The sequence below is a fragment of the Portunus trituberculatus genome, chromosome 35 (assembly GCF_017591435.1).
Source record: "Portunus trituberculatus isolate SZX2019 chromosome 35, ASM1759143v1, whole genome shotgun sequence".
Classification (NCBI taxonomy): domain Eukaryota; kingdom Metazoa; phylum Arthropoda; class Malacostraca; order Decapoda; family Portunidae; genus Portunus; species Portunus trituberculatus.
The window spans coordinates 3,085,104-3,145,103 of record NC_059289.1 but is presented as its reverse complement, the minus strand read 5'-3'; the positions used below and the strand labels follow the sequence as shown (position 1 = coordinate 3,145,103).

The window sequence follows — 60,000 nt, the reverse complement described above, 5'->3', positions numbered from 1 at the left end:
ATGAGATAGGTAGACAGATCAGAGAGAAGAAGAGGGCATATAGAGAGTTGCAGAAAAGTGGGAAGATGTAGATTTGATTAGGTACAGACAGGTCAGAGATGATTTGAGTAAGGTTATAAAAAAAGTAAAAGGCAGGCAGAGATAAAACTAGCTAGAGCTGGGAGTAAAGATCCCAAAAATTATATAGTTATTACAAGGTCAGTGATAAAAGAAATAAGGATAGGATTGGACCACTCAGAAAAGATGGTGTAGTAGTGGATCAAAATGAAGACATAGTAGAATTATTGAATGAACAATTTTCTTCAGTATTTACTAGGAAAGAATAGGAAATCCTGTTACAAACAGTGCGACGAGTAGTTTAAGAGCTTTAGAAAATATTGATATAAAACCGGGAATTATTAGGAAATTTATTCTTGAACTAGACGATAGGAAAGCTAGTGGTCCTGATGAGCTACATGCCAGAGTACTTAGGGAGGGTGTAGACAGTATTTCTGAAGCACTTAAGTTAATCTTTGAAAGATCACTTAGGTTTGCTGAGATACCTCAGGACTGGAAGTTAGCTAATGTTACTCCAATATTTAAAAAGGTAGGAAGGATGATGCGAATAATTATAGACCGATCAGTTTAACTAGTATAGTATGTAAGATACTAGAGAAAATCATTAAGGGTAGTATTTGGGAGCATTTAAATGAGAATAGATTAATTAGAGATACCCAACATGGCTTTAGATCAGGGAGGTCCTGTCTTACAAATTTGCTCGATATCTTAGAATATATTACCAAGGAGTTAGATGATGGAAATAGCATAGATGTTATATATCTAGATTTTAGCAAGGCGTTTGATAAGGTACCGCATAGGAGGCTAGTGTACAAATTGAGACTACATGGGATAGGGGTAGGTTAGTTGATTGGATTAGTGAATGGCTTTCTGATAGGAAACAGAGAGTAGTATTAAATGGGGCAATGTCTGAGTGGAAGGAAGTGGTTAGTGGGGTACCCCAAGGATCAGTGCTAGGACCTCTTCTTTTCTTGGTGTACATTAACGATTTAGATATAGGAATTAGTAGCAAAGTATCAAAGTTTGCAGATGATACTAAGATAGCATGTGCAGTACAGGGTGAAAAGGACAATTACAGAATACAACGAGACCTGGACAGGCTGATAGCATGGGCAGACAGGTGGCAGATGGAGTTTAATTCTAAAAGTGTCAGGTTATGCATTTAGGTAAAGACAACACAAACTTTAACTATGAGATGGAGGGATGTTGGCTAGAGGCAGTAGAGGAAGGAAAGGATTTAGGAGTAGTGATAGACAGGACTATGAAATTTTCAAAGCAATGTTTAGAAGCAAGAAATAGGGCAAATAGGATCCTGGGTTTTATAAATAGAAATGTTAGTTATAAAAGTAAGGAAGTGGTGCGTAGCTTATATAATTCCTATGTTAGGCCCCATTTAGAGTATTGCATACAGGCCTGGTCACCCCATTATAGGCAGGATATCAACATGTTAGAAGCAGTTCAGAGAAGAGCAACTAGGATGATACCAGCATTAAAGCGCCTGGAGTATAGAGATAGATTAAAGGAATTAAACATGTTTTCATTTGAGAGGAGATGTATAAGAGGGATATGATAGAGTTATTTAAAATGTTCTCAGATACAAACTACATAGATGTGAGATCTTTCTTTACCTTAGAGGAGGAAATAGGACTAGAAATCATGGCAGGAAGATTAGAAAGCAAGGTTGCAGGTTAGATATAAGAAAATATTTCTTTAGTCATAGGGAGGTAGACTTCTGGAATGCATTGCCAGAGAGGGTTGTAAATAGCACTAGTTTGACAATGTTTAAAAGCAGATTAGATAAGCACTTAAATTTATTAGATTTATAATTATGTATAGCGCTGCATGATAGTTTTTATAAGAAATTTACAATAGTTAAACAAGACATGATCCCCATGTATTGGGATCACAGATTGTAGAGGATTTCGCTGTAGGACTTAGCCCTGTTAATGGGCCAAATATTTAGAATTAGTATATAATGTATTGTGTACTTGTAAGTGTATCTTTAAGTACTGATGACGAGGTCGCTGTACGACTGATACAGGATAACCTAGATGGGCCCTGGTGGCCCTTTGTTATCCTATTATTTATGTTATGTATGTTATGTTATGTCTCACTCTCAGTCCTACCCAAAGATCGGTCTATGAACTCTGTGCTCGCTCCGTAATGGGGAAGGTTGGCTGAGTAATTAGCAGGCGACCGTGAATACGTATTATTGACGTCAAATTGTTTGATGAAGAATTAACATTCATTAACAGTAACACTCTATTAAAGCTCCTTACATACAAATTAAAAATTGCAGTTTCACATACCTCAATTCCAATACATATGTTCGCATGTTAAAAGACAAAGAGAAACAACTGCTTTGGGTTTCATTATTGGTCTTGGTACAAGCGAACCCCCGAACCTCAGCAGCTCTACCACTACTATCAGTCGGAGCCGTCAGTGCGCCGTTTGCTGCATTGGAGGGAAGGTTCTTGCGCTCAGGTGAGTACTAAAGGAAAATGTTAAGTGTGTGTGTGTGTGTGTGTGTAGGGACAGGGTAAGTGACGCAGTAACTGTTTGGATGTCTAAAAAGAAGTTAAAATCTTGCGAAAATATATGAAGACGAAGATTTTTTGCATTCTTCACATTATTTTCTAGCGTTCCGCCAATTGCTTCATTCTTCTCTCTCTCTCTCTCTCTCTCTCTCTCTCTCTCTCTCTCTCTCATCTAGAGTGATACGCAAATCAAGGGATTCAGACAGATAAATACCATAGTCCAGAAGTTATGACGTGTGAATTAACCCACACTTTTCTCAACCTTACTCCATGCCCGCCTACTCATTCCCTCTACCTCCTTTTTTGTACATTTCCATCTCCTCCACCTCTCTCTCTCTCTCTCTCTCTCTCTCTCTCTTCCATGTTAAGTAAAATTTGTCAGTTTGAGCCAATGCACCCTATCTTAAATTTCTTTTTCCCTAAGTCTACCAAGCTTGGGGACCTCCTGGGAAAGCAAGGTTTTTGGGTGGGGAAAGCAAAAATGAGGCAATTTGGGGGTCCGAAAAAATCTAAGGAAAAATACCCATTTTTTAAGAAAAAAGGGGAAAATCACAAAATTCATGAGTACTTTTCACTGAAATTATCCTAACCTAACATAATAACCTCTCCTCCCCCCTCCCCTCCAACAAGCTTGGGGGACTGTGGGGAATTGGGGGTTTGGGGGGGAGCCAAAAGAGGAGAGATATGGCGATCCAAAAAATCTAAGGACAAAAAACTAATGTAACGTAAACTAACCTAACCACGGGGGCTGTGCCCCCCCGGATGCCCCCCTACAACACTAACCTAACCCTAACATAAACCTAACCTAACCTAACCTAACCTACACCCCTACAACACTACGCTAACCCTAACATAAACCTAACCTAATGCAACCTAACCTAACTGGGGGGGACTGTGACCCCTGGACCCTCCCTGCAACATTAACCTAACCCTAACATAAACCTAACCTACTGTATCCTTGCTTTGGGGCAGCTTCCCTCCCCCCACACCAGTTCTCTTATAGCTTCACACAATATGCCCTACCTCTACCAATACCCTCCTCACAATACCTTAACGAAAGGATGAAGGTCCTGGCTGGTCCTCTTCTCGATTGTACACTGACTTGCATCGCAGGAGCGATGATTTCCCAGTAATCAAATTCACAACCTTTACAACTAGTGTCACTGGTGGCCATGGCTAAACTGCACACACAGATGTCTTTGTGCACCTGTCTGCCCAGCTGTGCCCCGCCTATGAATACATATAGCAAATTCCCATTGGCGCAGCTTGTGGTGTTAAGAGGTGGTGGCACGTCATTGGACAAAAGAACTATAGACACAATAAGAATCCTATTCAGCAGTTACCCACAAACCCCAGCTATAAACAAATGCAAGTCAGTGTACTGCTCATTTCCGAGTGTGATGGAGCTCCGTGGCTCGCTGCAGCTTGCTGGACTTAGAGAAAACTCGCTGAACACAGCACATTTGAAGGCTTGTGCTGAAGTTATTACTAATTTCCGATAGGGTAAAATGGATGTTAGAAGTGTGATGTAGACCGTGAGAATCGTATAGAAGTATTGGCTGAAACTGTAGTCTTATGTGGTGTCTTACTGAGGTGAGGCAAGATTGAGTGGTGGTGATGTGCATGGTTGGTGACACTTTCTGCCTGACTGTGTGTTTAGTGGATGGTCAATGTTCACAAATTGGTTGAAACCTGCTGTGGCTCATCTCTCTCTCTCTCTCTCTCTCTCTCTCTCTCTCTCTCTCTCTCTCTCTCTCTCTCTCTCTCTCTCTCTCTCTCTCTCTCTCTCTCTCTCTGTCCTGCCATGGTGAATCACGAGTCTTGGTAACATTAAGAACATCACAGATCATTACTTTGCTTTTTATTACTAGTCTAACTGTATTGAAACTCTGCCAATAAACAAAACAGGTCACACTTTTCAACAGTATTTTAATTTCACAAAACACAGTTGTGATCACAAAAAAAGAAAGAAAAAAGGATGTGTAATATAATTTAAAACAATATAAGCTTTACCTAACGAAACTTCTTTTGCTTCAGTAGTGAATTCCGTAGTTTCATTTGTTTGGTCCTGAAGGATTGTTTTTGTTTGCCTGCCACTTTATGTTTGAGCATCATGAAGCTCTTGCCCTTGACCTTCTCCCTGTTAGTGGTGGAAGCATTAGGGTTCATACGGCCCTTTTTCATGCCGTACTTTTCCCGTCCTTCCCTGCCCGAGGCCACACTTTCCATCCTTGTGTCCTTGTCATGCTTCCGCTTCTTGTAGATCATCTCTATGTTCTTCAGAGGAACCAGTTCCCCTGACCTGCTGATCTCTGCATCATCTGGAGCTTTCCTTTTCTTTCCCCGTTTCTTTTTGCTGTTCTTGGTGAATTTCTCAACCCGTTTTGCTGCTTGTGTTGCTGCGATTCGTGCAAAGTCTTCATCGGTGAGGAATCTCGAGCAGGCAATGTCGGCCGCTTTCTGTGCACGCTCCTCTGCTGTAAGTTTCATGACTTCCTGGAGAGCTTCCTTGGCAGTGAATACTTTTTCTTTCCCCTCTTCATCATCTTTGTCATCATCTTCCTCACCATCTCCATCTTTGCCTTGTTTCTTTTCCTTGGTGTCGGGTTTACTTTCGTCATCGTCACTGTCATCATCCATGTCGACCCAGTTGTCATCACTCTCTTCATCGCTGGTTCCCAATCCCTCATCCCCATCTGTCTTGAAGGCCAGAATTTCTGCCCCAGGTATGTAATCAACGGCACGGTTTTCACCAAAGTTCTCCTGTCGCTTTTCTGCTCCCAGTTCTGTCGGGGCACCTCGGTCCTTCTTGAAAAGCAATTCTGGATTCTTGTCCCTGAAGAGAGCAATGAGCGAGCGTGCAGCCATCATCACTCCCTTGTCTTTGTGGGTCTTGTATTGTGTCAGGTCCTGCAGGAGATCACCAGACATGCAGTATGGGTTCCTGGCACATAACTCCCTGATGGCATTAAGTCCCATGGCCATCACCTCACTGGAATAGCGTTCCGTCACAAAGTTGTCCGCCAGTGTTCTTAGTACTGGGCTGAGGTCATCGGGGGGCACTTGTGCATGTGCAGCTTGAGCAGCAAAGACCATGACCTTGGTGACTTCCCGCTGGTGTGGAAAGAGGAACCGATTCACCAGAGGATAAAAATTGGGGAGGTAGAGTTGATGAATGCCAATCAACCTGGATATGAAGTTCATGGTCATCAGCTTGACTTCAAAACGCTCATTCATCTTTTCCAGGCGGTGGTAGAGTCGTTCCGCCAAGCTCTGTGGGTCGTGTATCAAGTGCAGTGCTGAGAAATCAAAATTCTCCTTAGTCTTCTTATCCTTCTGGGACTTCTTGACTGCTGCCTTAGCTTTGTCAATCTTCTTCTGCTTCTTTCTGGTCTTCTTGTTCACACGCATTGCCATCATGGTTGCCTTCACACTCTTCTTCTCCTCCTCATCAGAGTCACTGTTGCTGTCACTCTCCTCACCACCTTCCTCCTCATCCCGGCCAATGAAGAACTTAAGGGTTGTCACCATGATCTTGGTCACCTTGGAGAAGCAAGCAGTGACGATGGTGTTGACTGTCTTGGCATCATTCCACACCTTCTTATGGTACAGCTCAATCATCACATCCAGGGAAGTCTTGGCAGCCACTGCATGTTTGGAGGAAAGCATCTCATGCATGAAATTTTGCAGCTCCTTGTTCAGCTTTGCATTCTTGCTCCGAGCGTTGATGTTCTTGATGTCAGTCACAATGTGCTGCTTCAGAAACTTGCGCAAGTTTTTGTCCTGTGAAGCAGAAAGTTTGCTTAGATTAGTTACAGGGAAAAGAGATGTTGAAGTATGCCTAACATGATTCAATATTACTGCACAGCTTTTCTCTTTGAACTTGAAGACGTGCTCAGATTAGTTACAGAAAAAAGATATGCTGAAGTACTCCTAATATGACTCAATTTCACAGCACAGGTTTTTGTTCTGAAAGGAAGATAAGATACTGGGGATAGAGATGCTAAACCACTCCTCACTAACTCCATTTTTACTACCTGGTTTAGAAGTTAATGGTGGACTTCGAAACCATAAAATCTATTATAGTCCAAGATTAAACAAGGAAGATATGCATTTGTTGCACATTCAGAAATATTTTCCTAAGTTACTTATTTTTAACCTCAGTCTACATAGACAAAGTATCCGGGTGGATGTGATAAACCTATCAATGAGTGGAAAGGAATCACCTGACACTGAAGGAGTTGGAAGAAGAGCATGTGTAGATCAGTTGGGGAGAGCAGGTTTTTGTTCCTCAGCAGCATGAGAGCCTTGACAAAGGACATACGCATCTCATGGTGGAGGACTGTGCTGTGTCGCTTGAGTAACACAGACAGTTCCTGAGGGAACCCACACAGCTTATCTGGGTAACACTGGGCCACCTGTATCAATGATAAAGAGAGTAAGCCACCCATACATCAGGCATGAATCTCTTAAAATTAATAGTCGAAGCCATTTGTATAACTGAAGTACTACAAAGATGTCATAAATCCTTTTCATTCCATCTTTATAAGTCACTCTTAGCAACAAGTAGGAAGTACCATAATATATCAATAACAACAAGGGAAGCTGTAGGAAGCAACTAGATCACAGGTCGTCCCCATTAAGAATACCTATGCCCACCATTCAAAATAAATTAAGTTATCTAATCTTTAAAAAGCTCCCAATCAACTGATTACTAGCAATAGATTTTTAAGTCAATATATGAATAAACTCATCTAATCTTTAAAGCTTCCTGCTGATGTGACTTTCCATAGATCCACAAGTCAATGTAAGTGTGTTGCCAACATCAGTAACTCACCTGAGACAAGAATGTAACAACCTGGTGCAGATCATTATTGTATACAGTGGGATTCTGCTCAAAGATGACACAGCGCCTGATAGACTGAGTGCTGCCGTTCAAACTCCTCCCTGTAGGATGCTGGGTCACGCTTGATCAGGTTCTGCAGCTGTGGCAGGTTGGAGGGCAGCTTGTTGTTGTTTGACTTAGCAGACTCCATTGTGACTGAGGAATAAATTTGTATACTAAATGTGTGTTAGGTTAGGTTAGGATAGCCTGTGTTGATAGCACACAGCATCATATCACTGAATAATACAGAAGTAGAAATGTTAAAATGGTATTATTATAGAGTTACACCAACAGCAACATGGCTTTTGTTACCATTTTCATCTTATACAGCTTCTTATTCTGAGTAATTTGAATCCATACATACCTATCACAAATTGCTGATTATTAACTTTTTGAAAGAATTAACTCACTGCTATGTCAACGAAGGCAAAGCACCCACACGTGGGATGGACAGGCAGGCACTGAGGAATGCCAGTTAGATGTGTTCGTTCATGTGTGTGCAAGTCACATTATTTGTGCAAGTGCAAGATATAATCATGGTGATTGGTTCTTTTGTTTGAACATGAAACCAATAGCCAATAAGAAAAATATATAGAATTAATTCGGTCAATCATACTAGTGTTCTATTTCAATATGTGGAAAGAAAAGCGGCTCAATTTGAAATATTGAGCATTAGGAAGATGTCATTGTGTGTGTGTGTTGGGTGTAGCATGAATTATTTCCATGGTATTCATCTTTTTTTTTTTTTTTTTTTTTTTTTTAAGAAAAGTGCAGATTTCTTGAGGGAACACGGTGTTCTCCCCAGTGCGGTGGAGTGCCCTAATTGCCATAAACTATGTAAACAGAAGATAATCAGAGCATTTGGAGGTGCATGGGGACTATTTTATCCCAAAAACTAAAAAATGCAGATACTGTAGTTACAGCTCGTGATGCTAAAGAAACATTTTTGCAAAACATGTCTTCCTCCATGGAAAACTACCTAAACCTAACTTTAATCTAACCTAACCCAACCCTAACTCAAAACTCAAACCTAACCTATTTGAGGCAACATGCACCGCTGATACGTCTTCCTCAGAACCCCTTCATCCAATAGTGTGGTTAAGTTAGATCAGGGTTAGGTTAGTTTTGGTAATCATATTTTCATTCCTATGTCATGTGACATGAATTCAAAAGAGCTGCGAAGGAGAAGCCGGGAAACGAGGCAAGCTGGAGGGACAGTGCCAAAAAAATATTTCCATCTGGAAGTGAGCTATTGGTGTAGCTATAAATCTACCGTTAAAATAGGTAAAAATGGAATACAAAGTGGGAGATCTAGTAAGGTCTAATATGTACTACTAAGGAATTCAGAGGCCACTCAAATCCTCCATTAGGCATGGTATTATTGCGTCATTCAAGAAATATGAATAATAACACAGACCACAATATATTTTCCCTGTAATATATACCTGCAATTCCATAACTTTTTCCTTTATGATCACACAAAAAACTGGGAAACCCATATTTAACTCTGCTAATATTTCCCAATAGAGCCTTTACTGACACATTAACACATGACTTCCCGCACACACTCACTTTATCCTCCTTAACCACCACCTCGATCTCTTAAACCATATGACTGATATAATCACAACAATTTACCGACAACGAAGGTGAAACAATCAAAAACTCATATTACATAAATCTGATGCCCTTGCGTATTAGCTTACTCAGCTACAGCTCACCTGATAGTTTGAAGGTGTCTCGGTACCTCCTTTATAGTGAAATAGGCCTTAGTTATTACATTGAAGTATTACGATGAAGGACGAAGAGGAGACCAGCTGGCCGTGAGTTTGTTTACATCGAACACGTGGGCCAAGAACTCCACAGAAAATGGCTCGAATTAAGGGGGTAACTTACCTTATTCTGCATTTGTGGCCTTGTGATACTAAAAGCCCAATACCTTATTATTTTGATAACCTTTTGCTATTTGGTTGATGTAAATTAACAAATGAACCAGTATGATAACTCAGAATAATTCATAAAAACCTCAAGCTATCATATTATAAGAAGAAATGGATGAAAATGCATTGTCGTAATCTTTACCGACTTTTATTATCAAGCAGGCAACCATACAGTGTTTCCTCTTTCAAGGAAATTTTCTTCATTTAACAAGGAGGTTAGATTGAAGAAGACGGTTTGCGCCTATCTCGCTGTACTAAAAATGTGAAGCCAGTAGGCAGAGCTTATGAGGTGGTGGGTAAATCGAGCTTTCGATCGCAACTTGCACCCAAAGCTCTCCTGTGTTGAGCAATGGGAAATTGGCACTTTTCTTTGTCATCACTAGAAGAAAACTAAGAAAGAACTGATGATCTAACATATGTAAACCAAATTATAGTTTTCTAACAATGTCATGTAGACCTATTATTAATGGTGTTAATACGTAATAGCTACAATATTGAAAGAAATATAGCAGGCCGTTTCCGGGAGAAACTATAGCAAAAAGATTGGTTTTTCTTGTTTATTACGTGGTAAGAAATAAACAGCTAGGGAAGTAAAATTTCAGTGATTGATGTTTTTTTTCCAATGTCCAATGACATGAAATCACACATCATTCTAAATAAGAGAGAGAGAGAGAGATGCTTCACCCATCTATCCTCATCCAGTCCTTCCATCTTCTTTAAGAAGTTTATCTTACCTTTGACCACTCTCTCCCTAAAGATGCTTCGGCCCATCTCTCCATTGATAGCTTCTAAAGCAGTACTGCAAAGGACCCCAAGATCCATCTCCCTACTATCTTACCTAGATCTCCCTCCCGACAATAGATAATTTCAGACCCATACGAGCAATACGGCACTGCCATCCCCTTTCACAAGCTTCTGGTTACTTTATATATATATGTAAACTGACCTGTCATTTTCCTAGCCTTCTCTTCACTTATTCTCATCCCTTTTTCTCCTATTCCACCCCTAGGTAAGTGTACCTATCTACCACCTCTAAGACATTATTCCCTAGTACCCACTGTCCCTCCACATGGTTACTGAACTCTGTCATCTTCCATTTTCTAGCACTATACCTGACATTCCACACACTCCCATGAATGCTATATAGCTACTTGTAATAACTCCTCCATCTCCTCATTAATGTCTGCCGTCAGCACTATGTCATCGGCATGGGCTAGGCAGCTTAGTTTTCTATCCTCTACTTTGACTCCCCTCCCTGATATCCTAATCCTCGCTATCAACTCTATGTAAATATTGAATAGGTTTGGAGAGATCACACATCCCTGACATACTCCAATGTTGTTCTTCATCCAGCCTGTACTGATATCTCTTATTGTAAACCTGACTTCATTCTCCTCGTACAGCTTCCTCATCACTTGCATTATCTTCCAGTCCATTCCTATGTGTGCTAGTAATGTCAACAAGTTCTTCCTGTGTACCCTATCATACACCTTTTCTAAGTCCCAAAACACTACATATAACTCCTTTCCTAGCTTTTTATTCCTTTCACCACAGCTGTCAGTGAGTGGGGTGACTCACATTTCTAAACTCTCTTTCGTTGTGCACATGGTAGTTAGTCATGCAGCGAATTATGTGGAGAACAGCAGCAGCAGCAGCAGCAGCAGTAGTAGTAGTAGTAGTAACATAACATATAACATAACATAAATAATAGGATAACAAAGGGCCACCAGGGCCCATCTAGGTTATCCTGTATCAGTCGCACAGCGACCTCGTCATCAGTACTTAAAGATACACTTACAAGTACACAATACATTATATACTAATTCTAAATATTTGGCCCATTAACAGGGCTAAGTCCTGCAGCGAAATCCTCTACAATTTGTGGTCCCCATACATGGGGATCATGTCTTGTTTAACTATAGTAAATTTCTTATAAAAACTATCATGCAGTGCTATACATAATTATAAATCTAATAAATTTAAGTGCTTATCTAATCTGTTTTTAAACATTGTCAAACTAGTGCTATTTACAACCGTCTCTGGCAATGCATTCCAGAAGTCTACCACCCTATGACTAAAGAAATATTTTCTTATATCTAACCTGCAGCCTTGCTTTCTAATCTTCCTGCCATGATTTCTAGTCCTATTTCCTCCTCTAAGGTAAAGAAAGATCTCACATCTATGTAGTTTGTATCTGAGAACATTTTAAATAACTCTATCATATCCCTCTTATACATCTCCTCTCAAATGAAAACATGTTTAATTCCTTTAATCTATCTCTATACTCCAGGCGCTTTAATGCTGGTATCATCCTAGTTGCTCTTCTCTGAACTGCTTCTAACATGTTGATATCCTGCCTATAGTGGGGTGACCAGGCCTGTATGCAATACTCTAAATGGGGCCTAACATAGGAATTATATAAGCTACGCACCACTTCCTTACTTTTATAACTAACATTTCTATTTATAAAACCCAGGATCCTATTTGCCCTATTTCTTGCTTCTAAACATTGCTTTGAAAATTTCATAGTCCTGTCTATCACTACTCCTAAATCCTTTCCTTCCTCTACTGCCTCTAGCCAACATCCCTCCATCTCATAGTTAAAGTTTGTGTTGTCTTTACCTAAATGCATAACCTGACACTTTTCAGAATTAAACTCCATCTGCCACCTGTCTGCCCATGCTATCAGCCTGTCCAGGTCTCGTTGTATTCTGTAATTGTCCTTTTCACCCTGTACTGCACATGCTATCTTAGTATCATCTGCAAACTTTGATACTTTGCTACTAATTCCTATATCTAAATCGTTAATGTACACCAAGAAAAGAAGAGGTCCTAGCACTGATCCTTGGGGTACCCCACTAACCACTTCCTTCCACTCAGACATTGCCCCATTTAATACTACTCTCTGTTTCCTATCAGAAAGCCATTCACTAATCCAATCAACTAACCTACCCCCTATCCCATGTAGTCTCAATTTGTACACTAGCCTCCTATGCGGTACCTTATCAAACGCCTTGCTAAAATCTAGATATATAACATCTATGCTATTTCCATCATCTAACTCCTTGGTAATATATTCTAAGATATCGAGCAAATTTGTAAGACAGGACCTCCCTGATCTAAAGCCATGTTGGGTATCTCTAATTAATCTATTCTCATTTAAATGCTCCCAAATACTACCCTTAATGATTTTCTCTAGTATCTTACATACTATACTAGTTAAACTGATCGGTCTATAATTATTCGCATCATCCTTCCTACCTTTTTAAATATTGGAGTAACATTAGCTAACTTCCAGTCCTGAGGTATCTCAGCAAACCTAAGTGATCTTTCAAAGATTAACTTAAGTGCTTCAGAAATACTGTCTACACCCTCCCTAAGTACTCTGGCATGTAGCTCATCAGGACCACTAGCTTTCCTATCGTCTAGTTCAAGAATAAATTTCCTAATAATTCCCGGTTTTATATCAATATTTTCTAAAGCTCTTAAACTACTCGTCGCACTGTTTGTAACAGGATTTCCTATTCTTTCCTAGTAAATACTGAAGAAAATTGTTCATTCAATAATTCTACTATGTCTTCATTTTGATCCACTACTACACCATCTTTTCTGAGTGGTCCAATCCTATCCTTATTTCTTTTATCACTGACCTTGTAATAACTATATAATTTTTGGGATCTTTACTCCCAGCTCTAGCTAGTTTTATCTCTGCCTGCCTTTTACTTTTTTATAACCTTACTCAAATCATCTCTGACCTGTCTGTACCTAATCAAATCTACATCTTCCCACTTTTCTGCAACTCTCTGTATGCCCTCTTCTTCTCTCTGATCTGGCTACCTATCTCATGAGTCCACCATAATGGCTTCCTGTTTCTCTGCCTTATATCTTTGTAAGGGATACACTGCATCACTATACCCTTTACTACAACCTTAAAAATATCCCACATCTCCTGTGCAGTTTTATTTCCAAAACTATCTTCCCAGTTTACCTCTCCTAATAACTGACGTAACCTACCATAATTGCCTTTCTGATAGTTTGGGACTCTAGTCTTATTCACTATATTATCCCTACTGGAATTAATGATAAATCTAATTATATGATGGTCACTGTTTGCTAAAGTCTCTCCTACCTCAACTTCCTTTAAACAATGCTCAATATTTGTTAGTACTATGTCTAAAACCTTCCTCCCCCTAGTAGGTTTATCTACCATCTGCACTAAATAGTTATCCTGAAAACTTTCCATAAACTTATTTTCACTAGCATCTCCTACCATCCTCTCCCAGTTTACTGACTTAAGATTAAAATCCCTAAGATAATTGTCTGACTAGTACACCCCTATTTATCTCATCTACCATAAGGTTGTCTACATCTGCTGACTGGTTAGGTGGCCTATAAAAGCTCCTACTCTAATAACCTTACTTTTGTTTACTCTAACATCCAGCCATAAGGACTCTACTCTGTTATCTACCTTAATACCATTAACCTGACTGGAAATGAAGGATTTTTTACATAAATAACTACTCCTCCGCCTATCCTACCAATTCTCTGGTGTAAATACATAATGTATCCATCTACTTCATATTCTTTCCTATTTTCCTAAACTTTTCCTCATTTACCCATGCCTCTGTGACACATACAACATCTAAGTCCTCCTCAACTATATAACTAGATAACTCGTCCTTCTTGTTCCTAAGACTCCTGGCATTTACATAAAAACATTTAAGTCCTGCTACCTTCCTAGATGCTGTCTCCTTATTTGGAATCCTAATCTTATTCTCTCCTATTTGCACCTGGAAATCTTTCCTAATCTTTTCACTATCTCTGTTTATCCTATCTAATTTATGTCTAGCATCTTTCTTCTGGAATGCATTTGCTACCTCACCCCCTACACTCCATCCCAACTCCCCTCCAGACATCCACTCAGCACATCCACACCCTTCCTACTCAGATGCACACCATCCCTAGCATACAAATCCCTTCGCCCATAGAACCTATCCCATACATCCACAAAGCTGACACCCACATCCTTACACATCCCTTTTACCCGATCATTCACACCAATGGCTCTAGACAACCATTCCTGCTAACATACACACGAGGCAAGATTCCTGACACTACACACCTCCTACCACTCTCCCTTATCTTGCCTAACATTTCCCGAAATCTTGCCACTAACTCCTCCGACCCACCTGCTCTGACATCGTTCCCACCTACGTGCAAAACTACTACACCCTCCTCTCCATCCCCCAACCCTCTTCTGCACCTCCTCACTCACTGCCTTCACACCTGCACCAGGCATACACACGTTCGTCCTCCTATCCCTGTCTTTCCCACAGAAAGTGCTATCTAAATACCTAACCTGAGAGTCACCCACCACACACACCTGAGGTGTGCTAGGCACAACCATCCTCCTCCTCTCCTCTACCCCTTCTTTCTCCTTTCACTCACCACAACCACTTCATTCACTCCACTCTCACTCTCCCCTCCCCTCCAACAAACCGAACCTATTTTCACACTCAACAGGTTTAGTCCTATCCTCCCTAACTGCCTCCACTTTCCTTTCCCTCGCAACCTGCCATCTCTGCCCATCCTGACTACTATCTTTCCCAGTCTGGCTCGCCTGCTCCCTCTTCCCCACTCTGCTCTTCCCGACAGAGGGCCAAGCCACCCTGTCGCCCTCAGAAGGTCCAACCTTCGGCCTAACACTGATCTCCTGCCTAATTTTTTCCACTGCCTCCCCAAGCCTCTTAACCTCCTCCTTCAATTCAAAGATGAGAACTTCGTTCGCACTTTTCCCCTCACTTAGCTTTCTGATTTCCTCTCGCAATTCTCGGTGCTCAAGAGAAAGAACTAAATTCTCGCTCTTGAGCCTACACACCATACACTCAGAAAAGTCAACGACCTTCCTGTCGTGCCCACACATCTCACACACAACAAACTCTCCCAATCCCACCTCAACACTCTCTTTCACGCACTCAATCACACTCTGATATACCTCAGTAGCTACCGCCATACTAATTTACAATATGTTAACTCACAAACAAATAAAAATACTAGGTGACAGCAGGGTGGGGAACGCGGTGGTGGGGGGCCTAAGTGAGGTCAACTAATCCTCTTTCAAGGTCAACTTGACGGTTACAAGCCTAGTCTCCTCGCTCTACAAAAATACTTTTAACTCACAAACACTGATTCTAACCACTATTTCACTCTAATCTAACACTTGCAGTACACACTTTCACTTCACTAACACTCAAAAGCACCACACACAGACACCAAGCACAAACACCACTCGCTAACTATAAAACCACAGCCAAAAACGGAGCGCACACACAACACGTCCACTCGCCACCACAGCTCCTCTTCTCAGTAGTAGTAGTAGTAGTAGTAGTAGTAGAAGCAGCAGTAGTAGTAGTAGTAGTAGTAATAGTACTAATAATAGTAGTAATGGTGATGGTGGTGGTGACATATCACACACACATGCACACCACATTTACTGAACCTTCACCACACCTTCACACATCTTGTAAATACTGAAAGACACTCCAGATATCACTTCTAATGCTGTTGATTGTCGCATATCGCAAAACTGAAGGGGGGTAACTCCATGACCTAGAGCAACTGGTGCAACAACACCCTACTCATATTTCTGATCATCTTGGGATATATGCCCAACATTCTTACCCTTTTCCTTACCTCTAATCCTTCTGCTTAAGGCAGTATCACACTGATACTTCTTTCTGTGATGCTGTGTCGTGTGATATCATTTATGACATGTTGCAGAAAAAAAAGGGAGATTTTTCCTTGATGCAGTGTCCATGGAAAGTATAAAAAAAATATTAAAAAACTATTGAGGATTTCATGCAACTGGGAGAAAGTTGTTGAAAATCTATAGTGAATATACTGTACTTTAGTATATTATCATTTAAGTGGTGTTAGATATCATTACATGATTATAAAAATGCCTCAAAACTCAATTCCTCCATCTATCAACTCCACACAATCTTCCAGACAACTATCTCCTCTTCAATGACACCCAAATTTTCCCTCTTGTACGCTAAATATCCTTTGCCTGTCTTTTATTCATAATCCAAACTGGAAACTTCACATCCGCTCAGTTTGATTAGATAAGATGGAATCAAAAGCTTTTCGTTTTATCAACTCTCCCCTGACTGACTGTCTTCAGTCTCTTTTTCACTGCCAGAATGTTGCTTCTCTTTTTTTTTTTTTCAGGCTCTTTTTCACTGCCAGAATGTTGCTTCTCTTTTTTTTTTTTTTTTTTTTTTTTTATCTTTTAATGCACACTATTCTCATGCTAAGTGCTCTTAAGATCTTGCTAGCTGCATACCTCTTCTCCTGCAGCCTTGCTGCACAAGGCTCAATTTCTTCTTCCTCTCACCCTTACTCTGTCCAACTCTCTAATGCAAGAGTTAACCAGTATTCCCACTCATTCATACCTTTCTTTGGGAAATTCTAGAACTCCCTACTTGCATCTGTATTTCCATATTCCTATGACTTAACTTCATTTAAGAGGAAGGTTTTATTTACTTTATTTATTTATTTTTTATTTTATTTTATTTTTATTTATTTTTTTTTTTTTGGGGGGGCGTCTAACTCTTTTGGACTTGGACTTGCAAGGAGACTTGTAACCAAGTAGTCCTTTAATGTTACCCTTGGCCAGCTTTTCCCTCTTATGTAGAAAAAGTTGCATATTTTTTATGTGTTATAGGTTTATCAGAGTATTTGGGTGTGTTTGAGGGTATTTCAGTGTTATATGCAGTTTTGAATGCTTGTGGTTAATTTTGAATTTTTTGGTAAAATTGTTTGAGGAGTGGGGTCTTTTAGGTGATTGGCTGCATTTTAGGTGTACTTTGTATGTTTAAAATAATTTTGGTTGTGTTTTTATCATGCTTCAAGATTGGTCCTGCAGGTATCTCTTGCTATATTCTATTGCTATTTTCATGCCAATTGCTCTTCTGATCTTGCTAACAGCATGTAACTTAAAACACCTTGAGCTTGCATTTTAGAAATACAGTATTTATTAAACAATTTATAACATAATTCTTGGATATAAAACTGCCTTGTACACATGAATAATATGACTGCACGAGTCTTTGTGTGCACAGTTTTCTGAACTCCTAACTGTTTGCCAGTCACACTTGTCACTATAAATCATTCACTGTTACACAAGCCTATAAATTGTCACTATAAATCATTCACTGTTACACAAGCCTATAAATCATTCATTGTTACACAAGCCAATCAATATCATTGTCACTCTTAAATACATACTTTTGAATCATTAAACTAAATGGATTATTTCATACTTTCAATCATATATGTACATCAAAAGTGAACTTGCTGCTCTTTACAATTTCTAAATGCCTTATTAAAGTATGTTGCTTCACAATTAGTAATGCTTCAAAGTAATTCTCCAAGACTCGTCAAATTAATTTGCAAAAGCATTTTATTCATTGTTTGTAAATTTTTATACTAATGTAATAACTTCAATGAAAACTTTTTTTCTACAGGCTGTTTATCAATGGAAGCATAACTGTGCAAGTTGTGTGGGCCTAAGCTCAAGAACACCAGTTGTCTACTGCCATATATTTCACATTTACTTCAATTTAAATTGCAATTAGTTTTGTATAATTTAATTTTTAAAGAATCACAGAATTTAAACCTATCTGTAGTTGCCGTCAAGTACAGTACATAAGGCAACACTACCACCATCATATATCTTTTGTCTATGCACACACTACTTCCTAAATTCAGTATCATTATCATCGTTTAATAATTATTACTACTATATACAGTTCACTTTACTGAGGAGGCATTGTGATGGAACAATGGTGGTGGTGGTGCTGCTGTCTGTAATGTTTACAATGATACATAGGCTTAAATTTTATGATTGTATGAATAACCACAGTACAAAAAATCAAGTTTATGTATATATGCAAGTTTGAGGCAAAATGGTGATTGGTTACCCAGTCATTTATACAGGGTTTAACACAAGTTACTACTAGAAACTCTGACATGTTATCCTGTACATATGGCAGTAGCCAATCATCACTTGGCCTTACACTTGCATAGTTCACATAACTACTATTAATTCAGCTAGGCTTCCCAGTGACAGATAGAACAGACGGACTAGAACAACTGCACTTGTAGTAGTAAATGCATTGAATCAGCATACACTCATCATGCACAACACAGTCAGGTAAAAAATAGAAAAGATATACTGAAGTCAATATTAATTAGGCAGGCAGGCAGGCTCTCTCTCTCTCTCTCTCTCTCTCTCTCTCTCTCTCTCTCTCTCTCTCTCTCTCTCTCTCTCTCTCTCTCTCTCTCTCTCTCTCTCTCTCTCTCTCTCTCTCTCTCTCTCTCACTTCCTGATGTACTGGGCAAACTTGTGTAGTTGCTCCACCACTGCTGCCACAACAGCATTCACTGAGTCATCAATCAGTCCCTGCATGTAGCTCACTGCCTCCTCATCTGAGAGATCTAGCCGGAACTTGTCCTCTACTTTCCGTACCGTCTTGTCTGGTTCCAGGGCAATGTCTGGCACATTGGCATCCACCATGAGGGAGAACAAGTTGAGGATGAGGTTGGAGTGACGTCGTAGCTGGTGGAAAGCGGTGTAGCACAGTTTGCGGAACTCCAGGTGAAAATCAGAATGAGCTCCACCCATGCCCTCCACCATCTCTCGGCTCAGCTTCATTGGCGGAGGTAAAGGCTTGGGATCCCGGCCAAGGATGTACCCAAAGTCAATGTGGAAGAGGCTTCCATTGCGTGTGAGGAGCAAGTTGTCCAGGTGACGGTCCCCAATGCCGAGCAGGTAGGTGATGACGCAATAGCCAGCACAGGAGCGAATGTAGGTGTCCATCACCTCCGGGGCAATACCATAGGGACCAGTCTCTGAAGGGGCATGACGCCGAAAGAAATTTTGGATTCCTCCCTCTGTACGCAGGACCTGAAAGGATTCAGGAGTGAGGAAAAACAGGAGAGTGAATACCTGTGAGATTATAGAATAGCCTTTGGGTGTGAGAATAAAAGTATTAGGGATTATGAGGGTAGTAGTCTAAATCCAATACAATGGTACCTTGAGATGCAAGTTTGATTCGTTCCATGACGGAGCTTGTACCAAAAACCTTGTATCTCAAAACAATTTTCCCCATTGAAATGCCATTAATGCATTCCAGCCTCCCCAAAAAGAGCACCCCTAATTTTTTTTGTGTGTGTGTTTTCAGGTAAGAAAAAGGTATTTATAAATAATAATTATTGCACAGAAACATCAAAAAACATAAAAATTCATATAAATAGATAAACTACTCAAAGTATATTTATTTCAGAGGATGCATTCCATGGGACGTTTTCCTACCACATTCCAAACCCTCACTTCGGACTATCGATCAGCTGGAGTGTACAAATATAGCCACCCACAAAAGGCTGGGTGCTCTAATAATCACAAAAGAGCTTATTGATAATCCTTTAAACATTATAAACTGAATACATGAAGTTTCAAGTATTCAGAGAGAGAGAGAGACGCACCAAAGAGGTTTGTTTACATTGTTCTTCCCCCTCCGTGATGAAATTTGTTTTGCCTTTTCAGATATGTACACATGTATACTTTATTGATTCATGAAAATATATGAAATGACAGCAAAAGTTTTAAATAGTGTTCTTTCCTTGGACACAAAAATTTTTGCCTAATGGGGGTAAATAGTGGAGGAGGAGGAGGGAGGAAAGAAAGAATACAGGCACCATTCACACATAAACATTAAACATAAATTAAAACTGCACTTCCTTCACACACAAAAAAAAAGTCAGTAAATAGTGTGAAAATTATGAAAGAACAATCACAGTGCATGAGATCCACAGGAAACACATACATACTAGCTCAGCTGAGGCTGGACCAATGTGCCGAGCTGCCGACTACAGAGGAAACATCCCCAAGCGTGACTCATATCAAAATTTTGCTCGTATCAAAAAAAAAAAAAAAAAAAAAAAAATCATAGCTCATATCTCAAAAAACTTGTATCTCAGGCAGCTCGTATCTCAAGGTACCACTGTAGTAGAGTTTTGAATTTATTCTTACAGTGGTACCTTGAGATATGAGCTGCCTAAGATACTAGGTTTCTTGGATACAAGCTACGATTTGATAATTTTTAAAATTTTGAGATACGAGCCACGCTTGGGGATGTTTTCGCTATAGTCGACAGCTTGGCACATTGGTCCAGCCTCAGCTGAGCTAGTATGTATGCATTTCCTTTGGATCTCATGCACTACTGTGATTGTTCTTTCATAATTTTCACACTATTTACCGACTTTTTTTTTTTGTCTAAAGGAAGTGCAGTTTTAATTTGTCTAATGTCATGTGTGAATGGTGCCTGTATTCTTTCTTTCCTCCCTTCTCCTCCACCATTAGGTGAAAACAGTTGTGTCTAACGTAAGAATACTAAATAAACTTTTGCTGTTATTTCATATACAGTAATTGCCCCCGTATCCGGATCGCCACTATCCAGAGTTACCCCCAAGTGAATTCAAACCTACTGCGTGCTCGATCCCTTGATGCCGCAAGGCGGCAGCACTTACTCCCATGCCCTCCAGCTCTCATTTGGCGACAGCTTGATTAATGGTGACGCTATTCAGCGAGTTTGTAGCGTTCTTTGTCATTCCAGCATGCCTGGAGTGTATGTACATCCCACCACCACTTATTGCTGTGTGTACGTCCCACCACCCCTTGTACTGTTTATGTACCATCTTTTGTTCTCGATTATACATTTAATGTGCTTTCATACATTGTTTTCTTACCCATTTGGGTTATGTACATATATACTTTTCTCAATTTATAAGGGGTCAAGAGAGGAAATTCTGCATATCCGGCTATTTCGCATATCTGGCAGGGCCTTGGCTGCTACAATACGGATATGCGGTCGATTACTGTATTTTCATGCATTGATAAAATATGAATGTGTATTTAACTGACAAGGCAAAATAAATTTCTCCTACCACCTCCACCAATGCTTACCATAGAGGGGGGAGAACAATGTAAACAAATTTCTATCCTAAGATGCCCTCTCTCTCTCTCTCCTACTTTAAAACTTCATTTATTCAATGAATAATGTTTACAGGATCATCAGTGAGCTCTTCTATGATTATTAGAGCAGTCAGTCTTCTGTGGGTGGCTATATTTGTACACTCCAGGTGATCGACCATCCCAAGTGAGGGTTGGGAATGCAGTAGGGTAACGTCCCATCGAATGCATCCTCTGAGATTAATATACTTATAAGAGTTGTTTATCTATTTATAGTATCTTTTGTTATGTTCCTTGCAATAATTATTATTTATAAAAAAAAACTTTTTCTTAGCTGAAAATGCATAAGAAAAAATAAGGGTGCTCTTTTTGGGGAGGCTGTAACGGATTAATGGCATAAACTGATTAATGGCACTTAAATGAATTTTTATGGGAAAACTTATTTTGAGATATGAGCTCCGTCACAGAACAAATTAAACTTGTATTTTAAGGTACCACTGTAATTATATTTATATAGTTTTATGCAAACACCAAAACAAAAGAAGAATTGTACATACATCTGCAACAGCATGTGACTCAATAAACTGGACAAAGCCATGTTTGCTGCTGGTGGCCAAGACCTTGTAGGGAGTAAGCCGAAGGTCAAGGTTTTCACGTCTCAGAAGTCTGTCCATTAGCGTGATGATCTGCCAAAAAAAACATTCATGTTAAAATTCTTATCAAATCAACATTTAGCAATATAGTAGATACACAATCATATTGTAACAAGCAATTATATAATTATTTTAATTATAATAATTATTACCACTGTAATCCTAATTATTGTAATTACAATGAACCCAAGGTTCAGTTTTGACTGGTTTACTTTTACAGGTTTTTATTGGAACAAGTTAACTCTCAATTAGTTCCTGGGGACATTGCATTATTGAAACATAATTTTCCTATAGAAAACAATGGTAATATGGGGCAGGGCTACATTCCTGGCCACTGGGAAAGTCTGCCTATTCTTGGGATTTTGTTACTCAAACCTTTAAAACCTAAAGGTTTTGAAAAAAAATAAATAAATAAATAAAAAAAAAAAAACATAAAACACATGTTCTCAAATGGTATTCAATGTGCTCTCCCTCGGTCCCGTTGCATGGACAATCACCGAGGTCTTTTCTCCCCAACATAGCAATCTAACACTTCCAATGGTTACAGTCTTCGTTGATTTCTTGGAATCACTTTCCTGTGAGGAAGTTAAGGAATGCTTGGATGTCATAGTATAGGACACTAGGTGAAAATGCAGAGAAATGACCCACTAAAAGTGCGGATTAGCTCCAGACTGAGTGTTACTGTCTCATATACATTTATGTTCACAAAATATTTTTATTAGCTTTTTACAAGCCAATTTATATAGAAAACAGAGGGAGAGAAAGACAAACATACACAGGGTAAGGAGGTGGCACTCTATGGAGAGATGGTAATAGTGTGGAGGCGTCCTTAAATGCTTATTAAAAGTGCCACTGGACACATGGAGAGATGGCAATAGTGTGGAGGTGTCATTAAATGCTTATTAAAAGTGCCACTGGACACATGGGAATTGGCCATTACAATAAATGGGAAGCTATATCTTTGATTCATCCTATCTTGGTAAGACAAATCTTTATTATTGTACACTTCTTAAACAATTATGAACTTTTATTTCAACATTGAGTATAGAATATGATAGATTAAAAAATTATGAACTTTAATTTCAACATTGAGTGTAGAATATGATAGATTAAATTATCAAAAATTTTTTTTGTATATACTAAAAGAATAAATTACTATAAAAGGGACTGGGTGTTATTAAGAGTTTCAAACAAACTGCTCTCACTAACGGACAAGTTGTGGTAATGGACAAGCCCTCACCCCCAGTGTCTTATTGCGAGACACCACTATTTTTATCTATTTGTGCTCTGAAAAGATGTAAATGTTTATTGCTCTGTGCAGTATAATGATGTAACATCATCATCGTCAATATTGTACTGCACAGCTACCTTATCATCATCATTCATTCATCTCATTCTTCATTAAAGAGTACCTGTACCAATTTTTCTTCCTAACCCATAAATTATGACCACTGAAATCCTATTGCTCAATTTTACAGGTTAATAGAGATCAATCTTACTGCTCAATTTTCAGGTTAAAAGAGACAATAAATGAGCATTTTAGGGATAGCATCAATACACTTTGCTGTTATAGTGATATGTTGTAGGTGCCTCTGAAATATAGCCCTTAGGGATAGCGTCAATACACTTTGCTGTTATACTGATAAGTTGTAGGTGCCTCTGGAAAATAACCCAGTGAAATACTGAGTGTTTACTGTATTATAAACTTACTGAAATATATACTGTGTTATATAAACTTGTTATACACAATTAATCCCTTCCCAGAGGCAGGGCAAATGAGTGTACTACCAAATAAAAAATCACCTATATAAACTCTACCGACTTTCATGTCTATATATAGTTTCCCAGCAAATGGATACTCCAGATTGATATCTATATATAGACTCTGCCACAAAACGGAGCAAACAATTGAATATATATACAGACTCTGCCACAAAATGGAACAAGTGACCTCTATATACATGTAGACTCTGTTGCAAAACTTAATAAACAATGAAATCTATATACATAGTGTTATTTGTGTTTGATTGATGATAATATGCATCAATATGTTTGTATGAATGTTCGGAGTTACTCACATCCAGGACTTGTGACCTGGATGTAATTTACTTTTCCACTTTTCTTTGTATTTTTCACATATGTACTTGTTTTGTACTTATTCATTTTTAGGCAATGTTGCTGGTGTGTGGTACAGTTCTTTCTCCTTGACATGATAGGCTAATAATATAAAAAGTGGAAAAATACAAAAATTTCTAGTATTAGCTAATAAGCGTAGCACATCCACCATCGACAAAACACAAGCAGTGACCGCCCTTGAGAGGCTATGTTGACCAGTGTTTGGGTATTTGAGATGCCAAATAATGATTTATTTTTTCAATTTTGTTACTTGTAAGGAATCATCTATATACAGACCACGCTGCAACTTAGTGCAGTAAAATAAGAACAAAACGTCTATATGTAGATGATCCGACAAAAAGTCCCGTTTTCGAAATGTCTATATATAGATCCTCTGCCGGGAAGGGATTAAATTTTATACAATTAAAGCTTAATTGTTAAGTTTCTCTGCCTTACATGCATAAAATTTAAATGCACACAATAAAAATGCTACTAAATATAAAAGATGTGTAAATATCCCATACCATAAAATTACAAGGAAGATCAACATTTCCTTAGAGAATAGAGAACATTACATACTTGAGTCCCTAAACAAGATTATGTTACCCATTAAGCCAATGCATGCACTACACCCACACATTCCACCCATACCAGAGACTAGAACTTCCTCAACAGGTGCTTCTGCCAACCTGAATAATGAGTTGGTCCTGTCGCAAGTCATCGCCATGCTTGAAGATGGCAACATACTCCCCACCCATGGCAGTCTTGAAGGTAAGGCGGCAGGGCTCCAGAGCAGACTTAAAGAGTGTTGCACGTTCTGGGATGATGCCCGTCACTTGCATCTGTGGAGAGTGAACTATGAGTAGAGAAGATATGACTCAAATTAACTAATTGCATTGGAAGAAAACTGCTGCTGTATTCAATGCAAACACAAAAGGTAGCAAAAGGCATGAAAAGGAGAAGTGGCAAACTTTTCTTTCATTACTGCAATCATATACAGTAGTCTTCATTATTTCTCTTAAAGACAATTTCAGACCATTAATATACACAAGTGATAATATTTTCAATGCCAAAAACTAACAATAAATCTTAACTTCTCGAGGCTTATCAACATGGTGCTCAAGTTCTCATCTGGCATATATATATATATATATATATATATATATATATATATATATATATATATATATATATATATATATATATATATATATACAGGCAACCCCCTCTTAACGAAGGGGTTACATTCCTTAAAAACCCTTCGTTAAGCGAACTGATTATAACAAGTTTAACCTGACTTGAACTTCCATTGAGAGTAAACAAAGTGAGAGTGCATCATAGTACAGTGAAAGGTTTAATGAAAGTAAAAATTATGAAGTTAAACATTTAGGCAGTTTAATTTAAGTCATTATAATGTACACTAATGTATGTAGGTACGTAACTTTATAATGTTGATGATCTTAAATTTATGAAGGGAGGGAGAATGAAACGGGAAAGACACTAACCAGCAACCTGTGGAATGTAAACAAAGGGTGCATCATTGTATCACGTACAAAACTTATGTACCACATTTTCCCAAGGCTTTCCATTTTATCCATTGTAGTCACAAGTTCAGGTGGTTCTTTTAGCTTGCAAGGAAGATACAGTCTCACCAGCCTTCCTAATAGAGTCTGCTGACTTGAAAATAGTAGAGACAGTAAGTAGATGGAGTCAAGATGGTGGCAAGCAATGATATTAGTTTTCTCGCCTCTCTCGTGTCTGTGAATAATATCAAGCTTCACTTCAAGAGTAAAAGACTTCCTGGTCTTAGTAATGCTAGGCGACATTGCAAGGCGTTTTGGTGGTAAACTGAACGAGGGAAGACGAGCTGCTGCTGACACTGTTATTGTTTTGAACAGGGGAAATGAGTGGTGTGCGTGTTGTCCACGAGGAGCTGGTGTATTCAAAAGCCTGTCGGCTTGCGTGATACAGCGGGCCTTTCAAACTTGGAAAAAATTACTGAATAAAACTTTGTTAAAGCGAGTTTGGTGTTCATTAAATGAGTAGATGGTAGTAAAATGAAACCGTTATAGCGAAATTTCGTTGTGTGAACCTTCGTTAAGCGGGGATTGCCTGTATATACAGTGATACCTCGACATACAAATTTAATTCATTTCGTGATGATCGTTGTATATAAAAAAAATTGTATATCAAATCAATTTCTCCCACAGAAATTAATGGAAATAGAATTCATTTGTTCTTTTGATACGAATTTACCCCCCCAACAAATTAACATGCTTTAAATACCAACCAAATTTAGATTTAATATAAGATAAATACAATGTTTATTGTATGCATATAAATGTACTATATAGCCCAAAATAACAACTTAACCCGCAAAACTCGGGACATGTCGATAGACCATCACGCAAGACTCCGGACACATCGATAGATGTTTAGGCTTTTTACGGCTATATTTTGGCTATTTTCTTCCCCTTTTCTTTGCTTGTGAGCTGGCAACACTCATCGGGAGTAAACATATGCTCTATGTCACTGTGTCATCAACAATGGATGGTAGGAGCGACAGTGATTTCACGGTGTCTGATTCCACCACCTCTCCCACGCGCCTTACTTCTATACCTCGGGTTTCTCGCCATGTTGCAGGGAGTCCAGGGGAGACAACTTTTGAATGAGAGTGGTATCAGAACAGGAGAGAGAGAGAGAGAGAGAGGATACAAGGGGCCCCTTGTATCCTCTCTCTCTCTCTCTCTCTCTCTCTCTCTCTCTCTCTCCTGTTCTGATACCACTCTCATTCAAAAGTTGTCTCCCCTGGACTCCCCGCAACATGGCGAGAAACCCGAGGTATAGAAGTAAGGCGCGTGGGAGAGGTGGTGGAATCAGACACCGTGAAATCACTGTCGCTCAACAAATGATCTGAGGGAAGATGATCAATTATGAGAGTTGCTATTTGCCAACATCCATTCATTATTGCAGATACATAGGAGGAATTGCAGGAAAGTTACCTGGCATGGAAGAACAACCTCAAGAGAAAAGGAGTGAAAGTGAATACAGAGAAGACAGAGCTAAAGGCAAGCAGCAGAGATAGACACGAGGAAATCAACATCATATTAGAAGATGACAGAAGACTTAAATAACTTGGATCACTAATAGCAGAGGAAGGAGGTACGGAGAAGGCAGTTAAACAAAGGGTGAAAGCAGCATGGTGTAAATGGAAGAAGTTAGTGGAGTCATTCAAGATTGAAAAATAATGTTAAAATTGAGAATGAAGATAAACAAAAGTGCAAGACGAGTACTTTTGTATGATGCAGAGACATGGTCATTGAGGAAGAAAGAACAGGATTTTATACAGAGAACAGAGATGAGGACGGTGAGATGAATAGCTGGTATCTCACTGTTAGAAAAGTGAGAAAGTGAAGATATAAAAAGAATGTGTGGAGTGTGTAACATAAAAGAGAAGGCAAGGAAAGCAAGGTTGAGATATCTTCAACATGTGAAGAGTAGAGATGAGGAAGAACCAGTGAAGAAGGCAATTCTGATACCAGTTACAGAGAGGAGGAGTGTGAGTAGACAGTGAAAAAGATGCAAAGATGTGATGAAGCGTGACATGAATAAACCTGAACTAAAATAAGTGGATGCAATGAGTAGAAACACATGGAAAGGAGTTAATTTGAGTGGCTGACCTTACTACACAGTGAGAATAAGGAAGTATTGTTACGAATGTGTGTGTATGTGCATGTGTGTGTTTGCGCGGGCTGGCTTTGTGAGTGTTAGCGCGCGGCACGAGTGGGGAGTCTGCAAGAGAGCACGTGCAAGGCAAGACTGGGAGACGCACGCTCTGTTATTAAGACGTGCTGCCTGTTGTTGTGGTCTGTTGTGCTCGCCTCTGGGAACGCCTGTGAGTGTCTGAGTGCCTTGTGTGTGTGAGTGTGTGTGGAGGCTGCTCTTTGATGTACTGTGAACTGAGGACTCAGTAAAGGATGTGAGTAAAATTGTGTTTCTCTGTCCGGCGGTGCCCGCCATTATCCCCCATTGTGTGCCTTGTGCTGATGTGCTCCTGTGTGTTCCGGACCCTGACAACGAAGCTGACGCAGCCAGTCAAAGTGGACAACCACAGGTGAAGGTAACAGTATGAAGAAGACAAAATCAAATAACAATCAAAAGGATATCCTAGTAATATCTTTCACACAAACTTTTCAACTCCATCCCTACACCTCAAGCTTTCCTTCCTAGAGCTTTAAAAAAAACCATCAACACAGTGACACTATGACAAATATTGTCAGCTACCTCTCTGAATACCTGAGATAATTTAACTGCATATTTTTGGTCTTGAACCAAGCACTAATGAGGACCCGGCTAGTTTAAAAAAAGTTGAATTCTTCTTCAGTTAATTATCACTTTCTCAGCAGTTAGAATCTTATACATCATGAAATAATTTATTTGTATGCATAACTGTCACTTTAATCAGTATGTGAATTCTTCATTTGCATGAGCAATTATAATTAAGGACAAAAAATAAACCCCACTGTCAGATCGAACTGAGTCAGAGTAGCTCTCTTATGAATTCAGTGTTATGAAACTCAAAGTGCCTTCACTTACATGAAAGTGTCACTATACATAGAAAAAAAATTCCAGGGATATATGGTGAAAAGAAGAGTGGAGAAACAAAGGGCATTGAAAGAAAACTTACATTCTCATGAAATACAGAACAAGAGAGAACAAGCAGCAGTGAAGCACATAAAAGTAAACTCAAAATTCAACAGCAGAACTCCCAAAGTCCACTACCACAGTGTTTTTAATAAGCTGCATGTTGATAAATTGGTCATTGATATCCATAGACTTTATGAGGACACAGACAAGATAAAGATAAAATGATGCATTAGGCACTAGAAAACATGGCTCTTAATAGTGGAAAGTTAATAGCATACTGCTATGGCCCAAACACAACTTTACTCCCTTAAGAAAATACTATGTAGAGCTCTACACATAGAATTTGAAAGATCAGGTGGCAGCAATTAGTAGTGATGCCACAGTCCCCAACACAACCAACAATGCATTAACTCTTATGTTCCGGCAATCATATATGAACGATTGCATCAGTGCATCCGTAGCGACGGCGATCGTTCCCGTAATCAAGAATTTTGGCGCTTCATGTTTGAGCTCCAAGCACGATTTCTCGAGTCAGATGGCGAGTGGAAGTATCTGGCTTCTTTTTCCACCCATAGTGTTGCCACTAGCTCTGTATATTTAGGGGTAATGAAGCTATTCTCCCATTCTGAGGGCGACACTTGGCAACCCCAGCGACCCGCCATGTCGAAAGCACCCTGATAAGAGCGAAGGGATGTCTCAGTTCATAACTCACTATGGAACAAGACAGATAATTTTTATTTAGCAGTGCTTCTGAGCCTGACTACAGTGACAGTGATTATGAGGAAGAAACTGAAGAAAGCGAAGACAGCAGTAGTGAAGACTCGGAAAATGATTCAGAGGATCCACCTGTTTTCTCAGAACAGAGAGAAGACAGAGATAGTGGTGATGGAGAACAGACTCCAAACATCGTATTGAGAACCCAGAGTGGCTCATGGAGACGCAGGCGTGCCTCTCGTGTTCTGGGAAGACGATCAAGGGTGTGTGTGTGTGTGTGTGTGTGTGTGTGTGTGTGTGTGTGTGTGTGTGTGTGTGTGTGTGTGTGTGTGTGTGTGTTTCACTTTTTGATCTACTGCAGTCTCTGACGAGACAGCCAGACGTTACCCTACGGAACAAGCTCAGAGCTCATTATTTCCGATCTTCGGATAGGCCTGAGACCAGGCACACACCACACACCGGGACAACAAGGTCACAACTCTTCGATTTACATCCCGTACCTACTCACTGCTAGGTGAACAGGGCTACACGTGAAAGGAGACACACCCAAATATCTCCACCCGGCCGGGAATCGAACCCGGTCCTCTGGCTTGTGAAGCCAGCGCTCTAACCACTGAGCTACCGGTGTGTGTGTGTGTGAGAGAGAGAGAGAGAGAGAGAGAGAGAGAGAGAGAGAGAGAGAGAGAGAGAGAGAGAGAGAGAGAGAGAGAGAGAGAGAGAGAGTGTGTGTGTGTGTGTGTGTGTGTGTGTGTGTGTGTGTGTATTTACCTAATTGTATTTACCTAATTGTAACATACGGGAAAAGAGCTATGCTCGTGTTGTCCCGTCTCCATATCTATTAATGTCCAGCTTTTTCTTAAAATCATGAATATTCCTTGCGTTGACCACTTCCACGTCTAAACTATTCCATGCTTCCACCCTTCTATGAGGGAAGCTATATTTTTCACATCTCTCCTATAAGTGGCCATTTTAGTTTTTTCCCATGCCCTCTCGACATTCTTCCATTCCACATACACAGATCTTCCCTATCCATTTTTCCATGCCAATCATCACTCTGTATATTGCTATCAGGTCTCCCTTTCTTCTGTTTTCCAGGGTTGGAAGTTGCATTCTTTTCAGTCTGTCTTCATAAGTCAAATCTCTTAAGTCAGGCACCATTTTCGTTGCAGCCCTCTGTACTTTCTCTAGTTTCCTTATGTGTTTCTTTAAGTTCGAGCCCACTGTATTGTTGCATATTCAAGCCTCGGTCTTATCATTGCAGTAATTATTTTCTTCATCATTTCTTCATCTAGATATACGAACGCCACTCTTATGTTCCTCAATAAGTTCAATACTTCTCCAATTATTTTGTTTATATGTCTCTCTGGCGATAGGTCATTGGTAATTGTCACCCCAAGGTCTTTTTCTTCATGACTGGTTTTATGTCTTCATTTCCTATCTTGTACATACTCCTGATTCTTCTTTCACTCTTGCCAAACTCTATTTTCTTGCATTTTGTCGTGTTGAACTCCATTTGCCATGTACAGCTCCATTTCCATATTCTGTCCAAGTCTTCCTGGAGTAGTTCGCAATCTTTGTCACATCTCACTTTTCGTAACAATTTTGCATCGTCTGCAAATAGGCTCACATAACTGGACACCCCATCCACCATGTCATTTATGTAGACTGCGAACATTACTGGTGCCAACACTGATCCCTGTGGAACTCCACTCTCCACCAATCCCCATTCTGATGGTCTGTCCTTAATTATTGTTCTCATTTCTCTTCCTACCAAAAAGTCTTCCATCCATTTTAGTAAACTGCCATGCACTCCTCCTACCATTTCAAGTTTCCAGATCAGTCTCTGGTGTGGTACCTTATCAAAGGCCTTTTTTAAATCCAGATATATTCCATCAGCCCAACCATCTCTTTCCTGTATTACATCTATCACCCTCGAATAGTAACATATCAGGTTTGTCGTGCATGAACGCCCTTTCCTAAAACCAAATTGACACTCACAAAGTATGTCATTTTTCTCCAAGAAGTCTGTCCATCTAGTCTTCACCACCCTCTCACACATCTTAGCTACCACACTTGTAAGTGACACTGGTCTATAGTTCAATGGGTCTCTCTTGTTACCTGATTTATAGATTGGGACAATGTTAGCTCTTTTCCAGTCTTGGGGCACTACGCCTTCCCTTAATGAGGCATCAATTACTTCACAAACTTTTTCTGCCAATTGCTCCCTGCATTCTCTTAAAATCCATCCTGATACCCCATCAGGTCCCACAGCTTTTCTCACTTCTAAACTCCCCATCATGTTCTTGATCTCCTCCACCGTTACTTGAAACTCCTTCATAATCCCTTTCTGTTCCATTACCAGTGGTTTGTCAAAAGCAGTCTCCTTTGTGAATACCTTCCGAAAGCATCCATTCATAGCCTCTGCCATTTCCTGGGATCTTCACTGTATACTCCATTTACTTCTAAACTTTCAATACTTTCTCTATTTTTGATGTTGTTGTTCACATGTCTGTAAAAAAGCCTTGGTTGGTCTTTACATTTATCAATTATATCCTTTTCTTGTTTCTTTCTTTCTTCTCTTCTAATCAACACATATTCATTTCTTGCTCTTTTGTAACTTTCCCACTGCTTAATCCGTCTTTTCCTTCTCCACCTCTTCCATGCATCCTCTTTTCTTGTTCTAGCCTTTTCACATCTATCGTTAAACCAGTCCTGCTTTCCAACTTCTCTATGTTGTCTTATTGGTACAAATTTTTCTCACCTTCTTTGTATATTTTTATAAATTCCTTCCACTTTTCATTTGCTCCTTAGCACTCTTGAATTTCATCCAATTTGTCTCTTGAAAGAATTTCTTTAGGTTTCCAAAATCTGTCTTGGCATAATTCCATCTTCCCACTTTATATTCTTCATTTCTTCTAGATTTCTCTTCGTCTATCACCTTGAACTCCAAAACTGCATGATCACTCTTTGCTAAAGGGCACTCCACCCTCATCTCCTCAATGACCATTGGCTCTGTACTAAAGACCAAGTCCAGTCTTGACGATGCTCCCTCTCCTCCAAACCTAGTATCTTCTTTGACCCACTGAGTTAACACATTTTCCATTGCCAGTGTCAATAGTGTATTTCCCCATGTTGTCTCTGATCCTTCCATTGACCAGTCCTCCCAACACACCTCTTTACAATTAAAATCTCCCATCATTATAGTTCGTTCACAGCCACCCAACATTTCTTCCAGACATGTTCCTGTATCACTTATCATTTCTTCATATTCCTGTACTGACCATGCATTTGTCTTAGGTGGTACGTACACCACTATGTAGTGCCTCTTTTTCCTTCATTAGTTTCTGCTCTGATCTTTAGCACTTCTGCCTTTCCCATACCTTTTTCACTTGATCCACCTTTATATCTTTTTAACCAGCAACATCACTCCTCCTCCCATCTTACCTACTCTATTTCTTTTCCAAACGTTATATTTCCTTCTCCAACCTTCATCAGGTCTTCTCCTCTCTCAGTTTTGTTTCAGTAAGACCCACAATATCTGGGTTCTTGTCCCTCAAGTAATCGTTGAGTTCTAAAATCCCGATATCACTCCATTTATGTTGGAATACATTACATTTCGCTCATATGTAAGTTTCTTTAGTCCTTTCTTGCTGTACTTTTCTGGGTTATGAACCACTTCCTCAGTCTCATATCCAAGATTCTCCAGAAAACTCTTTCTTCTCTTCTTCTGTCCTCTCTTCATTTTTTTCAAAGCCTCCTTTCTCAACTCATTTAACATTTCTCTTTCCTTTTCACCGAGATCTCTTCTCAACCAAATCTTCCTTGTTGTTTCCTGCTGGGCTAGCCTCCATGACTTCTCCACCAATTCATCTACATCCTTTTGTGACTTAAGTTTGATTCTTATTGGCCTCATACCTTCTCTTGTGAACTTTCCAATTCTATGGAAGTCCTCTATTTCTTGTACTAGGTCTTTTCCTCCTCTTGCACCACATTAATGATATTATTTATCACCTTTTTATGTTTTTCTCTCTCCATTTTACTCGGTGTCTTATCCTCCTCCACACCAAATATCACCACACATCTCTTTTTGTCTACAGTTTCCTCACCAATGTCTCATTTGACTTAATAACCTTCACCACTTTCTCAGCTATCTTCTCTTCTATGATCTGTTGATCTATAATTTCAGCAAGGCCCAAAGTTTTCTCCCTGACTCTTTGATTTCCTTTTCCAGACTTGCAACTTTGTAATTTACCTCCTTTCTTTCCACTTCCTGACTTTTTTTCCATTCAGCCTGCTTCTCCATCACTTTTCCTAGAGATTCTCCACATTTTTCGCAATTCACTTTAATTAGCTTAACTTCCTCTTTCAGTGCTGCATTTTCCTTCTTCATATCGGCACAGTCTCTCTTTACATTGTCATAACTCGTTTCCAGGCCCTCATACTTTTCAAACAGTTTTTCAATTTTACCTTCTAACTCCAGAATTTTCTTCACATAAGTGCTCTTCTCCATTATTCCTTGAAAGTGTGTGTGTGTGTGTGTGTGTGTGTGTGTGTGTGTGTGTGTGTGTGTGTGTGTGTGTGTGTGTGTGTGTGTTTGCACAGTGACATCGCTCACCGAGCTGTTTCTGCTTTGATAAGGCAATAACTAAACTTTCAGAGGTCACATTGAGCTAGAAAGTATATCATTGTATTCAGAATAACAAAGAGAAAATAATTATTAGTATTCAAACAGTCTTCTGACAATTTCTAGGTTTACCATTTTTACCCGTCATGGGATATTGGAAAATAGTTTAATCACCGGAACATAAGGATTAATGGCTAGGAGCACGAGTTGGTGGATACAGTGTTGTAAACTTTCAGCATCAGAAAGGAAACCTGCCTGAAACCTCTGTGGAAACACTGCTGCCAACTATGGTCCCAACAAAGTAAAGGACATATAAGCCACACAACAGGCCTTCACAGATCAGATCTAGGGAGTACAACTAATAAATTATTGGAATCTCCACCTGTACTCTCTGAAAAGGAAAATGGAAAGATATATAATCATGCATTTGAAGAAAACAGGGCTAGAGGGGCTGGTACCTAATCTGGAATAACTGCAAACAATCGCGCCAGTAGAAGCTGACTCTGCTTCATCCAGGGGAGCCACGTTGATTTGCAACTCTTGAAGACTGCACTACCTCAAATGGGCCTACAATTTTCTTTTCAATTGTCCACATAGAGAACTCAGGAATGCCAATGGCATCAGTCCTTTGTCCAAGAAGAGGAGGCTGGACCCCACTGAGCAGCCTGCCAGATGAACCAACAATACCAGGATATCCCATAAGTCCATGAGAAGCAGAACAAAACCTGGTCATCTGAGAGGATGCAGACGACCACCTCTGCTTGGCCATTAATGAAATTAACTTACTCAAGTAACTTGAATTAAGTAGAACATTAAGAGTACAAATAAAGCATCCCAATGAAGCAAACACTTCTTTTGTTATTGGGCTTTAGTATTTCCTAATGCATCACAAGTTAAACCACAACTTCCACACATATTCAGGATTGCTAACAATGGTGCTGAGACAGTACAGTGTGAACCCAAGTCTTGGCCTGTGTTGGGTGAGGTCAACATCTGTCCCACACCTGTGGCCCACTCAGCTTCCTCCAGGTGCACACCCTCCACACTTGCGGGGAATGGGTTGAATGACTCACTAAAATACAATGGGGCCTAAAAATACACCATAATCTAAATATAGAATGAAAATCTTGCCACTTACATCTGGGTCTAATGGTAGTGCCAGCTGATCAAAAGTGGCAAAGTTATAATTTGCATTTTCATGGTCTGCCAAGATCCCCTGCAATTTTTCTATCCTCTTTATCCGATTTCCACTCTCCTTTGACACTGTCTGAAAAGAGATCCAAGTTAATCCTCCTTTCAAAGAAAGACATTCTGCAGACAACTAAACACAAACAGCTTATCCCTTGATATCATACTTATGTGTATGCATGTACAAAGTGTGTGTGTGTGTGTGTGTGTGTGTGTGTGTGTGTGTGTGTGTGTGTGTGTGTGTGTGTGTGTGTGTGTGTGTGTGTGTGTGTGTGTGTGTTGTGTGTGTCCAGAGCAAGTTCAGAGCTCATAGACTGATCTTCAGGTAGGACTGAGACCACACCACACTCCACACACTAGGAAAGCGAGGCCTTAAATTACATCCCCATACCTGCTTGCAGCTAGGTAAACTGGGGTTACACATTAAGAGGTTCGTCCATATGCCTCGCCGCACCCAGGACTCAAATCCAGGCCTTCTCGGTTGTGAGCTGAGTCTAAACTATTCCATGTGAGGAAGCATGGAATAGTTTAGACGTGGAAGTGGTCAACGAAGGAATATTCATGATTTTAAGAAAAGCTGACATTAATGATATGGAGACGGGACAACACGAGCATAGCTCTTTTCCGTATGTGTGTGTGTGTGTGTGTGTGTGTGTGTGTGTGTGTGTGTGTGTGTGTGTGTGTGTGTGTGTGTGTGTGTGTGTGTGTGTGTAAAGCAGTTAAGAAATGTAAGAGGTGAAATTTTCTCCATAAGGCATTTCAAAGCGAATTCTCTACAGACATTCCTCACATCTATCCTTTTCCAGCCTGCATGTTCTGCTCTATACCTTTACCAGGGAATGATTTATCTTTTACCTTTTTAAACTAGTTTCTTAATTATAAATATAATAATGTTCCAAAACTCAAGTGTTCCTCTCATCACTAATAAGTCATCAAACACAGGTAGAAACATTTTTGTTAGCATGACAACAAAAAACAGTTAAAACACCATAAGCCAACTCACTGGTTTTCAACCTTTTTGCCCTCATTGTACACCAAGCCAAGCACTAGCATAGATGAGGCACACCATCAGTATTAAAATCAGCATAATACCTTTCTGCACATTCATTACTCTAAAATTACAAGGAAATATGATGTTATTGACCATGTTACATACTTGCTACCACTCAAAACACAATAGTGATTTTATTCATACACAAGTACGTGTGTGGCTTATTATAATATCAAGTTTATTTGAGCCCAACAATGATGGAAATAAAAGGCAAAAATAGAAATATCAATGGAGTATTAAGTATGATATCAATGATGAAGTTGCCAGACATTAAATATGTACAAGAAATTTTGAAACTGAAGATAGCTTTTTGAGTACAAACATGACTAAAGATAAAAAGCTCCCTTCTATACATACAAGTATTAATGGGAAATTTGGCTTTGGGTGTGACTGAATTCATTGACTAAGCCATGACGTATAGTGTGATACTCAAAATGTCACATTTGCCATAAGCATATTGTTTAAAGGAGAGTCAATCTTTCTTACTAAATTACCACAATACACCTACAGTTGCTTCATGGCATACCAGTGAGTTTACTGATAACATGATAATTTGGCCACAAACCTGAATATGGTGTGAAGTGATATACAGATACTAGGTGATGATAGGTGCTTACTTTAACAAGAGACACCAACTGATCCATAAAGTGGTGCTGCCTGGTGAGGGACATCCTGGTGAGCCGGGCCTCTCTACTCCCTTGCTGGAGAGCCAACTTGAAGCGCCGCAGCACCCACAGGTACATCTCCCGAACCTGCCAAGTGAACCACAAGCATAAATCACACACAAAAATAAACCTTTCTTGTATAATTTCACTTTATTTATTAATCAAAATAAAGACTAAAAACAAATGTCTACATATGACTCATCCAATATATTCATCATATGTATCAAAATATTCACCAATAAGGAAGGAAATAAACCTAATTTTTTTTACCTCAAAAAAAAAAAAAAAAAAAAAAAAAAATAGGAAAGTCACAACACTAAATGATTATCTTTATTTATACCATTTATACCAATCAATCTATTCAATTTTCCATACTTTTAAATGAAATCTTACCTTGGCATCATGTTTGAGCCCAACTTCTTGGTCCTCACATTCCACCAAGAGGTACCAATAGAGATAATTAGCCAGAGTGGGGTTCCTACATGCCCGTTGGATCAGGAAGGAGGCCAAGTCCAGCTCTGCCTCTACTTCTGCCAACTCAGGAAGGAGTACAGAGTCTGTTGCTGCAGCTGATGGATCAGAGCTGTCAGGTTCTGCAAGGAGTGAGGATGAGGGTGACCGCTGAATAGTAGCAGCCTCACTCTCCTCCAGCGATGAGGATGTTGACTGAGTGAGGTTAGCACCCGTTGAGCCAGCAGAGCTCCCCATCTTGTCTTGCTGTGCTGAGTGCTCAGAAGTAGTGTCCTCAGCCTGACCTGTGCCACCACTAGTGTCACTGGAGGAGTAATGGGAAACATCACACAGGCTCATGTCAACACTATCCAGAGCCTCATACTTGAGTGCCTGCACCAACTGGAGGAGGTAGAGCAGCAAATCTTCATCCGAAGCCACCAAACTGAGGCGCTCCACAGCATAGCGCCTCACCTCAGGCTGAGTAAATCCAGGCCCGAGCAGCTCCAGGGCATCATCAACATCAGGAGGAGCCCACTTGCCCAGCAGTTCTATGGCTTGTTTAGCTTCCCCAGATAGTTTCCAGTTTACACCCTTCAGGAACTTGGTGAGAGCCTTCTTTTGGTTGCTGAGGTAGAATCTGTACTTCCACACCATGTCTTGTTCATCACTGGTTAGCTGCTTGGTGGGCGGGTACTCAATGATCACATGAAGGGTGTCACGGATTGACAGATTTGGCTTCAGGTCTTTGTCTGTCACTCCTGACCTGAGAGACCTGGCCAGGCGGTGGTGCTTGGCCTCCTGAAGGTTCTCCAGGGCAATTTCTGGATCTGGAATGCGCACGATGTTTCCACTAGTGTGATGTTCATACTCGTTTTGGTCACCACGTTCCCACCACACCACAGAGTAGATGACACCCTCATGCTCCACCCTCGGGAACTCCACCATCAGATACATTGAGTTGGAGGAACGCTTCTCATTCTCATTGATCAGTTCAATTTCTCGGAAAGTAAGACGGTCTAGCCAATCCACTTTCATCATCTGGCCATTCCTATGCTTCTTGGCAAGCTTGGCAAGGCGCTGCATCTGGTCCTTGCCTGGGTCCTGAACTTTGCCTGGGGTGTTATCAGGGTGAGCCACACAGTTGGGCCACACCCGTAGGTCATGGAGGCCTTGGCGGAAGACCCCATGTTTTCCAAAGAAAGATATGGTGGTGCCCCCGATGGGTTCACTACGACGAGGACCATAACAGTCATAAATGGTGAGCGCTAGGACAGCATTTCGAGGCAAGTCACTGAATTTAAGAGGGAGTGTTAGCCATTCATTCCAGTTCCATCGAGTAGAGAAAGACTTGTAGGAGGTGCGTACTGGCAGCGTTAATTCTCTACCATCGGAATACACCTGGCAGGTCACATATAGGTCTGAGCAGCTCGCCTGGTGCAGCCCAGAGTGCTTGAGTAAAGGATCCTTCAACAGATCCTCGTAGTTTGGCTTCTCTCTCCTTCCATCTAAAGTACCGATTTTCACTTGTATACTGACATCCAAGTCACAGCTGTGCACATACCAGAATTTTTCACTATCAGGTTCCATGGTAAAGAGGTTCCATTGGCGGAGAGTGATGGCACACTACACCACAACGTACTGCTGCGAGATGTGAACTAGGGGTGGCTGGCGTTGTCACTGTGTGCTGCGCTGTCTCGCTCAGCTGAGCCCAGTAAACACCGGCCGCGGGACTAAAAGTTTTCCAAAGCTTTCATCATTTATTGTCTGCTCTGCACATTTTCTGCATTCATGTATAGCTTTATTCAATTTTATCCTCTTCTGTATTTTATGTGATGTTTAAACGATAGGCAACTGGGAAATTGGATAATGATATAATGAATGATACTTGTTAAACATTGTTACAACACATTTATTTGTGGATTTCTTCAAATCAACACTTTCATGTGACATTTCGTGCATTAACTGGGTGTATAGCTTAGGTAGTATATGCATGGATATCTAGGTAAATGTTTAAAACATAACCACATTGGTAACGGTGTGTGTGACTTAAAGCAAACATCCTGTTAACAAAGCAATGTCCTGGATAGATAAGAAACACTACAAGTAGGTTCTAATGTGGTCGGTCAGCTACCACGCGGTATATTCTAAACCCACTTATACCTTTAGAATAGTAGTAGTAGTAGTAGTAGTAGTAGCAGCAGTAGTAGTAGTAGTAGTAGTAGTAGTAGTAGTAGTAGTAGTAGTAGTAGTAGTAGTAGTAGTAGTAGTAGTAGTAGTAGTAGTAGTAGTAGTAGTAGTAGTAGTAAATCCGCGTAATCATAGGAACATAAGAATACCTATAGGAGATTGAGAGACTAGCTGGCATACAATTGACAGCTCTTCTAAGTTCTACTAATCATGCATGCAGGGCCGTTTCTAGCTATAGGCGGATAAGGTGATTGCCTAGGGCCCCCAAGCCACCAGGGGGCCCCCTGGGTAGATTGGAAAATTTAAATTTCCCAAGTCACCCAGGGGCTCCGACGAAAAATTGAAATCTAGGGCCCCCCCAAACAGCATCTTGCCTAGGGCCCCCACAAAGCTAGAAACGGCCCTGCATGCATGCATGGACGCCCCTCACCCTTCTTCAGTTTACCAGTTTAATTTCTTATTTAATAATTTAATTCTTTTTCTTAAACTACCTAACGTGCTGGCGTTGACCATCCACATAACTACTAAGGCTATTCCACGACACCAACTGCGTACGTTGTTCGTCAAACCAGTTCCTACTTATCATTCCTAAATATTAAGCTCTGTCTTCATTGTTTACTATATAAAAAAGAACTTATTTTACCTTATATCATAAAAGTAACAATAATAATAATATCAGTTATCGATACCGTAACTGCTCTTACGTCATTAAAAAGTCTAAGATCGACGCAAGAGATTCTCCATCACATGATTATTCCGATCGTTATAATCTGCTCCTAGTTGTATCCGTCTTGCCACTTACTACGTACTCGGTAGATACTTCCCACAAACAGAGTCACTTCCTGTTGTACCTAGAACAACTAGGTTACACCACCATGGCTCCGGAAGTGGAGAGGGTGGAGAGGGAATAACAAATTAAATACCAAGAAACGCGTTACGCTTCAAAACGAATACTTGTTTTCTGAAACATTTTACGTTGCTCAGGTGAATAGTCCATCAACTGCTGATAGAAACCTTAATCAAACCTCGTTATAATTATTAAAACATCTTTGACTACCTTAATAGGTGGTTAATCGATAAAGAATTCGAACACGTACCGCGACTCCCACTCCTTTAGTAGGCAAACCTCGTCATCCGCCGTTGCATCAGAAACATGCAGAGGTTGGCGGTAACAGTGGTGGGTTGTATAATATCAGACTAGCTATATAGCAAAGGAAAGTTACATCCTCCCTAGTATACTCACTTGACAGCATGTCACAAAGGAAAGAAGATATAGCGGTCTAAGCGACGATGTGCGTAGTGTGGCAATTAACATCGCAGTCTTGCTTAGTTAGCTGATAGTTTAGCAAGTATATTACATAAGAGTACAGGAAAACAATAGTAACGATACAAGACGCATGCAGCTCAATTTAAACCACTTATTGGAGACAGTCTGCGCATGCTCTTTGAATTACCATCACATCACCATTAATGGAAAATGTGACTAGGATATACCGTAATTTGCTTAAGGAAAGTATACGTCTCTGAAAAGAGAAAGTATATTCACACTATGACGTGATGAGAAGACTGCGGGCAAGATGAGGCCCGTGGTGGAGACTGGAGAGGAATAAGAGGGAGTGACTGGGAACGAGCAACAATAAAGAATGACGTGCTAGAAAACAAATATGCAAATGAATTCAAATTAATATCAAACAAACTGGCTTTTCAGTGCAGTCTGCTCTGTTGTGTGTGAAGTACGAAAGTGATGAATGAGTAACATATAATGAATGAACAGTGATATTAGTCTTTATGTTCTAGTTCTGCTAGGTAGTTAATCTAGTGCCGAACACTGAAAATAATGTGACAGCAAAACTTTGAGCCAGCAAAAAAAAAAAATAAATAAATAAAATAAATAAATAAATAAATAAAAATGAAAATAAACAAATAAATAAAAATACAAAAACAAATAAATAAATAAAATAAAATAAAATAGAATAAGACAAACAAAAATGAATAAAATAAATAAATAAATAAATAAATAAATACATACATAAATAAAAATAAAAAATAGGCAGCTGAAATGAGAGAGAGAGAGAGAGAGAGAGAGAGAGAGAGAGAGAGAGAGAGAGAGAGAGAGATGCTAGGTAATTGAAGATGAGGAATTAGGGTTAAGTTTCTTCTTTCTTTCATTATATGAAAAACAGCGAAATGTGAGTGGAAATGAGGTAATATGAGGCGGGAGGAGAGGAGCGTAGCCCAGGGAAGGTATAGATTTCACAGGGACGTGGGGAAGAAAGCACTGAGGAATATGTATAAAATCATCTTGTCACGCTAGGCTTAAGGAACGTTAAGACATAATGACAGAGTGAAAAAAAAAAAAACAGAGAAAGAAATTGGAATATATTTATATAGACTATGGATAAGATCGAGTTATATCACATAAAACATAAAGTTATTGCTATTATTTAATACTTGTGGTAAATTAGCAATGATATGTTTGTCTTGATAAGTCTAAGACCATAACAAAATATTTAGAATTAAATAGAAAAGAGAAAGGGAACTCTATAAAGACTGAATGCACTAATAGAAAATGAAAGAACGAGTCATGCATGTAAACTTAAAACATTACCAAGCAAAATAACAAATGCATGACTTGTGAATGGTTATGCTTGGAGCGAGTCAACATGGTGCTCACCGCAAACATGAATAGTAAATACAAGCAACTTAGCGAAAGAAAAAAAAAAAATGAATATAAGTCATTAATTTGCAGAAGTATATAACTGTCGTAGCAAAATTATCAAGTTACCGAAACGTTGGCCAGTGCAAAATAGAACTGGTTTAAGCCGAAAGTCTGCAGTGAACTCATATCTCTGACTGGGATTACTTTCTCGTAACAATTCTCCCATTGATAACTACGTGACTGAAAAAGCTGTTGTTAACTTTAGCGCTAAAAAGAAGGAAGAAGGTAGCACAGGCAAGGAACACAAAGGAACAACAAAAAATTAATAAATAAATAAAATAAAATAAAATAAAGACGGCAGCGTGGTATTATTAGTGATGGAATGTGGTGGAGACGACTGGCAGAAAATTAACTAAAAATGATTTAGTAAGTGCTATAATTTGCAGAGTTAGTTCACACTTGTGTAATGATATTAGAGAGAGAGAGAGAGAGAGAGAGAGAGAGAGAGAGAGTTAATTTGGTGTGTGATAGAAAAACACTTGGAAAATACGTGTGTGTGTGTGTGTGTGTGTGTGTGTGTGTGTGTGTGTGTGTGTGTGTGTCCTGCTACGCTAACATTCGCCTTTCTCACCTTAACACCTGAAAGCTCACCTGTGTAGATCACTAATGATGGAGAGGTAATAGGGGGGATGTAATAATTATAGCGGCAGAAAGAGTTACATGGTAAATTCTCTCTCTCTCTCTCTCTCTCTCTCTCTCTCTCTCTCTGAAGATTAACTTGTCCTTATGCCCAATAGGAACGAAGATAAAAGAAAGAGATTGGAATGAGTTAAATGAGTACACATATTGAGGGAAAGACAGTGGGATATATAAGCAGACAAAGTGTGTTGTTGGTTTTGACTGCGGTGGGGCCGTAATGCTGCTATTACTACTACGTACTTTACTTTTACACTGTCAGACAAGGGAGTGAAGGTCGATGTTTGTCAAGCCTTCCATTCCTCCTCCTCCTCCTCTGGTTTCTCCCCCAGCAAATAGCGCGGGGCAACAGGCTGAGAGAGAGAGAGAGAGAGAGAGAGAGAGAGAGAGAGTATCTGACTTAGCGATCGTCTTTTTAGAAGGAAATTATTCAGAATATTGTTAACATTGTCAAATACTTATTGCAGTAAAATAGTAAAATTGCAGTAACACTGCTGGAATGTAATACTAATCAATCTGGAGCAGTGGTTCTTAACTTTTTTATTACCATCCATGCCCCCTCTAGGAATTTGTTCTTCCTCCATGCCTCCCTTGCATCTATGAATACAATTCCCTTCCAGATTTTAAAGAAAAGACGATACTTTAGCATTTTTCATGCACTTCACATTACTTGACCATGCTCCCATTAAAAGCAGGGCAAATATGATTAGAGAAATTACTTCCTGCTTTTACAAAGGGCTCGTGCCCCTCTTTGAAATTAAAGTGACGCTCCATACGGGAGAGCCGCCCCGAACCACTGCTCTGTACTGTGTGCGTACCCTCGTCCTGGATTTTTAGAAATTTATTATTATTATTATTATTATTATTATTATTATTATTATTATTATTATTATTATTATTATTATTATTATTATTATTATTATTATTATTATTATTATTATTATTATTATTATTATTATTATTATTATTATTATTATTATTATTATTATTTTGTTACTGTTGTTGTTGTTGTTGTTTGTTATTATTATTATTATTATTATTATTATTATTATTATTATTATTATTATTATTATTATTATTATTATTAATATTATTATTATCATTATTGTTATTATCATTATCATTGTTATCATTATTATTATTATTATTATTATTATTATTATTATTATTTTTTTTTTTATTATTATTATTATTATTATTATTATTATTATTATTATTATTATCATTATTATTATCATTATTATCATTATTATTACTATTATTATTATTATTGTTATCATTATTATCATTATTATTATTATTATTATAATTATTATAATAATAATAATAATAATAATTATTATTATTATTATTATTATTATTATTATTATTACTATCACTACTATTATCATTATTATCATCACTATTATCTATTTATGCATTGTTTATTAAACCGCACAAATCGAGATCACAGCATAATTTCTTTTATTCTTTCTTATATGAAGATTTATATACAATGATGAATGTCAAGTCAACATGAGCTGCCAATCATAGGCCATAACAACACAGGCTGCAAGGGTAGCCTCAATATTCATAAGATACTCAATTATTGTACATTTCTGACTGCCTGACACATAACACACCTACAAAGAAGTACCCATGTTACTTGTGGGCAAATGATAGATAAAGGGAAGGTAGATTAGGCTAAACACATTCTACTATTACCCTTAATACTACTACATAATATTACTCTGACACTGATATTGTGCACTAATATTTCACCTATAAGTGATGTTGTTAGTGTATTCTGTATTAGTGGTGGTGGGGGTAGTGGTGGAGGCAGTATGTTGTCAGTGTGCTGTGGTTGTGGTTGTGGTGTGTTTGCTTGATTTGCGTCTTGAATGTTAACAGATTTACTGACTGGCGGACTACTGATACACGTGTGTGTGTGTGTGGCCAGGCGCATGTTGCCGTATGCGAGTGTGCACGTGCAGCGACCTGATAAGTGTGTAGAGAACCCACAGAAGATGAGAGAGGCAAAGAGTATCTGATAAGCGCCTGACACCACGTATATATCACCAACGCCTCAACCCACGCCTCCAGCTACACCCATGGCCGTGCTAGGTTGGTCCGGAGGCATGTAGGTCGGGAGAGGCGTACTGTGTTGTACTTCATTTAATGCCTACATATATTTTCCGCGTATTTTATAGTCCATTTAATTAGGTTTTTTTTTAATATGTTTTATATTTTCCTTCTACAATAATGATAATAATTTACCGAGTCCACATTATGCGCAGAGCTTTTCGTGGGACTGTGATGAGGGTTGACGGCGCGGGACGTAAACACTCGCTTCTCCGCTGATTCGGCCACGCGTGTAGGTGAAGAATGACCGAAGAGTGACATCATCGCCCTCTAACCCCATCAGGAAGAAGGGTTGATGGCTCTTTCGAAAGGCGCCGATCAGCATCCCTTGCAGGTGTGAAGTGGGAGCAGACAAAAGTTTTCTCCTTTGCTTTTATTGTATTTAGATGTAGGTCCTCTTCAGGCAGAACCCTCCCTGCCCTCAATGGCACACAGACGGTTCATCCTTGTTGTCACCTATACCAGACTTGCATCCAGCCCTTACACCCACGTCCAGTACCACGACTCACTGTACATTATGTCTATATTGACGGCCCCTTTCTCCATCACTAGGAGCATTTACATACCTTTCTAGATCCCTCGCCAGTGTCAGGAGGTTGTTAGACAGTGTGTACTCGCCTTCCGAATATATTGTCCAATTTTGTTGAAAAGTTCATCCCACTGAGAAGGAAAAAAAAAAAAAAAAAAATTGGGTTTGCCTTGGGCAAAACCTTTTCTTGATTATGGTTGCCATATATTAACTATTAGAATTCAGAATGTCTTCACTAACACCTGACATAATATTGGAAAACATGTAAATAAACAAGAAAATATTTACCTTTGTTGCAGTAATAAGGCTGCCATGGTACAGTGGAACCATGCGTGCTTTGGGGTCTGAGTGGTCTCCAAGCACACAGGTTCGAATCCTGTCCACGGTCTGAGTGTAGGTTGGGCTTCCTCACTCTGGACAACGGTTCCATAGTGAGTGGGCTTTGAGATAGGAGGTACCTGAAAAAGTATCTCCTTTAGCCCATAAATTCCCGTGAAAAGCCCACATGGTATAAATAATGAAAAAAAACAAGCAATAATAATCCAAATGGACACCTCTATCAATGCAGGTTAAAGAGAAAAGACTGGCACGCAATGTGAGGTGAGTCATGCGATGAAAGCAAGGCTGGGATCATCAACTCCATTCAAGACCCATACATGTTAGTCTTGAGAGAAACCAGGCTTAAACAGCTGCCAATCAGTAAACACATCCCCCTTCCTCTCTCCCATCATTTCAACCAATAGAAATATGACATTTTTTTAACAGTTATTGATGGAAGCTAATATTCTGGACGTTTGAGGAATTTCCAAAAATCCCCTAGATGCAGATATCGGCATGTGAATTTTCAACGTGTCTGGGAAAATCCAGATATATGGCAACCCTAACCTTGATCTTAAACAATATAGATTAATATTATGGAGGCAGTATAAAGTATCCATTATGACAAAAATTGAAATGAGGTCTCTGCTTCACTCCAGAAATATCTTCATATTAATCATGATTACAGAAACTTTACTATTGACAAACAATTTGAGTATGAGACATCACTGGTGGAAAATATTTAAGAAAATCCCAAATGTTTTTATTCTTATATGCAGAATAATAGTTGGGTCTTCCAGGATTGAAACTTTTAGATCTGAAAATCAAGTTGTAATGGACTTGAAAAATGTGTCTGAAATATTTGCTACTATCTTTCTTCAGTTTATACTCCAAATATGTCCAGATATCCATCACATCAAGTTTCAAATGTACTTATATCTGACATTTCACTCAGTGATGTAGCTAAGGCATTATCTAATTTAGAATCTTTCTCTTCTATGTGTCCTGATGACATTTACCCTTATTTGCCCACGTCTTGCTCAGCTCACTTATCTTACCCTACACAATCAATATTATTGATGCAATATATTGACTCAAGAGAAAACTAATGATGAAGGCAGCAATGAGCACCGTCTTAAAGATGGTACTCGTTGCTGCCTTCATTAGTTTCTCTTGAAACTAAGATTTCCTAGAAATCATCCCGTATTGTATATTGACTAATTTTTATCGTGCAATACTTGTTTTTCCATACATAGCTCTCTATATTATTGCACAATATTACTCTCACACTACTCAATATACGTATTTGTATTGTGTAATAAGATATAAAACTTTTTGATGTCTTCAATATATGAGTATTGTGTCATTCTTCAATACCATCCCTTCACTATTGATAATATTGTACAACAACAATGATGTTGGTTGTGCAGGATCAACTTTAACCTTTCCCTCTTTAGCCACAGGATCCTTGGGCTTCACATGGAAGAAATCTCTCGTGGTCTTGATTTATAAAAAAAATCATGTTTTGATCCCTCAACTATAGACCTATATCTCTAACATTTGTCCCTGGTAAATTTATGAAGCATATACTTGCTAAACTTTTAAGTTTATTGAACCTAACAACTTATTCAGTGATGACCAGCTTGGATTTTGCCATGGTAGATTCACTGAGGACCAGTTATTGTTGACTTAAAAATGATGTTCCTGGTTGAGTGGATGAAGGTTATAATGTAGATTTTATACTTTTTGACTTTTCTGAAAAGCTTTTGACACTGTCTACCATGCATTTATAGTTGAAATATTATTCAGTTTAGGTATAGAGCAAAATCCTGGGCTGGCTTCGGGATATTCTGCACAACAGGGAAATGAAGCTACTAGTTACTGGTAACCAAAGCAGCACAGCACCTGTTCTCATGTACATGTTGAGCTTGACAAACATCTCTCACTACCTGTGGTGCTGCACTGCTCTCTTCCACTGACTGGCTCTTTCCTTCTACAGGCCAACATTAGCAGAGCTCCTAGGTGGTTCCCAAGGCCCTCAAAAAAGCACTCAGGCACACCAGGGTCTTCCTTCAGACCAGGACAACTCATAAGAATCTAACCACATCGCCTTACTGTTACCAGCGCCTTTGCAGCACAAGAGGCTGTGGCATGGCCTCAAATCTTCAACAAGAACAAAAATGAGTTGGTGTTGAGGCTTTGGTACTACAGTTTGCACAGTCCCCTTTGAGATTTCATGTTTGCCATGCATCTTTGGGAGAAGCGAGAAGTTCCACGCCCTCCAGAGTATACCATAGAATATTCTTTAAAAGAACTGAAACAAAACAACCTGGGTGAGTGTACTGGGAACTTGAAAGTTTATGATCATTTAATTATTATATTGTTGTATAAATGAACATTACAAAGAAGGAGTAGGACAGAGCTGGCCGGCTTCTCTAGGCCATAGGATAGAGAAGGGAAATTACACATGTAAAAGTTTCAAAAGCAATGACAATGAAAATCAGATGTAGCAAACACTAACAAGTAACTTACCTATTAGTCACATTCTGTGTAGTACCCATTCACCATTTCTTTTGAACTGGCTAATAAGAGACAGAACAAGACATGCAGTGCAACACTATATCAGACCAGACTTCAGGTATTCTTTAAGAATATCAATGAATATTTGCTGAGTTCAGGAACCAAGAGACAAGGGCAGGCTGGTCATATTGGCCATTTATTTAGCCAAAAGTGATTGTAGATAAAATAAACAAATAGCTACTTAGTAATGAAAAGAAGATAAAATACATCCTTCTATTTTACATGCTTATTAAAATCTGCTTTCATATGCATGTCTTAAGGTAACAATACACTTGTGATTATATAATTGAGAGGCAAATCTACTCTTTCTTGTATTTCCATTCTTGTTAATTTCTTTCACAGTGGACAAGCTTGGGAACTTTGTGGAAAAATAAGGCTTTAACATTTTGAAAAGTGAATAAATACATCAGACATAGGTGGCTCTCTCATTTAGATTACTTGTGTTGTACAACAGAAATAGCTGGTTGTGTTAAGTATATACCCTTTGTGTGCAGAAAACCAATGATGTTTGTGCATTCGCCCTTATTGGTGGTCAAACAGCAGCTATTTCTGCTACCATACTGGAAGTAATCTCTTGATGAGAATGTAAAGCCACAAAGGCACAGATAGGGGAAGAATGCAATGAAACTATGAGAGCATGAAACAACACTGGTACAACAGTGCCACTTTGTTTGTCGTTTGGAATTGTTTGGCATTGGCAATCCATTACTTACAGTCCGTTTGTGTGGAATTCTTTAAGCTCATGTGTTTACAACATTTATTGAATAAAGAAATTACATAAATGCTCCAGTAATGGCTCAACTTTCCTTTCTTCTTTTTGTAAAACAGTGAAGTACAATGATGGTGCTTGGTCAATAATTTCTTATACTACATAAGGGATGTTTTTCAAATACATATTTCAGTTTTCTTAAATAAGAACATTTTTACCTGGTAATAGAGGTATATTCTTCATGTTTGTAATATCAGAAACATGTTCAGCATAATTATCCTCCACTAAATGTAATAAAAGGAGAAATCAGTTGAAATGGATAAGGTACCACAAAATGAATGTACTGGGCTTTGTGGCATCAACATCTCGGGCACTTGTACTTACTGGAGGGAAATAGGAGAATAATGAGAAGCCTATGAGTGAGAACTGTTACAGGAAAGTGTGTACGTCCTCTCCTGGATGGCATCAGCAGGGGTCACACAGCACTCATTGACCAACGGGTATCCGCAAGCTTAAGGAGGGAAGTTGGAATCCTCACAGCTTTATTGTATCGGAATGGACGCCATCGCACTGAAAAATTTTATAGAGTTTTGAAAAAGGTACGTGTGCTCAGAATTTTTTTTAATTTTTTTTTTAATTAAATTTGGATAGCTAAGAAACTTTATGGAATGTAAGAAAACACACTATCTGTTACACAAAGCCAGTCCTATTGGTTACAGGTGGAGAAAAACTGTGCCCGATGGCAGAAGCTTGATGTGGTGGAGGAGCTGGACCGTCTGTGTCAGCTCATGCCTCGAATGATTCTGGAACGCAAGTCAGTACTGCTCTTAATATTTTCAAGGAATAATAATCAGACGTGAAAATTTGCTCTATCACCATTAGTTACTTTTTGTATTGTTCCTAGTTTCTTTCGTGAATAGAATATTAAAAGTTCATTCTCTACTATATATTCAGCTTTGGTTGTTTAGACTATAGTTGCATGATATTAGTTAATTATTGATGGAAGATGCAAACTACTTAGAAGAAAAAGTTAATAAATAATGTTAACAGAACCGTGCGCTTACCATCGAAGCAAATGTTTGAGTACCTGCTGGCGAGGCTGCTAGGATCTTACCACTTTATGCTTCATCTTGATGGAATCTGCAAGGAAGCAGCTACTCTCCTGCTATCCAAGATTGCCACTGGCCACTTCTTCAGCACAGCAGTGGCATTTTTGTCTAATGTGGCACGCATTAGGTCAGTTGAGACTATTACAAGTATGAATAATTGTAAAGATAGATATGAGGCAAGAGGGAATATTGGAATGGTTATCTAAAAACCTTTTCATTTTGTCATGTATCTTCATTATGAATTATCTCAACTACACTGGAACCTCACAGTATGAGTTTAATCAATTCCATGACCAATTTTGTTTTACAATTTTTTTGTTTTGCAAATCTATTTTTCTTGCTGAAGTTAATTGAAATATAAATTATCCATCCCAAGTCCTCGTAAATACCTTGCCCCAAATTTTTCTGTGTGTTTTAAAACAAAATATGTAATTATAAGACTAATGACAATTATAAAAACATAATGCAGTCAAAGGGAATGCAAAATAAGTAATATAAGCAAGATGGAATGATTTGTAGACAAAGGTGATGGAGGAGTGGAAGAGGAGGAGGGGAAGAGGATTATTTTTATTGATTGGAAGGAGAATCTAGGATAAATGGTAACACAACTACGACAATTATTGTGAGATGATAAAAAAATGCAGAATACTTCAAGAAAAACACTGGAACAACACCAGGGATGCCTCCACAAAGAAATGTCCATGTGAACCGAGTGAGTGCTGGCCAAGCTTGTCGGAAGAACATATGGGAGCTAAGCAGTCACTGCATGAACCTCGCGTGAGACGTGGAATTGCATTTATAAAACAAGACAAAAATTTGCCCAAGCCTCAGCTCGCTCTATTAATTACTCGTAACCTGGTGCACTTGTAATGCGAGGTTCCACTGTTCTTTGTTTTTTGTATTACATCTCTGTCTCACAGCTTACTCTAAGCCATAGCTGTGTAAGGTATACCTACATAAGACTAATTTTGGCAAGAGCTCTACATGATGTTCAATGGTGGGCCTTTTTTGGGTTGTGTGTTTTTATTCTCAAGGAAGGCTTGTTGTTATGAGTGTAATGTTGCTGGTGCTTAATTCAGCTAACCTCCATCAACAGGCATATTGCTTTGGTTTATAGATTGATGGAAAGTAGTTGTAACAGAAATAGTGGACACAGGTGGGGAAGTAGTAACTGAACTGTAGTTCAATGGTAAGATTGACAGAACTCTCAACAGTTCTTAACATTGTGTTTTCAGAATCTTGGCATTGGATTATGGTGGACAAGTGGCCAAGATTTATGATGACATTCTGCCGAAGGTCATCCTCTTGAAAGGAAGCAATGCGCCTCCCTTATTAGACACAGCCACTCTCCCTTCTTCTCTCTCTAGCCTCCTCCAGCAGTACTGTGCCTCATTTGATGTCAACAGGAACCCACTGCCTGTAAAGTAGGTGTTTTGGATAGTATTTTTATATGAATTTAGATTACACTAATGAGGGTGATGGATATTGTTTAAGATTTTTTCCTTGATGCATGAGCCTTATGTCATATGACACCCTATTACAAAGGGAGGAAAGTGATTTTGCGTCTTGATTTCTAAGACTTGAATCTCTAAATTTGTGCAGATGTAGCATGAATGTGTGCAAGAGTGATGAGATAGTTTGTCTGTGTCTCTTTCTTTTTAATCCTTATAATATACATGTGATGTTAGAGTAATCTTTTTCTCTACCATTGAAGTACTTTAGTTATGATAGAAATACTGAAGAACTGCATCACTTTCAGTTTTGAAAAGGAGACCTTGGTAGCCTTGGTCATCATTCCTGTAGGGGAAGATTACCATGAAATTAAATCTGTTGTCCATGAAGGATATCTGTGAGAGAAAGTCTTTTTATTCCAGACAGATTCTTATGAGACCCACAGGCTGTTAACTCTGAAAGGAAAAATGAGGATCTTTACTAAAATGATGATGATGGTTATGATGTGAATAGCATGTGTCATTAATGTGTGTATTTTTCTTTCAGTAAACCCTCTTCAGACATCAGCTTCCTTAACTTGCTGAATATCTCCAAGGAAGAAGATAGTACAAAGGCTTCCGAGTTTGATGATTTCATAGACTCTCCTGTAACAAATAACTTGGTTAATGAAGAATTGTGTAATCCAAAAAATGAAATATCTGATAGCCTGGATATGCCTGTCTCAAATTGTTATTTGGAGGAAGATATTGGTGAGTGTGTGCCAAAGACCAAACCTCCCAAGAAAGCTAAGACTTTAAAGAAGAGAAAATTATCCCTGGAAACTAATGGTAACACTGAAACAAATGATGGATGCTCCAGTAAGAAGAAAAAAGTCAAATCAGATGCTGGCAAGAATCTCTTGCTCAATTCAAAGAAAAAGAAAACCAAGAAGAATGTATTAAAAAGTGGTATAGGAAAAATTAAGCAAAATAAAGTAAAAAAATCTCTCAATGAACCAGATGAAGAACATTGTTCTGCAGCATTTATAAAACACTTCAAGGCTGTGAAAAAACAAACAAAGAACATAAACTCCATAGATAGTTTAAAAAGGTTTCTTGAAGGTGAAAAGAAAAACAGGAGTGAAAAAGTGAATGGCAGAGTATCTAAGCTACTGAAGAAAGAAGACTGGACAGAATTTGCAAAGTTTTTAAGAATACGGCTTAAGAATATTGAAGGATTGAGTAAAATGGATTCAGGTGAAAGTGAGGCACTGCAGCAGCTGTTAGGCAAGACCAGAGTTAGAGTTAAGTTTTGGCTCTTGTTTCCATACCTGAAGGGCAAAAAACCTGGAAACTGGAAGACTGTACTGGGAAATTTATCAAGTTAATGGTGTATATTCTGGGAAACATATCAAGTTAACAGTGTACATCTGGACATGGATTAAGCTGATTAATGTTTAACATGTAAGTTGATTAAAAAAAATGCAGATTCAATCTATTTTATATTTACAATTTATGAATATACATACATTTTTCATGTGGAGTTTTTCATACCTTTTTCAGATTGATCATTGGAGTGGAGATAAGTATAGCACACAACAGATTTGTGTGCATGACCTAGGATCATAAGAATATAAACATAAGGGAAGCTGTAGGAAGCCAATTGTTCCTGTAAAGACACTTGGAGCTGTGAGTACTGAAATTAGTATCAATGTTGTATCATTGTGTCTTGTGTTTACAAATCTATGTACAGTTGCCCCATGCAGTAATGTCACCGAGTCCTGTGAATTAAGAAAAAAAAAAGATAGCAATTTATATGAGTTATGATGAACTGCTTAAGGTTAAGAGCACTGCTAAAACAAAGAGAATCCAATAGAACATGACATCACTACTTTGGACATCTGTATCTTCTTATATATATATCTATTTTTGTTATGTATGTTCTTTTGTATTGACCTATTTAAAGTGGTCAGAGGAGTCTACTTGCTCCTGTCTATTTCTTCCTTGTATCTTCTATTGACACTGGCTGACATGTGTAGCAGTAACCATAAAGACAGTATCAGACCAGCTAGTGAATCAGCATTATGGCAGAATGTGAGAAAATAGAGACACTCAGTTGAAGGAAGGCAAGTTGATGAGGCAATGACCTTTAACTCCACATAGCTAGAAAAGCCTGTGTGGGTGGCACTCCTCCACATGTGAGGCAGCCTTCGTGACGTGGGTAGGAAGGTGCCTGGAGGTGTAACTGGCTCTGCTGGGGATATAAATAGCTTTGTTATGAATATAGTTGACTGTTGCCCTGATGTATCGTGTCATGGCAACTCTGTTAGGGACATATGGCATCTTGGTAGTTAATGAATGAGTGCATAGGTCAGAGTAGATTAGCTTAATGTTTGATTAGGTAGGATTGAGTTAACAGAGAGAGAGAGAGAGAGAGAGAGAGAGAGAGAGAGAGAGAGAGAGAGATTGATTAAGTCTTCATTCAGTGACATTTTATTCTTTTCACTGTAATGCAACAATTCACAGCACAGAAAACAATGCATGGAGTCTTTCTAAGCTTATACCAAAAAGAAGGGGACAGAAAAGAAGAAAAAAATAGATGGTACAATTTCCATGGAGTTGGCTGTAGGACAAGGCAAGATGTCTCTGAGTGATGAACCATAAAAGAAGGATGTCTCAGGTAGCTGTGAAAGGGTTAAATGAGGTGATATACTCAATATCTTGGTGCAAATACCTGCCATGTTTCAGCTGACACTTGCATCACATACTGTTGTTCAAATGAATTACAAAATGCTAAATATTTCAAAGTGACAAATATACAATGCATGTGTTTATGTTGAGGTGCTTGTGCATGTGGTGTCAATTCCATGAGATGAAGCCAGTGACAGTACAGTAAGTCTGATGTATTTAACTATTTAAGGAGGAAGATCAGTTCATCATATCTGAAAATTTGCTTCATCAGAAAGTTGTTTTTGCTAAGTCTTTAACCCCTTCAGTACTGGAACGGATTTTTGCCATGAGGTTTTGGTGTGATTAGACAATTTTATTCACATTATAAGGGATCTATGGAGGTCAGGAGATTAATGGTCCAGAGTCTTCATTATTTTTTATCCCCACATAAGTTTCTGAAGCTGTATGAAATCGCAAATAGTAAGAATAAATACAAAAATGCCTCGTGGTATTGAAGGGGTTAAATGTACTCAGATTGTCACATAAGAAGAGCCATTTAGTGATACATATTCAAACAACAATCACTTCAGCTTTACTAAATTTCTGTCACATTTAGTAAAGATTCCTATGATATATGCCATGGTTCTCTGGGAAGTTCATAGGGTTTCATTGTTATTTCTAGGTTCAGTAGACTCAGCACTCATGATATCTGACATTCACTAATCAGAATTGCCTTTGTAGGAGCCTTGGTGTGTCAGTTTATGATGAATTTGTGTGTTAGAACGTTAACCAGAATCTCCACTCTTTCATTTCTTTGGCTGGAAAACTTTGGAACTCTCTCTCTCTGTCTCTGTGTTTCCTTCTGTGTGAGCAGTTCCAAGATGCATAGAAAAGCTAAATTAGTTTTTGTTTTGGACCATTTACTTGTCTAAGTCCATTATCCTTCTTCCTCTTAGCTTGTCTATCTATACAAAAAATATATATAAAGAACAAGAAGTAAATACATCAGTAAAATGAATAAAAAATGGAAAATTAAATGATGAAGAGCAGAGAAAGAAGGTGGAATTGGATGTAGTGGGATGTGGGATGGAGAAAGCCCTTTATTTAGAAACACTACTGTCACCACAACTAGATTAAAAGACCACAGAGGCAATTAGCAAGATTCTCAACACTGTTTCTCACGTTCATGCAATAGAAACCTTGTTAATCTGTCTCTAGAACTATAAAAACATCTGTAGAAATTCAAGAAACTTCAATTAGAGTCTTTTGAAAATAGTTGAGGTCCAGCCAGAAGTGTTTAAAGGAAGAGTGGTGGTGATGGTGGTGGTGGTGGTGGAAATTATTAGTGGTTTTATAACTTTTATCTAATATCACAAACGTTAATCCATGTTTTTTCTTCATTTGTCAGCTTTTTCCCCTTTCCTCCTCCTCCTCCTCCTCCTTGAACATTGATACCGGAAAAAAATATCATCCATTCTTGTTTGAGAGAGAGAGAGAGAGAGAGAGAGAGAGAGAGAGAGAGAGAGAGAGAGAGAGCACTTTCCATTTAAACGAGGAGCAGCCGATCTGGCGAGGAGAGGAGGCGGGCCAAGGGACGAAGGGAATGAGTGAGAGAGCTCTCCCTCTTTCCTCCTCTCTCTCTAACCCTCCCATGCCTTCCTCCCTGCGCTCTCTCTCTCTCTCTCTCTCTCTCTCTCTCTCGGTGCGTCCCTCCCACCCAGCTCGGCCTTCCTCTGCCGCGTGCACCTCCCACTCCATCTCTCCCTCCCTCTCCCTCGCGGCTCTTACATGTGAGAGAGTTGGACTCGGGCTGAGGAGGTGGTTCAGAGTACGCGATTTCGTGAGGCCGAGCTGACGTGGGCCCCTCAGGTGTTAGTTCGTGTGCTGGAGTGCCGTGCGTGACAGAGTGATCTCGTGACGGAGGCGGTGACGGAGGGAGGTTGTTGTTTGGAGAGAGGAAGGAAGGATGTGTGTCAAGTGATTTCAGTACAGGAAGGAAGGAAGGAAGGAAAGAAGAATGCACAAAGGTTTCGTGTCCTTTATTTTTGTTATTGATGTTTGTTACTTCTACTACTACTACTACTACTACTACTACTACTACTACTACTACTACTACTACTACTACTACTACTACTACTGTCAGTGTCTCCGGTTTTTCAGCTTCAAGATCTTATCCTCGGTTTCTCTTCTCCCAGTATACGTTCTTCCTTTCTTCCCCTCTTCTCTCTCTCTTCTCTCTCTTCTCTCTCTTCATCTCCTTTGTCACTCGTCCTCTCCCACTCTGGTATCTTCCTTTGTCAGTCTTTCTCCGACCTTGCCACTCTCATTTCGTATTTTTTTCCTCCTCCTCCTCCTCCTCCTCCTCCTCCTCCTACTTGTATCCTCTCATGTTCTTTTCTTCCTTACGTAGCATCATCCAGTCTTCTTCCACCACTTCCTCCTACTCCTCCTCCTCCTCCTCCTCCTCTTCCTCCTCCTTCGCGAGTAGTGTAGCAAGACTTGAATATAGCTTGACTGACCGCGACTCCCACGTGACGAGAGAGAGAGAGAGAGAGAGAGAGAGAGAGAGAGAGAGAGAGAGAGATTTGATGTGTTATTATTATTATTCCTACTTTTTCTCACCTTTCTTTAAATCGTGTTAGTGATGGTGGTAATGATTTATGATACTACACCAACCACCACCACCACCACCACCACCACCACCACCACCACCACCACCACTATTACTACTACTGGTTACTTTACCTTGTGGATTTACGATATTGTGTCTGTGTAAGGGCCTCTCGTTCGTTAGTTAGTTGTCTTTTCCTGTTGTAACATGCTGTGCCTCCTCTCGAGTCTCGCCGCCTTATGATCTCGGTGTTGTGGCGCGGAAGTTTATTAGTCTGTTGTTTTATTGTTTTTTTTAATCTGATTTATTTGTTTGTTTTGGGTTCTGTGAGTTATCTTTTTTTTTTCATATGATTCTTGTTGTTAGTCCTACTGTCCTCCTTCTCCTTCTCCTTCTCCTTCTTCTTTTCCTTTTCCTTCTCCTCCTCCTCCTCCTTCTCCTTCTTCTTCGTTTTCTTCTTCTGTATTGTTCAAGTTGTGTATTGTTGCCTCCTTTCCCGCATTTTCTCTTATCCTCGTCTTTCTCTTCCATCTTTACGTTATCTTCATCTTTTCATTATCCTCCTCCTCCTCCTCCTCCTCCTCCTCCTCCTCCTCCTCCTCCTCCTCCTCCTCCTCCTCCTCCCCTGTCCTAGGAATAAAGGTGAGGGGTGAGAGGGATCGTTAACCCGTAGGGGAGTCACGTGATGTTCAGGACCCCTCAGGTAAACACGGTTATGTTGGGTCGTTGCCTTCTGACATATGACAAGCCGTCGTCTCGTGCCTGCCGGAGGAGGAGGTGGTGGTGGTAGAAATGGTGGTGGTGGTGGTGGTTTTGGGAGGTTAGAGAAGACTGCTGGTAATCTTGTTGGTTTTATAATGGTTGATGATGTTGTTGTTGTTGTCATTACTATTATTAATGTTGTTATTTTTATGATTCTTGTTGTCAGATTTGATATGTAAGTAATTTTGAAGTTACTTAAAAGGAAAGTTATATTCTCTCTCTCTCTCTCTCTCTCTCTCTCTCTCTCTCTCTCTCTCTCTCTCTCTCTCTCTCTCTCTCTCTCTCCAGCAAGGGGTATATCCGATACTATGGTAGTGGTGTGGAAATAATGAATGAAATGCTGGAATGAATGAGCGAGTGAGCGAGTGGGCGAGTGAAGGAGTCTTATGAATGAACTCGTAGGAGAGAAGCGAAGTTCATGAATGGCAGAGAGAGAGAGAGAGAGAGAGAGAGAGAGAGAGAGAGAGAGAGAGAGAGAGAGAGAGAGAGATGGAGGGATTGATTGTCACAAGTTCTATGTTTTGTTGGTAAAATGTTTCCCTCTTCAGGGTCTTAACAAAGCTTAATTAGACTACCACTACAGTATTAGTCTCTCTCTCTCTCTCTCTCTCTCTCTCTCTCTCTGGGGTGGTGAACGCGCGGTCACGTGTGGTGGTTACATAAACCTCCTACGCTCAGAGAGAGAGAGAGAGAGAGAGAGAGAGGAGCGTGTTTCCTGCTCACTTGCCATAATGAACATAGTTTTGATGTGATTTCAAGAGGAGGAAGAGGAAGAAGAATAAGAGGAAGGACAACTAATATCTACCGTCACTACTTTCTTTTCTTCATCATCCTCTCCATGGAAAAAGTGCAAGAAATCCTAGAGGGAAGACAATAGCGGAGAAGAAGACTAAGGAAGAGGAGGAAGAGGAGGAGGAGGAGGAGGAGGAGGAGGAGGAGGAGGAGGAATAAGAAGAAAAGATAGTGGCGGTGTTTTTCCTTCTCCTTTGGTGTGAGACGGCTGGGACACGGGAGGGAGAGGGAGGAGAGGGAGGAGAAAGAGAGATAAAGGAAAAGAGGAAGAGAGGAAGAGAGGCAAGCAGGGAGGCAGGCAGGCAGGCAAGTGGGGGCTACAGGAGGAGTAGTAGGAGTAGGAATAGGAGGAGGAGGAGGAGGAGGAGAGGAGGCTGGGAGGTGGAGAGGAGGAGGAGGAGGTGTGTGGCCGTCTGTTATCGATTACCCCTCGTGGATTTCATGGTCGCCTCAAGGTCACTGTCCTCGCCCCGCCTCCCGCCGGCCTTGTCTTGCTGGCCGCTGACCTTGTCCTCTGTGTAGGCGGGAAAGGGGCCGTGCGATGCGGGCCGGCCTGTGCACTTTATAAAGGACCCTATGGAACTCTGGCAACGGGGGAACTAAAGATGAGGCAGCTAAATAAACGTGTGACAGAATTTTGTGTGTCTGTGGGTGTTGTTCTGGTTAGCTGTACGTGTGTTTGTGCAGGGGTGTATGTGGCGTGTTGGCGGTGTTTTGGGGTGTGTTGTGGGGCTGTAGGTGTTCAGATGGGTGTGGAGAAGTGCGTGTGGTGTTGATTTTTGGGACATCCACAGCTGAAAATGAAGTACAAGCGAGACAAAATGAGAATGCACGAGAATGTGTGTGTGTGTGTGTGTGTGTGTGTGTGTGTGTGTGTGTGTGTGTGTGTGTGTGTGATAATGATAATAAATAATAATATACGGTTAATTCGATTTGCAGTACATAGATTCAAAATATACATGGGAAGGATGGCAGGGAACTTAAGAATAGCATACTACCATTATCGTTTATCGCGCGCGTGTGTGTGTGTGTGTGTGTGTGTGTGTGTGTGTGTGTGTGTGTGTGTGTGTGTGTGTGTGTGTGTGTGTGTGTGTGTGTGCCCGCGCGTGTGTATGCTTGTTGAAGCTGCAGGAGACCACTTAATTAATACATGGATACAGGAGTGGATTACTCTCACTCATTATAGACTAGGTGGATTAACAGTCAACCCTTCCCATTAAAATATCCTTTTTGTGTGGATTCAGTGTGGCAATGTTACGTTTTT

At 39.5% G+C, this 60,000-nt stretch overlaps 3 protein-coding genes across 8 annotated transcripts; 1 reads left to right on the top strand and 2 right to left on the bottom strand.

The window, feature by feature from the left end:
* Window positions 1-4,440: 4,440 nt before the first annotated feature.
* Window positions 4,441-9,332, bottom strand: LOC123513092 (protein SDA1 homolog). Its single transcript, XM_045269944.1, is given in 5 exon segments — window positions 4,441-6,377; window positions 6,821-7,012; window positions 7,432-7,504; window positions 7,506-7,635; window positions 9,201-9,332. Coding segments are annotated over 4 exon segments (2,160 nt in total). The 5' UTR covers window positions 7,631-7,635; window positions 9,201-9,332; the 3' UTR covers window positions 4,441-4,607.
* An 8,100-nt stretch (window positions 9,333-17,432) lies between these two features.
* Window positions 17,433-39,306, bottom strand: LOC123513025 (phosphatidylinositol 3-kinase catalytic subunit type 3-like). Its single transcript, XM_045269835.1, has 6 exons — window positions 37,504-39,306; window positions 37,063-37,197; window positions 35,345-35,473; window positions 24,911-25,063; window positions 22,011-22,139; window positions 17,433-19,389 (listed from the first exon to the last, which is right to left on the bottom strand). Exons 1-6 carry the CDS (start codon window positions 39,148-39,150, stop codon window positions 18,802-18,804), a joined length of 2,781 nt encoding a protein of 926 aa, XP_045125770.1. The 5' UTR covers window positions 39,151-39,306; the 3' UTR covers window positions 17,433-18,801.
* Window positions 39,307-45,010: 5,704 nt separating this feature from the next.
* On the top strand, window positions 45,011-53,438 carry LOC123513093. Of its 6 annotated transcripts, XM_045269947.1 has the most exons (9): window positions 45,011-45,208; window positions 45,382-45,560; window positions 47,883-47,957; window positions 48,073-48,406; window positions 49,798-49,961; window positions 50,067-50,176; window positions 50,413-50,598; window positions 51,707-51,895; window positions 52,470-53,438. In XM_045269947.1, the coding sequence occupies exons 4-9, from the start codon at window positions 48,310-48,312 to the stop codon at window positions 53,287-53,289; spliced, it is 1,566 nt and encodes a 521-aa protein (XP_045125882.1). In that variant the 5' UTR covers window positions 45,011-45,208; window positions 45,382-45,560; window positions 47,883-47,957; window positions 48,073-48,309; the 3' UTR covers window positions 53,290-53,438. The 6 variants fall into 6 exon arrangements, with proteins under 6 accessions (XP_045125882.1, XP_045125883.1, XP_045125884.1 ...); XM_045269948.1 differs by lacking the exon at window positions 47,883-47,957 and having other exon boundaries at window positions 45,012-45,208; window positions 50,082-50,176; XM_045269945.1 differs by lacking the exon at window positions 47,883-47,957 and having other exon boundaries at window positions 45,013-45,208.
* The last annotated feature ends 6,562 nt before the right edge of the window (window positions 53,439-60,000 follow it).

Excerpts from the sequence above, each read along its gene's own strand:
- LOC123513025 (XM_045269835.1), bottom strand. The coding sequence starts at position 39,150 with ATGGAACCTGATAGTGAAAAATTCTGGTATGTGCACAGCTGTGACTTG. Across the intron at positions 37,198-37,503 it reads GGCTCAAACATGATGCCAAG|GTTCGGGAGATGTACCTGTG; the intron begins GTAAGATTTCAT and ends TTCACTTGGCAG. Across the intron at positions 19,390-22,010 it reads AGTCACATGCTGTTGCAGAT|GTCCTGCGTACAGAGGGAGG; the intron begins GTATGTACAATT and ends GAATCCTTTCAG.
- LOC123513093 (XM_045269947.1), top strand. The coding sequence starts at position 48,310 with ATGTTTGCCATGCATCTTTGGGAGAAGCGAGAAGTTCCACGCCCTCCA. Across the intron at positions 48,407-49,797 it reads ACTGAAACAAAACAACCTGG|GAAAGTGTGTACGTCCTCTC; the intron begins GTGAGTGTACTG and ends GAACTGTTACAG. Across the intron at positions 49,962-50,066 it reads TTTATAGAGTTTTGAAAAAG|TCCTATTGGTTACAGGTGGA; the intron begins GTACGTGTGCTC and ends ACACAAAGCCAG.